Genomic DNA, 72089 nt, shown 5'->3' on the forward strand with positions numbered 1-72089 from the left:
GGATTCAATGTCCCGCCTGCAGCGGGACGAGAAGGGGGCGTGGCCGCGAGTTGCGGCCAGGAAGTGACGAGCTGCAGCCGGCAGCTCGTCACTTCCCGGCTTTTCTCGGCAGAACGAGCCCGACAGCTAGAGATGTCGGGCTCGTTCTGACAGGAAACCCTGTTCAATGCTGTCGGGGAAGACAGCATTGAATAGGGCCCGTCGAGCATCTCCCCCACGGGAGATGCTCGACGGCGATTGAATCTCCCCCTAAACCTCTGTGCTAAGTTTTTGATGTTTGTAAAGCGACTGAGTCCTGCAGGAGAAATTTTTTATATAATACCCCTTTCACACCGCCCTTGTTAAATGGTATTTTGCCGTCTTTTTCCCATTTCAAAACGTGGCTGCAGTGGGAAAGCGCCAGAGTTGATTTACCAGTCAAAGATAACCGGTATTTCAAACCGTGCCCGCAAGGGGTTTTGTTGCGCTCACCATGCTGTCTGAGTCCGGATCCCGACGCCGGGCTAATGACTGTTGGGATCCCGACTGTCGGAACCACACACGCACGATACATGGTTCCAATGTGTACCCAGCAGCGGCATTGTGGTTGGTGACCTCCTGCACATGTCTGGAAAGGGGATACGGCCTCGCTGAAGTCACAGAAGCTTACATGGCCTCAAGATGGAAGCATTGCAATAAGCTCACTCCGCAGGGTGTCACACGATTTTGGCGTGTGAAACCAAGAAATCCGTTAATAAATGTCAAATCGTATGTGTTTTATCTCCGATTCCGATCCAATGCACAGTCCCAAGCGCATCAGATCGGAGCCTGAGATCGCAAGTGCTGCCATAAGGATTTGTTGAATCCCAGAGCAATGCCGGGATCGCAAACGATATATCGTATGCAAAAGGACCGCATACGGTGTGCAACCCCCCCTTTTCTTACCATGCTATGCTCACCCTAACAAAGCCAGCACTATGCACCATACACAACTTAGCTAGGGGCCCAACAATCCCATATAGATGTAAAACCAGAATATTCCCCTACCTATGAAATGCCCAAAATGCCCAAAGCACCGACTCCCCTCCCCCCTCAGTGACCAGGAGTGGTGTGCATGTATGAATGCCCTCGCAGTCGGAATCAGCAATTGGTGAGCAGCCCTTACACGCAGAAGCAGGCTGGGATTTGCAGTACCATCATTACACTGGTGCCCTGAATGTGAAGGAGTTGCAGATGCCATGGAACAAAATGAGAATTTGAGCAGACAAAGAAAGGTCTTTTGTGCAGAATCCCACCTATTGTACAGACCAAACAATGAAGCCGGCAGTCCAGCACGTGGCTGGAGGAGTTGATGGATGTGTTACATGCAAGGAACAGTAGGGATCGGATCCTTGTTTTACTACAGAGAACACTGACACTACATGAACATAGCAACGAGCTTCGAAAACTTCCAGAAACCAGACTCTACAACCTCGACCTGATAAAACAGAGGTTAGGCGGTAAGGGTCTCTAAAGACACTGATGAACTACACATCCCAGCATGCCCTACCTGTTTTAACATTGCCTGACAGCAAAACTATTGCAAGGCATGCTGGGATATGTAGTCCCACAGCATCTGGACAAAGATGTCTCCACAAAACATAAATATCAAATAACCCAGCCCCCCCCCCCCCAGCTTGCCAGACAGACAATATGGCTGCCACATCTCCCTCAAAGAGACTGATCAATAATGCATGCATATTTATATGAATTGCGGTCTTGTCTGTGTGGCAGCATAGTTTATGGTGTTCTAGAATTAGGATTCCACTGTTCCAAAGTATGTTCCATCTTCCATGTTTCTCTTCTTTCATTAAATTCCATTTCCACAATCTCATTCCCACAACTAGGTAAACAAATGTCCCCATTTCCTTCCGCAAGTAAACTGTCCGCTCAGCATTCCAGACCTACACACCACAAGCACATTGCCGCAATGTAAACTTATTAAAGAGAGCAGAGGGGAGTGGGCAGAACCTCACAGGAGAAAGGCCATTCACAGGGGGACAACTAAATGCATGCCTGTATTTTGCAGCGCAGGCTGTTACACCGTTAAATCCAAGGTATTACCATAATGCTGTATTTCAGAATATGTCCAAATCTTCAGAATACACAATAGCCTAAAAAACACAAATCCGTTTGCTTGTCTGTGATATAGTTTACATGGGTTCATATATTCAACTAGAAAGTTGCGACGAGACATCATGAATAAAGTTGCTCACTTCACTCTTCCATATTCCTGCAAAATGCAGTCTCCTTTCCAAAAATCCTTTAGAAATGTAGTTCTTTTATAAAGATCTTCTCACAGCGCATTCCTTTCATTTTATTAAAATAATGCTTTGTGCAGAGATCAGTCATTGTTGCTTTTTTGTACACTGACCACTGCCGACCCACTATCTGTTTATTCAGGCTGCCGGCCCACACAGAGAGGCTTGAGATTATTGTAGATCTCTAAAGCAGTTATAAAGTAGGAGAAGTGAGCCAGAGGAGAAGTGGCCCATGCCAACCAATCAGCACTGAAGTAACATCTATAAATTGCATAATATAAAATGATACAGAGCAGCTGATTGGTTGCCATGGGCCACTTCTCCCTTATCACTGCTTCATACATCATCCCCATAGTCTAAGGGGGGTATTCAATGTCATTCGAGCTCCCGCAGCCATCTCCCGACGGGGGAGATGGCTGCGGGGCCCTATTCAATGCTGTCTTCCCCGACAGCATTGAACAGGGGTTTTGCGCAGAACGAGCCCGACATCACAAGCTGTCAGGCTCGTTCTGCCGAGAAAAGCCGGAAATAGGCGAGCTCCTGGCCGGAGCTCGTCTATTTTCGTCATCAACTCGCGGCCACGCCCCCTTCTCGCCGCTCGGCGGCCAGGACATTGAATCCCGACTGCCGAGCTCCAGGCGAGCTGACCGAGAATGGGACAGGGGCACGGCTGTCGCGCTAGCTCGACAGCCGTGCCCCTGACATTGAATACCCCCCTAAAGGATAAAAAAAAAAAAAAAATGGACAGACTAGGGGTGAGATGTACCAAGTCTTGAAAAGTGATAAAATAGTCATAAACCACCAACCAATCAGCTCCTACCTGTCATTTTTCAAACAAGTCTGAAATGGCAGTTACGAGCTGATTGGCTGGCTGTTTATCACTCTCCATTTTATCACTTTTCAAGCTTAGTACATCCAGCCCTAGATGGGCAAAGTGGTTCTCATCTGTTGTCACATTCTGTTTCTATGAGACTAAGGGGCTTATGTACCAATATGGAAGATATATTGAAGATGGGATGTTGCCCATAGCAACAAATCAAAATCTATTTAGCAACTTCTAGAAGATGATAGATAGAATCTAATTGGCTGCCCATAAGCAACATCCCATCTGCAATAAACCCCCAAATGTTTTTGGCAAGTCTCTTGTCCCATGGAAGCCGACCTCCGGTTGTGTATACAGTATATAAATGTGGTGCATATGTCAGCAAGAAATGCCCCCAGAGTATAGAAGCCACCGAAAATATATAAGATTGGGATAGAAGTAATTGGGTCAAAGAAAATGCTGTATTTTTAAAGTGGCAATCATATACAGCGCATTTACGCCTTGTTAATAATACGCCCATTCTTGGTCAACCTCCCGCATCTCCAGCTTATCAGAGTCCATTGCATTTACCCAGTCGTGTTTTTTGGTGGTGTCTATCACAAAATTACACCAGCTGGCATCACAGGTGACCTCGGCAAACACACAACTGATGACACCTTGCTGTAAATGATACAGTCAAAATGATAACTCTTGGAACTTATGAATACATGGGGGGAGATCAAAGCTTGGAGAGCGATCAAGTGCCAACCAATCAGCTCCCGTCATTTGAGAGGTAATGTTTGAAAAATGACAGAAAGCAGCTGATTGGGTTCAATCTACAAACTATTAGATTAGTTTTGTCCATGGGCTTAAGCAGATATTTTAAGAGTACGAAAATCCTCAGTAATAAAAAAAAACACCACACACACACACACAAAGATATGCAAAGCAAATTGATTTTTTTTATTTAAGGACAAATCTCCTTCTATTGCTGAGGGGGATCGCCTCCTCCCGTGGAATTGATCGTTACTTTACAAAGTCCCTGTCTAAAGTTCAAGTGCTGCGATACATTCTTTTGAACAGTAGAATAAAAAAAAAAAATCCAAAACGAAATAATGACCCACAAGGCGTGCAACTACTCGCACTTCTAGATGCATACAATGTAAATTATGATTGCTTTGTTCAAGATCGACAATAAAAATTCAAGTAACGAATTTACGGGATCTTTCACTCCCCCCACTCAACCTTAAAGGTCACTAGTACATATGGAGCATCAACCTATTACATCAACGTAATACAACATTTGTACACGTAGTTTTGTAACCACTCGCTCTAATAACAAAAAATAAAAAAAGCCAGAGTGGTTGATTTGGTATTTTGGACCAGTCAAACAATACACATTTGAGTCATTCATGTAGTCAAATAGTTCTTTTTCTTCGAACGTTAAGCTCTTTTCAACAAAAATAGAACGTATACCTGCGCCAAAATCATGGCAGACTTTATACAATGCCCTTCTGAAAAGTTATATTTCAAAATAGAAATGCTTTTTTTTTTTCTTTTTTTTAAATCTTTTCCTGAACTGTAAAAAGCCATAGAAATGCCAAAAATATCTTTATTTTTAATATTTTTTTAATTTTTTTTTTAATTATAAAGGTCTCATCCGAAACTCCTGACTTGTATATATATATTTTTTTATTTTCGGTTTATAGCAGCCTAGTATGTGCGACGTTCGCGAAAGTAAACAAATTGGACTCGCTGAGACAGACACACCCTGCAGAAAAAAAATGGAAGGTGGCGTAATTAGAAAAAAAAATAAAAATAGCTTAATATAGTAGTCCTTCTCAACTCTATTCTTACATAGCAAAGAGAAAAATATTTAGGCACTGTCAGCGTTTCCGTACGGGGATGAGTGCCCCCCCATAGGAAACCTATGTCGTACATGTACATCTAGGCCCACATACTAGGCGCTCGGCAAATACTGCCAGGTGGAAACAATTTTGAATTTAACGATCAGTCTTTGTTTTGTCCATTAACTAAAACAGGCGACTAGGCGCGACTCCTTCCACGGATAGCGGTGGCGGCATCAGGCGTGCCGCTACGGTATAAATGTCGGATCCCACGGAGGCATCGGAACTCAGTTGTTCTCGATTTGTTCCAGATCTAAGTCCGCACAGTCTGTGGTATAGGTGGTGCTCTCACAGTCACTTAGGTCTTCCTCGCTTTCGCTCACAGTGGTTTCCCTCTTAAAATCCCTTGAACGGGTGGCGTAGCCGGTCCTTTCGGCTGTGAACTCCTTCACCGGACTGGACCCTGGAGTGATGATATTCATGTGGTCGTTGGAATCACAGGGGGAGGAGACGATTGTCTTGAGGTGGGGATCATCTTCGTCTTCATAATCCAATGAGCAAAGGCTTTTGTAAGTCTGTAAAAAGGCAATAAAAACTAGTTTAATACAAGCTGTTTTTAATCCAAATTCCGTATGTATAATGTTTTATCACTAATAATTATTTTACATGATTGTAATCGAGGAAAGCAGAAAAATAACAAGCGCTAGGATTTATTATTTATTTAGTTTCTTATACAGTGCAGCAGATGCCGTTGCGCATTACAATTGGAAACAGTCATAAAACAAACTGGGTAATAAACTGACAGAGGTAGGAGGGCCCTGCTCGCAAGTTTATAATCTATAGGGATAATAGGAGGGATACATAAGGATAGAATTCCATAGCATGGCAGTCCCACCAGATTACAAGACAGTGCTGATGGGATGCAATTAGATATAAATGCTAATGGAGGTTATGTGGGGGTTCCTGTATATGATCAGCTTGCCTGAAGAGGTGAGTTTTCAGGGAACGCTTGAAAGTTTGGAGGCTAGAGGAGAGTCTAAATGTGCGTGGAAGGGCATTGCATAGGGTGGGTCCTGCAATTGTGAATGGGATCTAGTAATGAGTGTGGATGAGAGGCACAGCTCTTGTGCAGAGCGGAGATGTAGTTGGGAACATATTTTGAGATCAGCGAAGTGATGTATATTGGTATAGTCAGGTTGTTAGCTTTGTACGTGAGTAGAAGTATTTGATATTGATTACGACAGAATATAGGCAACCAGTGGAGGGACTGAGAAAATCATAAATTTCCACACTGCAAAAACCTGATCTTTGGCTAATGGTATTCAATTACCCCATACCAGATGGAACAACGTAGGTTCCGCAGAAAAACTGTGGACCCACGTGTGCCAGTGTGCGCGGCTCGGTAGCAGTTCTCTGGGTTTTGGTTTCACATGTCTAAAATATATGGAATCCCTCATAAGTGCCAGCTGTCAGGGCTAAAAAGGATCTCGCCCGGGAGATCCAACAGCCCATATAATTTACTGCTGCTAATTAGATAATACCCTAAAATAATTGCAACTCTGTCGTCGATCTGCCTAATCTCCATGAACGCTGAAATGGGAATAACTGAATTTGAAGCCAATTGCTGATGAAGTCAACAACTTAAGCAATGAAACAGAAATAGGACCACATTATCGCTGATTATCTTCTACCTATTGGCATTCCAGTCAAATTGTGCTAGGGCAGGGGTGGCCAAGCCTGTCCTCAAGATCTACCAACGGTGCATGTTTTACAGGCAACCTGTGGATCTATAGTAGGACTGAATGCAGCAGGTTTTAAAATGTGACAGTTAGTAATGACTAAAGCTGTGCACCAGCTAGGTAACCTGGAAAACATGGACTGTTTGTAGATCTCGAGGACCGGTTTGGCCACCCCTGCGCTAGGGTATGACCATGTGTGATACAATACAGAACGTACGTTGACCAGTATAACAAAAGTGGCCATTTTCTGTTGGGTCAGTACAAACTACTATCTAGATTACGCATGTCCAAACGGTGGCCCTCCAGCTAAAACTACACATCCCAACATGGCTTGCCAGGGTTTTAGCATACCCTAATAGCAAAACAAGGCGTGATGGGATTTGTAGTTTCACAACAGCTGGAGGGCCATAGTTTTGGCATGCCTGATCTAGAGGCAACCAAGTTTTGACTGTGTGGCCTATCCTCTGCCATATGTGTATTGGCCGTGCCAGTAGCTGTGACCAAAAGCAGCCCCCCCCCCCCCTTTAAAGGCTGGAATTGCTGTGCAGCTTAGATCTAACATTGTTTACAGTAAAGTCCCAAATTATTTCCAACCTAGATTCATTTCATGTGTTGCCAAATAGGCTGAAACGAGGCTGAATTTTAAAAGGATTATATCAAGTGTCAAAGAAAATAAAAATCACTTGGACAGAGCTGAAAATGAATCCTAATTTATATTTGCATAAAGGCTTGGGAAACCATATAAGGATTAACGTAATTTTTTTTTTTTTTTTAAAGAGCGGGGTTTCCGCCAATTTGAAGACTGACTAGAAAGAATGAAGTTAGTAATTCTGAGGAAGTCATACCCTCAGGGTACTTATTGCATGCTGAGAGTTGTAGTTAGCAGGGGGTGAGTACTTACTCTGCATGAAGATGAACACTTTACGGGGCCCTACACATGTAGCGATGTGCTGAGCGTTGTGAGCGAAGCTATTATTTCTCAAAACGCTCAGCACACCTCCATGTGCCATCGCATCTCCAATGAGAACAATGGCCTTGCCTGACGATTAGGAGAATATCCATCGCCGGGCAATATCAATGCACGGGTCGCGCATCGCTATGACTGCCACACACACACACACACACACAGCAATGTACGGCTATTTTCCGAACGATCTAGTTAAATTAAGTAATATTGCTCAGAAAATGGCCTGCAAGTGTGTGTAGGCCCCATTATTGACAGACTGCAATAGAAAATAAAGGAACCTTCTGAAAACAAACCAGTATGTACAAAGATGACGGGTATAGGAGGATTGACACAAGGAATATGAGTGGAGAAATAGATGGACCAGTGGCATTTAAAAAACTGGTAGTCTGGATCCAGGTTTAAAAAAAACTCAATCACTAAAACTGGACAGGGAAAAGCATTCTGTGAGCAGAAGAACCTGTGAGATTGTTTCAGCCTTCATTATCCATAAGTGTTATAACATTCCCTAATAACACGATACACCACCGCTTTATATAGGACAAAAGCCTTGCCAAGACCTATTACAACGCTGTCCCTACACGAGTCCTATTCCATTGGAACATTGCTGTGTCACACCAAGGATCACCGATTCTGCAGGGCCCAGCAGGACTTTTGTCAAATCAGATTTCCTGCAGCATCAGAAAGGCCATTCTTGGCAGACGACAAAAATTAGCATCTCCCCCCGCACGGGGCGAGCAGACTGCACGCAAGATAAAACGCGGACTCCATTCAGCTGGGGGCGATGTCACAGGCTCTACCAACAATAGGTGTCTGACTGCATGCAGCTAAATAGCACCCCATCAATAGGCTGGGATTACATTCTTCATCATGACAGGAAGTAACCAGCTCTTCCATCAGCGTCCTTTGCTGGGACATCAGGGTTATAGGGCAAGTCAGAAGACAAATTTCAGCTTACATCTTGCAACGCCAGCTGCCAGGGCATCTAAGAAGTGGAGGGTGGGGTTTATGGGGTTATGAATATCTACGTTTGGTCATTAAGGGCCCCGTTACAGAGAAAGACAAATTTTGAAGTAATTGAATCAATCAATATTCAAACTACAATAAAAATAAAGTACTAGGAGAATAAATTCATTAAATATGCGCCAGTTTTATATCTGTGCGACTGAGTCTGTACACAAAGAACTCTGCCTGGAAAAAACAGTTGTGTCCGCTGCATACATAGCACTTCGTACACAAATTAAGAAGGGTCGTATATCAATCAATCTCAGGAGTCCTGGTCGCTTCACATTGCGACCAATATGAGTTTTTAAGCAAAAAAAATAAAAAAAAATAAGTTGCCTGACTCTTGGCCACCAAGATGGCTAGTGTTCCAAGCTTCTTTCGCAGAGTGCCGCACACTGCCCATTTTTAAAAACCACAAAATGCAACCTGTCCTTTTAGTGTGGCACCGTGCGCCCTTACGCTGCCCCTCACCGCTGTGAACTTTTGGTGTGTGCCATCATATGTAATGGGCATTATGGTGTGTGGTATAATGTGTAAGAGGCATTACTGTATGTGCCATAATGTCATTACGACAGAATTTGTAATGAGCATAGCAGAGTATGCCAATGTTTAATGGGCGTAATCCTAGTGCAATGTGCAATTTTTCTTATATGTTTTTTTGTTTGGTTTCTAATGTAAATTTCTAATATAAAAATGTGCCCTCCCAATTGAAAAAAAAAAGTGCCCCAGATTGAAAAATAGTGCCCTGTCTGGTGGTCAGCATCCTGCCCTAAAAAAATTCCTAGAGCGAACACTAAGTGGCTGCTTGGCGCGACTGTAGCAAGTGCGTGAGGACATGTCTATGGTTCAAGGCCAATTAAGAGTGTCCAAGACTGACAAGGGGTTGTCAACATTTTCCACAATAAACGATCCATAGCGCATTTGTCGTCAGCTGCTGACTGGATTATACGTTCATCTGAATAAGAAAAAAAAAAAAAAAAAAAGGTTCATTCTGGGTCCATCACGAACGAAGGCATTGTGTGCTCGGAAAATCTGTAGCCCACACACACAAAACATCCAGATGGATAAATTCCAACCTTCTCCACACATTTAAAGAAAAAAGAAAAACTTCTTTGGAAGTGGAAAGAAAAGCTGAGGCATCTAATGAGAAGTCTTTTCTGGTATAAACCCCTGAAAGCTCTCACCCCCAGAGCCTTTCATTTGTTGCAAATACATAGAAAGCATAGAGCACAGAGCCTCACTTCATTAAATGACATTTTGGGCCTAATTTCACATTGTGATGGCTGGCGTTTGTAAAGGCTGTAGAGCAGCAGATGCTGAACGTGGATGCCATACCACCTCCAGGAGCATTTGCATTCAGCAGACAGGAGGACATTTACAAAAAAAAAAAAAAGTCCATTCAGAGGGAAGGACCCCAGTGCGTTCGCTCCTGTCAGAGCACAAAGTGCTGGCTTGTCTGCAAATCACTTTTGATACTTGATTATTATTCCCCCCCGAGCGCGGCCTACAGCTATCGTCTTTCCTTCTTCCCAAGCCTGCTGGAATTTGAACTTGAAATGGGTGTCCTGGTCGACAATAGATAAAAAGGCCCTTTGATTCTTCAAGCATTGTGCCCATGGCCTATCCAGGTTGCGACATGGCGGACTGTCAGGCACGGCACCCTCTGCTCACTCCAAATATGCCCCCCTCGCCCCACAGCCACTTGTTCAGTGTGGACAGAGCCTGCTCGCCCATTCAGGAGGGCGTGAATACCTCAGGCCGCCTGTCAAGAAACCAAATGTCGACCGCCCCCAATGAATGAAAGGGCGACTATAAGCTTGCTAAACTGCTAAATGGCAACGGGGGCCCGCGGTCTTTTGAACAAGGACAGGGATTTATGGCTGCATTCTCTGTGCAGAGAATACAAAATAAACATCAGCGTTCAGACCAACGTTTCCACATTTTTGGGCACATGCCATCTATGCTTCGGCTTGACAGGTCTTTGTCCGAAAGGGCAGAACCACCCCACCATTATCCCATCAAAAGTAGTTGTCCTGTTGAGTGGGAGTAATGGTGCAAATATATCCAAAGAGTTCATTTATCGAGGCCCTGTGCCCAATTAAATATGCATCTGAATACTTTGATGGTGTCATCAGAAATGGAAACCAATAAAGCGGTTTTATATTTGAACAAAAAAAAAACCAGTCAGAACTCTGATGTCATTCAAGCCATCACCAGTCCTAAGACCAGCTCTACCACATCAGAACCGGGATCTCATTAAGATAAGCAGCAGCTCAATTTTTTTGTGCGCTATTCTATTCAAGGATATTCTGCGCTATTCTATTCATAGACAGAGGAGCCAAGTGCACCTGGCCAACATATTTAACTCTATTAAACCTCCGAGTGCCAACATCTGTGCGAGATGTGCAAAATATCCGCTAACAATGCCAACATCGCTCACATTTGTTAAATAAATCCAAATTAAAAAAGTGTTGCATAAAATAAAATAAAAAAAAAAAGATAATATTTTCTATACAGGTCGTTATGAATAAAAATGTTTGCTTGCCAATTCTCACATGTATTTTGACAAATTCACTTTGCACTCAAAGGGTTAAGGGCATACGTATATAGCTTCATGGTCCATTTTGAAGGTTTAACATTCAATAAAAACTGAAAGTGATAAAAAAAGTTCAATTAAAAAAGTTGACTACAAATAAAACCCAACGTCTTGTTCTATAATCCACTTTCAATGCCAAGTCCACAGTTCCTCCAAGTTCCGAGCTCAGCCATTCATTGACAAGTCTACATCACGTAGTCCACAAACCCCCCTCCCCACCTTTCCAGCCAAGCAATTCAGTATTGTAGGAAGGAGGGGGGGGGGGGGGGGGCACCCTACCCCCCAAAACGAACGCGCCAAGTTTCCCCCTCATTAAACCCATAGATATTTTGTAACAAGCACATTCTGTCAGGCAGCAGGTCTCCTCTATAGGGAGCTGTGACAAGTGCTGGCAGCTGCTAGATTAGGCTCTTCTCCGCACAAGAGGAGAGATGAAAGGACAGCTGCTGTCTGGGGATGGGGGTGTCCACCCCCTAACTTCTCCAAATTAACTCTTCAAACTCGCATTTCTATTCTGCACTTAGCGGGAGACCCAACATAGGCGGCCTCCTCAGCGTGACAAGAGGGCGAAGAATGGGGGGGGTGGCGGCCTTTGGGATTTATATGCTGTCCAAAGTATAGCTTTGGGCACTAATTAAACTTGGGGAAAGGGGGGTGTTGGTGAGGCAGAGTTCCAAACTAATCAATGCTTGTTTGCTTACAGTTAAACTTGGAATTTAGGATATAATATAAAAATATGAATTTTAAACATAATAAAATATATAGTTCCCTATGGAAGTTGAACAGAATTGAAATATTCCAGGATACTAGAATACGATGACCTCTAGGTGTCGCGTTTCCACGGAATCTCAGTATTGGATCGATAGATATAGAGATACAAAGTGTAGAGGTGCGGCACTCGGTCACTTCAAATAATACAAACGTAAGCAGGAACTGCTGGTAAGGACAACGTTTCAGTTGACTTGAAAACAGTTCATTAAACAACTGAAACGTTGTCCTTACCAGCAGTTCCTGCTTACGTTTGTATTATTTGAAGTGACCGAGTGCCGCACCTCTACACTGTACATTACCTTCCCTGTGAGGAGTGAACAGAAGGTTTTTCACATTTTTTGGGTGGCAATGTGCAGTGTCCCCTCGCCAAGCTTCAGGCATTATTTATAATCTAACTCTATGCCCTCTTGGATGGTAAAGTGTGAACCAAGTCTGTCTAAAGCAAAAACATGAAAAACTTGTCGACCTAGACGCCGTCGACTATCTTTAGGCGTCTAACTAGACACGTTCGACTAAGCGTGGTCGACCAGAACATGGTTGATCCAGACACTGGCGATCAACCGGAAACGACATTACCACCTGACCAGCCACTTTATGCGATAGCCCTATTAAAATCTCCTATACCGAACTAAGGGATCATATAGGAAAACCGAAGTTTGGGTTTCCGCAGATCTGGCCGATGCGTAATGGAAATACATTAAGGTTGTAAACTGGCTCATTTCCTACAATATCATTTGCAAAGGCCCCATAAAACACAATGCCGCAACCACGTGACGGCCTCTAGTGTGAAACGCTCAGCACAGCTGCACCGATTCGGCTTTATTGGCCGGCCTAGAAGAGCGCGCTTCCTCTTTTACAGGTATTCTGGGAACTCCAAACTGAAATATATTTCTTGTTCTGCCACCAACGCACCTCTCTAAACCGAGCAGCGTTACTAAAGAGACACAGGCCGCCCTGTCAATATAATGCTGGGCTCAGAGGTATTTCTGTCAGGACGACTGTTTTGGTCTCTGTTATGGCAACCGGCTTTCTTTCCAAGGTCTCCAGCGAGAGATCTGTGACTGACATCTTGTTTCATCTGGTCGTTAATTCATGTTATTACTATACCGTTTCTGTTTAGTCATGATAAATTAAAAAGAGGGCTGACAGGGCTGTGAAACAGGAGCGTCCAAAGTTTCAGGAGATGGCGGAGCAGTGTCCATCTGCTAAGGCAGCCACACGTTCTCATTTTTCCACGTGTCCTGCGGCCATGATAAATTTTTTTTACTTCAGACAGACAAAAAGAATTAGGGGCTGCAACATGAGGGTGTGAGCAGAAATCAGAGATAAGCGATGGGCAACCGCTGCTGCGACAACTGAAACAGCTCCAGCCACTTTAGACGGGATCTGGGACCACGGGAAAAAAAACAAATAAGTTCTGTTGAAACAGAATTATGGGTAATTTGTTGTTTCTATACTTACATACCGATTATTTATTTCAGCCACAATACTGTATTGTCCATGATTACGGCTGTCAGTAAGCTTATCTATTAAAGTGCACCTGTTGCCTAGAGACGGTGGTGGCAGCCATTTTGTGAGATGAGCCAATAAATGTAAACGGCGAAGAAACTTTGGGCCTACTGGACCAGAACCAAAAAAAATGGTTTCCTCCACGTTATGTAGGCATGATACAATAGACTCACCTCACCCAATATGCTTCAGTCTAACCAATCACATACGGGTTAAACATTTTGCAAAAACAAGAAAGTATTGCAGAGCAAACTGTAAGAAATATTTTGTGGTAAATGAAAAGGTCATCTATACTATGATCTGCAGCAAAGTGTGTGGAACAAACATCTGCAAGGAAAACCTCCAGAAACAAAAAAACATTGCCTGTGCGGTGAAGGCTGCATATGGTAGGCTTGGGCAATAAACGTGGCTCGCCAGCTGTTCAACTACAACTCCCAGCACGCCCTGCCAGCCGCTGAGCCGGCTTTGTGGAAACTGCACGCTGCGTCACGCCACACTCATATTGATCTGTCAAGACAAGAAAGGGAAACATTTCTCTTCAAGCCAATCTTCCAGGCATGAGTGCACGGATGGGGCTGCAATAGATTCTCATTAACTTTTAACCCTCCGCGCCACCGTCCGACTGCTACTTCCACTAACACGAGCCAGACTCATCGGTAATGTGCATAGGCCTCAGCCTGGCGGCAGGCAAAGGGTTAGTTTCCCTGTGACTACGCTCGTCTCTCATTACCTCCCATTGTCTGTCTGTGCAGACGCAAGCGACAAACTAAACTTAGAATTTTTTTTTCTTTTTGCAAAAAAAACACAAGGTGAATAAATAAAAGCAAAACAAAAAAAAAGAAAAACTGGAAGCCCATGTTTCCAGCTTAGATTCGGGACAATTACAGACAGTAGACTGGGCCTGTCAGAGATCAGGAAACCAGGGGTGAGGCAGATACTGTATGTGAGCCAGAAAAGTGTCAGCGGTATTCATGTCTTGGGAAAGTGCTTCTTAACCCTTCCACATGCTATAACAATTCCACCATCAACCGCCTGTTTCGCCAATAGGGGGACCATACTGTAGCAATGATATCTGTAGGAACAAGATCCCTTGAGCATGTTGCGGGACAGGGCAAGCAAGATGTGAGTGCTGGCAGAGCACTTACAGATAAGGCCGTATGATAGAATACAGAGGGGAATACATAGGGATTAAGGTTGTATCACCAAAGGGTACATGTATCATACCTGTTAGAGCAGGATAATTCAACATGCAGCCCTTCAGCTGTTAGAGAACTACAGATCCCAGCATTCACTGCAGCAGTTTTGCTACTACGGCATTCTAAAATGTAGCAGAGCATGCTGGAATGTGTAGTTCCCCAGCAGATGGAGAGGTGCATGTTGAAAACCTCCAAGACTTTATACGGGTTTGGCTCTAGAAAGATAAACCAACCAGCTACCAGCTATGCAGCCCAATTTATTCAATAAAACTCCCGGATTGGTTACTGCATGCAACTTTACTTTAAAGATTTATCACATCACCCCCCCACGAGTGCACTACATATACCATCAGACAAACCGAGCCAGACTGGCCAGGTACCTTGGGTAACCGAACTCCGATATGGCTGCACAGTACTGACACGGTCTAGGAATAAGGCGTCTGATCAGTAATGGCCATGCCCTTTGTGATAATGTGTCCACTAACATATATCTATATACAAATCTATATGGAAGCGGGACATCTGTCAGAATGAATTTAGGTCTACAGTCATTAGGTCGACCCCACTAGGTCGACTGGCAGGAAGGTCGACCTGACTTAAGGTCGACATGGGCCAAGGTCGACATGACTTAAGGTCGAATTTGCATAAAGGTTGACATGAGGAAGGTCGACTGGTCATAAGGTCGACATGGGTTTTTCACTGTTTTTTTATACGAATGTCGACACAGTCGACATGGACACAGTTGGCAATGAGAATCGGACGCTCGCATTGCTTCGGGCACGGTGCCTCGCTGCGCTCGGCACACTATTTTATTCTCCCACCACGCCCTAGTGCAGGCATGTCCAACGTTGGCCCTCCAGATGTTGTGAAACTATACATCCCAGCATGCTTTGCCACAGTTTTGCTATTAGAGAATGCTAAAACTATTGCAAAGCATGCTGGGATGTGTAGTTTCAAAACATCTGGAGGGCCAACGTTGGACATGCCTGCCCTAGTGGATGGTCGGGCATGAAATACCGCCTGTCGGCACATGTCGGCTCAAAAAACAGTGAAAAACCCATGTCGACCTTATGACCAGTCAACCTTCCTCATGTCAACCTTTATGCAAATTCGACCTTAAGTCATGTCGACCTTGGCCCATGTCGACCTTAAGTCAGGTCGACCTTCCTGCCAGTCGACCTAGTGGGGTCGACCTAATGACTGTAGACCTAAGTTCATTCTAATAGATGACCGCTTCCCATCTATATGTACTTAGACAAGCAGATAACACTCCGACACTGAACAACCCTTTAATAGGTTTTCATCTTGTTCCCCTTGAATGTTACAGTCATTACACTATAGACCGGTGCGTGGACGGACAGGCTGCAAAGTGTAAAGTATTTGGAGAATGCTGGGGCATGGCTATGCAGGTGCTATTCAGTGAATTCCAAAAAATCTGGTGGATTCAAACAGAGCTGGCGATTATGCCGGGCAGCCGGAGCCGCGGGATCCCCCGCACAGCAAGCGCTATACTGAAAGCTGTCTAGACTGAAACTCCCAGTATATAAATTAATGATTTCATGAGGTAAAATCTCTACAAATCTGAATTGAGAGAACAAATTCTGAGCTGTTAGTCACTTTGGCCCTCCAGCTGTTGAACTACACATCCCAGCATGCCCTGCTACAGTATTAGCACGGCTGAATAACAAAGCTGTAGAAGGGCATGCTGGGATGTGTAGTTTAACAGCTGGAGGGCCAAAGGTTCCCCATCAATGCTCTAGTTGATTAAAAAAATCAAAAACGGTTGCTAAAGGATACAACACTCCTCTCCTCACAAACCATACCAGTATTCAAAATGAGGCAGAGCTGCCCTTGGATAGGATGAAAAGCAATGGTAATTGAGGTATAAATCCTATTACAGACAAGAGGACATATTGAACCTAGCAACCAGATTCTAGCTATCAAATTTTAGAATGTATTTGAAAAATGATAGCCAAAAATTAGGGTGACCAACTCATCCCTTTAATCCGGGACACATATTAATTACACAGGTTCTGTGGCAGTTTAAAACCAGGTGAAATGGAGTCTTGAGGTGTGGCAGTTTAAAACCAGGTGAAAGCCAGCCACAGAACCTGTGTAATTAATATGTGTCCCGGATTAAAGGGATGAGTTGGTCACCCTACCAAAAATGCAACTGGTTGCCAACAGCAACACCCCCACTTGTCCTGTGTAAGTTTGATAAATCTCCCACAGTTCTGTCCAATGATATAAACATTGGAAAGGCACAAAGGGAATTGGAAAGCAGAGACACAGCACTGTATTTACTAAAAGTACGGTCCTAGATTTTAAAAATATCTAGCATAATATTTGTGAAGCCGGCCAGCAGGCCTATAAACCAGTGTTTTATCAACAACCGCTGACATGTCGGACTTTATGGACTCCTAGAATAGAATCACTGTTTGTACTCGGCAGGCTGGAGCATGTAGAATAAAACTATGGAAAATCACAAGATTGCCCAAGACAGCCACCTCATTTGTTTATCACAGTCAGAAAGTGTCAGATAGCAGGACTCTGACAGGATGGAAGCACAGAGGGATCATTCAACCGTCAGCACTGGGGCCAACATGCGCACTTCGTACAGTCACCTGTAGTGGTAACATTGTCTACTTATCAGTGTATCTATGAGTGCAAGGTTTCCAGGGAGGCGCATCTGTACACCATGCATTCAAGTATACTATACCTCAGGAGAATGGTGTGGCGGCCATTTTCCTAGAGATCTGTGCAGCAGAGAAATCACCAAGAGAATGGCATGGCAGCCATTTTCCTAGAGATCTGTGCAGCTGAGAAATCACCAAGAGAATGGCATGGCGGCCATTATCTGTTGCTACACCCAAGTTATAAACTGGTCATATCTTTAAGTATCCATTTCCCAAGAAAGTCTTGCTTTACCAAAGCAAAAGAATATGGGGCCCGAGAGCTCTGTCAGCCAGGGACTGGCTGCATGTACGTATGTTATCTAATCAGAGTAACTGGATTCCAGCACATATGATTCAGGCAAGGAGCGGTTTCCAAAAAAAATGCAATCGATTCTGCTTTTGCACCACCTCTTCCCAATGTGAACGGTGGTGGCTCTGTCATAACACAACCAGTTCCCAACATATCTGAACCTACAAAAACTAGAACAGACAAGAGGCTCACGTATGACAGTTTAAAGGCACAGAAGGGCTAGTGTGAGCCAGAAAATACCCTGGAAGCCACTGTCCAATATTGCACAGAGAACATAAAAATTTATGTTTGGACAACAAACAAATGCCGCACACCGCATTCATCCTGAGGCGTTATAATGAGCCAATATGGCCGCTGTCATCTCAGCACCTCCCTGGGGCAAACAAAATTGCCAGAAATAGTGAATGGTCACACCTAGCTTCTGGACGTTGCAAAAAAACTTTTACAGGTAGATTAAAGGTTAGTGTAAAAGGTTCATCCTACATAAAATCACCTTGCAACGGCCGTGTGACTTTAAACCGTAAAATTGTGTCTGTTCGCTACCATTTTTAAAGCATTAAAATACCATTGTAGCTAGATAGCATGTTTATATTGTTCCGATTCCACCCACATTTGTTGAGGTAAATTAGCACACCAAACATTCAAACAGCCCGAAGCCAAATGAGTAACATCTGCTGGAATCCTCCACTCATCCAGAACACTGAGCATGAATGGCGTACCTTATCTGCTACTTAAAACCGAGATTGAGGCATGAAGTAACTACCACCCATGACGCAAGGTGCACTTGTACCAATGACCAGAAGTAATTGCTGCTTCGTGTGTGGGAGGTTTGCTGAATGGTGACCAAGATGGATGTGTGGAAGACATCACACATCTTTATCCGTTTTCAACATCACAGTGCGCACTGTCAATTCAGGAGAAGGTCCAAGTTGGAAGAAAGGCCGGTAAGTGTTCTTTAGGGGCCTATTCATTCAACAGAGGGGGAAAAAGTTGAGAATTGAGCCAGTGGAGAAGACACCCATGACAACCAATCTGATTTGATAGAACTCATCAAGTGCATACTATAAATTTAGAATGCACCTGATTGGTTTCCATGGACGACTTCTCTACTGCTTCATACATCTACTCCGTAGTGTACCCCTTAATGTAATAATGAGCTTTCACACCATGCGTAAGGGAACAGCTTCACTTTAACATTACATTTGAGACACTTGAAAGCATTCTGAACTGTGTTTTTGAATCTGCACATTCATATTAGATTTACCATTTACAATCCTAGTCTTGACTTCCGGTTTAAAGTACACCAGTTGCTTAGGCACAGTAGAGACGGCCATCTTGAGGGCGGAGCCAATTCATAAGGTAAAAAATTTGTGCAAGAAAAGTGACAGAAGTATATTGGCTGGTAATTTCTCTGCTATATCTATTCAAGGCTTAATAAATCTCCACCATTTACATAAAGTATGTATGAATGAAAGGGGAAGTCCGATATTACAACAAACGGATAAGGTATGTGTTCATGCATGCAAAACTTAACCATGTGTTCCCAAAAATCTGTGTCCGTGGCGGTTTAACTAAAAATCCCAGCATGCCTCGGCAAAAACAACAAACATTAACTACTTTGTTAAAATATATATATATATCGGATGGTTTAAAATCTTAAGACATTTGCACCTTCGCTTGTAATGAAGGTGGCTATCTACTGGTCAATGCAATACTAGAAAGCACTCTGAGAACCAGCGACATCAACAAGTCATGAGGTACTTATTGGTTCAAAATGGCTGAACGCAGAACCTCATGCTTCAGACACAACTAGCATATGAACAGATAGGTTGCATTCTCTGGTTCCAGGCCGCAACTGGCTGCTGCCACTGTATGCAGCCATTATATAGCTGCAACGTAGTATGCTGGGCTGTACTACTGCAGAATGTTGCTGCATGGGAAAAACATTTCATCACCAGTTAAATAACGGTTCATGAACTGCAAATCTATAAAATATATATATATATATATAAAAAAGTGGATCAGCGAAGTTCTTTTTTTCCTTTAATTTAACCAAATTTGGTCTCATGCAACATTAGAAGCAAACTTTTTTTTGAACTAGTCAAAGGCTGTTCAAGCTGCCGGAGCGGTTACAAAAATACCTCTACCGCCGCCAGTCTCTGTACAATAAACACAGACATTTGCTCCCAGAAAGCATAACAAGGAAGCCCCACAATGCTACGGGTCACAGGCATTGCAGCATTTTCTCTACGGAATTTAAACATTTAGCTGATGCTTGCAGAGAGCAATTAGGTAATGCCTGAGTTCTGCGCCCAAAAAACCGCAGCCAGGTGCCTATTACCCTGGCAGCCAAAATTCCCAATAAGTCACTGCACAAGAATGGGCTGCCAGACTCTGGTATAAAAAGGAGGCAGATTCTGCTTCAGAGGCTCCATTTTGTCTGTTATGGTAGGCAGCATTATATGCTATGCAAAGTTGGGCCTTGCAGCTTATACACAAACTGAAATAACTTTCCACATTCAGATGACTACTGTACTATGCCGCTGCAGAATATTTCCATCTGTAGCTGAGGTTTTACACGTGGGGAAAGGTTTTGGCTGCAGCGCTTACACACCTACTGTGTATTTGCTTCATTTTCCGATGCCGGGAATCTGGTTGAGAACAGCAACACTTGTGTGGTGAACTATGCGCCGAAACATACATTTGATATTTATGCGTGCGTGCGTTTCCGCTGACACACAGCTGCTATAGTAACCTTCCAATGACAGTTCTGCATTAGTGTTTTGTAAATCAAAAAAATAAATAAAAAAAATGAGGAAGTCTGGGTCTAGCGGTTAAAACTCGAGTCATAGTGATTTTTGTACCGAACAAACACAGGCTCAGGAATTTAGAGGTTTGTTCAAACGCTAAAGCAATTACCATCACTGTACACCCAAATCTAGGAAGAGAGTTCCGTCTGGTTTCAAGTCATTTACCCACTACAATAGTTACGTCAATGGTGCAAAGTAAGCCACAAAAACAACTTCCCATCTCCGTAAATACCTGTACAATGCTGCACGCCTGAAAGGGGCGCAAGAGTGCGTTAATGGGTGCAGAACACGCACTTGGCGACAGCATCATGGGAAAAAGGAACTCAATGTTCAGAACCAGGTCATCTGTTTACATAAAAATGTAAAACCCTAAAGAGATTAAACATCCTAAACGGTTGACCTCTTTGCCCGAATGGGCCCTTGGCGGTTAGCACATGCTGAGAACACTTGTCTAGAGCACAAGTGGGCAGTATCAGAATGAGTGGCACTGCGTGCGTGATGATTAAAAAGGTTTTACATGTCCCGTGGAGCGGAGCTATAGTTTGTAATCCAATAGGGGATCTGTGTCAGCAACATCGCTGGTTGCCAATGAGTTGACGGAGCAGTATGACCATCAAATGTTATCCTCAAGGAGAAGCCCGTATAAGTGTTCCGGCCAGCCACAATCACATCATGCCCCAACACCGCAAGTACGTATCGTTCTAACACACAGGATACATTTCACCAAGCCTCCAACAGAAGCTGTAAATACTCCGAAAAGGGGATTTATTTTTATCCCTTACTGACCAGACATCCGCAGGTTTAAGGGAAAGATGTGACTGTATATCATTTCTAACAGGAGGTCCTATTAGCCGGCTGCTGGATTTGATTTACTGCTTAATACAACGGGAACATAAAAAAATAATTTGCAACCATCAAACCATGCTCAGGACAAAACGTGGCATTGCTTGAGCTAGCTGGTTATAAACAAGGGAGCAATAACTGGCAACTTTAATCTACATTATATGCGTATAGAAAGGGATCAAATTGAGATAGTGACATTGATCAAGCAGTGGTTGCTACGGCCAACGTATCCAATCAGCTTTTATGTAGCATCATGTACATGCTATAAAATAATAGATAGCAGCTGATTGGCAACTGGTTCACTGCTTGATAGATCAACCCTAAATGACCATCCAATCAGCTTCTATCACTTTATAGGCTGTGGGGGTCTATTTAATAAGCCTTTGAATGAGGTAAAATGGACTGAGATTAAATCCCAGACAATCAGATACTAACTGCCATGTTATAGGTTGGGTTTGAAAAAAGACCAGCGCTGGTTGGCTGGTACATTGGGGGTTATTCTGGTTGAATTCGCAGGGAGTCCAACAAACCCTCCCTTGTGAATGGTGGTATGCCAGACCACCATTCGCAAGGGTGATCCGCTCGCAGGGCCTGTGAATGAATGTTGCACAGTAACATCCATTCGCAGCCTTGTGGAATCCGCCCACATCATTCGATGGTTGGTGACCATCGAATGATGGCAAAGTCGCTTAAATATGCCTGGGTGCTCGGGGGGAAGTGGCTGGGCAGCTGACAGCCGGTGAGTACCATCGGCGCATTAGCATGAGAACGTCCAGCTAGGTGTTACCATATGCTGAATCCCACCGCCCAGCGAACTTGGATGCGTGCACCCGGCGTACATTCTGTTCGCCTTGGTCGCACTCACCATGCGTATGCACAGAAATGCGGCTGCGCATGCGCCAAACATCGGACCCCTTGCGAACAAAGTGGTCCGAGCGAACGGACCAGAATAAGAGCCTTTATCTCCGCCCTCTTTAACTCTGTGGGCAGTATTCGAAGAGCATTTTGGCAATGTGCAGCGAATCCTGTTTAGGATTCGCTGCACATTCGCCACTGCTCGCTGCGTTCCGGAGCCTCGCCGGCTCCAGTATTCAATGAGTCAGGGGCTCGCTGCTCCTGACTGGCGAATTGTAACTCCTGCAGCGATGCCGCAGGGAGCCCGAGGACGGCGGCAGGCAGGGAGATGGAAGTCTCCCTGCCTGCCCCAGAACGTTTGTGGGGGGGGAGGTGGGCTCCGGGTGCCAGGCAGCACAGGCTGCCCCCCGGGGGTGCCAGCAGGGGACCGGGTATATTCACTACACCCGATCATGCATATGTAATGCTCTGTTGCAGTGAATATATGAATATCTAATGAGCGGCTCGGCTCCGGCCCCCTGCTGGCTGGTCTGTGTAAAAAAAAAAAAAAAATATATATATATATATATATATATATATATATATATATATATATATATATATATATATATATATATATAAAAAAACCTTGAAATGTATTCGCCATCTTGTCATTGAATAGGGTGATTCACCGTTTTAGTCAAAAATTCGCCTTACAGCACAAAATCGCCATAAAAACATGGCGAATCAGCCTCATTGAATACCGTACCGCCCTTTATCTGAGTCTACCCAAGAACTCTTAAAAACCTTCTTCCCTTTTGTAATGGTTGTGCAGCAATACAGATCAGCTGCAGACTTCACTCAGCTGACAGGGCGGTCACCTTTACGATACTAAATATAATTCTGCGATTGCCAGCTCCTGTCATCTAAACGATACCGCAACGTTTGTCACCTTGAAAGTTAACTTTGGGGAAATGACGCACAACCGCTGAAAGCTGAAGACCTTTATCTTCCTTTATGGCTTTCTATTGCACATGAGCTGCTGAAGAGTTTCAATCACTACCAGAAATCAGGCAGAGAGGGGGGGGGACATTTCATTTTGAAACGGTTTAAAATGATTGATCTCTGGGAATTAAGTGCAACCACATGGCGTTTGAGCAGCCTAATGTACAGAAACGGGTCCAGACAAAATACGTAGACCTCTCATTTATGGACACGCAAATAAACACGAGGCAGAGCCAAGCAAAGTGCTTTCAGCTGGAGGGCTTGGTGCAGAGATAACTAGATGTGCGAGGAGATTGCCCGACTGCTCACCTCCTTTACACTCTCCCAGCAATGCAGCTGCCATCAGATAACATATACAGTTATGTAAGCAACCCATCCGGCTGTCCGCTACATCCAGTGCTTTATAGAGTTTTCCTCCTTTAAAAAAACGTTTATAAACCGCTCTCCCTTCCGACCAGCATAGTTAACCCTTTAATGCAAACATAGGGAACTTCGGCCCTCCAGCATTAAACACCAACATCTCAATAACGACTGATATTTATCAATTATTGGTCTCGAGACTTATAAATAAAGAATGTAACATTACAGACTCAGGGTGAGATGATCTAAGCCTCAAAAAGTGATAAAGTGGAGAGTGATAAATCACCAGCCAATCCGTTCCTTACAGTTATTTTTCAAACACCTGTGACATGGTAGTTGAGATGATTGGCTGTCACGATCACTCTCCAATTTATCACTTTCTGATCTCCGTACCTCTGGCCCTCAGTACGTTGGTAGAAAATGTTATATAATAATGAAGGACCCTTCAGTCTGCCCAATGCTCTACCACAGTTTGCGACTCACCCCTCCCCCAATCTGTCCCCACCCACTCATACCCCGACTCCACAAAAATGGCCGCTGTGCATGTCCCGCCAGCGATTAATATGCGATGAATGATATATGTACCCCCCAATGTCTTTTGGGGTACAATATCCACACTTCTGGTACTCCCCTTACAATGTGGTATCTGTACTTTGACAATATTGACGCATCCTTGTAAAATTGTACGTCAATAGCTGAAAAAATAAAGTACTGCCAAAATGCAAAGCGCTGTCAGAAAAATAGGATCCCCGATGAATACAAGTACGGCGAAGGGTTTACTAAACGTAAATGCCAGGGACTTCTCCATGACGGTCAGATAACGGTCATTTCTCAGCAAGGTCAGAAAGCTGCCCTAAACATTATGAGGTAAAGTCTTTAGCTTCACCATCAGCTGGGAAGCATCAAGGCCCTTGAGTCGCAGGGCCCGGTCTGCCTGTTCGAGCTGAAACTCGATCAGCACCTTGGCTGACATTTCCACTTCAGCTACAGGTGGCCAACGCCAAATGCACAACCCTCACAATTTTCCTACACAAAGTGAAATTTTACTCGCCTCGAGTAGGCAAATAGACCAGACTAGTGTATGTTAACCCATTCTTAGCCCCTAGGAGACATTATACCCCACAGAGTGATATTTATTTAAATGCAGCATTGCTAACAACGCACAGACTCTCTGCTGGGGACATCTGTGCTAAAAAATATCCCCTCAGTACAATGTGGGGAGGATGAACCAAATGTTAGAGATAAAGTGGAAATACTGTTCCAATCGGCTTCTGTCTTTTTGCAAAAGCCCGTAAAAGAGAGACACTGATTGGTTGGCACTATCGCTCTTCAAGGTTTGCTGTATGGTTTTCACTTTAACGCATAAAATTAAAGGCGTGGGGAACTTCCTGTTCCTGTCGAGCATGGCTATGAGAAATATAGATGGGCACAACAAAATGTGCTGAAGTTTTATTCAAGTATTTGTCACATTTCCTCTCGAGTCACTTATAAGAACTTAAATGTCACCTACACGTCGTGGGGTCGGCCATTTTGTTTGCTGAGCCTATGTTCAGCCCCATCCATTCCTCGGGCACCAACATGGCTGCCTGCACGGAGCGTAGGTTTCACTTTAAGTCTAGTCATACAGGAACAAGCTTCCCTGGCAATCTGAAACTTGATTCATCTCAGAGTGTGACCTTTTCATATACTGGAGCAGTCATGAGAAAACGAAAGAGTAGGGAGAGCAGCCAGTTTCCTGACCTGGAAAGCATATCCCTTTTCCCTGGCTGATTACTGACTGAAGAAATCTATGCTGCTGTAAAATCTGCAATCAGTACTGGAAGCTTACGTGTCCTAGCATACCCACACCAAGCACTGCACCCAGGCTAATACAGGTGTACGCTTAACACAAAAAATGCGTCCCTAAACACCGCCTTTAGAGTAAAAGCGCCAAGCTAGTGCCGCCTTAATGTAAAATCCAGATTTAAATCTCGCAGCTATACCGCAGAATCTATGGCGGTTCCTGCAAATCATAGGCCGTTATCTTTTGGTTACCACGATATACATGTATGTGCCATTAACACATGTAAACCAAGATATGGGAGGAGCCAAAGCACAGAGTACTTCAGTAAAAGGAAAAAATATAGTGTAGTTCTAAAGCAGGGTTACGCTCATACTCTTGAAAGGGAGACATTTGCAGGATTCTCTCTATGCTCTAAGATTCAACAAGGTACAGCGCTGACTTGTGGGTGGGTTATGTCAGGTTAAATGCACATTAAAAAAACATTTAAAAAAAAATGCTACAGTACGTGGAAATAGGGAATTGGATTAATTTGCTTTCTCCTGAGCAGGGCGTAGGTCAAGAAATCCCACAACATAAGTTTCCACTTATATTCCAGACCTGTTAAAGTTGGAAATGATCTTAAAGCAGGTGAAAGTAAAGGAGGATTATAAATCTGTAACCACTTCTACTGGCGTACATAGAATAGGTGTCGAGAGCTTATTATAACGCCAATGAAAGCGGTAAACTGCGATATATGATGGCACTGCTCGCTCTTCAGAGTTCTAGAACCTTGTATCTGTTATATATTCCTGAATGGGGTTTCCAGAGCCTGTAACAGAAGGCAATGTTCTCCATCTTCACATAACACCTCCCTAACTCGGGAAACCGCCAGATTCGTAATCCACACAGAGTTCTAGATTCCCACCACCAGGGAGGAAGGCCGAGTACGTAGCACCCAACCACACATTTCCCAGTAGTACATGCTGGATATGATAAAGATGGGCGTTGTACATAATTACACTCATTAGTAACCACCAGCAACTGCTCTATCTGAAGAAATGTAATGGAAAATCCATTTAGGTGGTGTCCACGGAAAATATCTCCCAGCATCCAGGAAAAGACCTGGACACCAGCCAGCCTGCACTAATCAGCATATTTGACAGAATCCTAGGTGGACGCCATCAGACCCTCAATATTCTGGTGACAAATCACCACCAACTGTAACATACAAGCTGTATTATGCTAATGAGCTACCACCATATATAAACATTCCAGTTCCTTATCAGCTGAACTGTAGAATACCAGAGATGAAGGAGAACCGGTCACGTTGTGGACATTGTTTTACATGCCGGCTAATGCACGAAGTATCTAGGGCAGCACAGATTGGCGGATATACTATACTATATATACACATTTTGTACAAAGATAACATTCTCCGTTGTACAAATGCAAACATCCCGATACCTGCATGAACTTGAGATGTTTAGAGTATTTCTAAGCTACCTCCATTCCAGAAAGGGAGGAAGCAAAGAAAGAACTTGGCTATATTATGCCACATATATCGCTGTAATCACCCGGGCGTGCCTCATTTCATCTTCCTGCCTCATGAGCCCCCAGTTGAGAATAAAGCATGCCCTTGGCTACGGAAATCAAGCCGTGTGGGATGTTGAAGGTCTTCAGTCTATTATAAAAAGACGTTCAATAAGGACTAGTCTTAACCCACCGTACTCTCCGATCTGTAAGATGTGCATAGCCTGAAACAAAAACATGACCGGTGAGGAGAACTTACCCGTGTCATTTTGAGAAAATCTATAGAAGGCCGATTCCACCGGACATCTTCATCACGCCTGCGTTTTAGTCGTGTTTTCCTCTCGTTTAACACACACGGCTGGGAGCGGCACCTCAGCAAGCCCTGGCGCCGCTTCAGCTCCGGGGTAGAGGTGGGAGTGCTGTTGGCTGAAGGCAAAAGATCTCTGGGTTCAGTGATGTGCTCCTGAGACAAGGAAAGGCGCCTCCTCGGATTGAACTCGCAAGGGCCACCAGAGCGCCAACGTAGGCTGGAGTTTGTGCTTCCTTCGCTGCTGTCCACATAGCCGCTGCTGGCAGACGATGGCCTGGGAACAGGAGACGTGTTGCAGGTGGGAATTGTGAATATATTGTTATTAAGAGCTGTGGCGTTTTGTGGTAGGCTGATACTTGTGCTTCTCTGTAGGGTGGTGCTGCCGTGGCTGTTGCAGCGCTGCAAGGTGGCACTGCCACCGCTGTTGCATCGCCTCTTCGACACGGGCGTCCAGACTTTGGAGCTGCCGGGCTTCCAGGGGGACCGACAGCGAGACAGTTCATCTGGCTCAGACAGTGACCTGCAGTGTCTTTTCGTAGGGGGTGCCAGTGGCTGACCAAAGCTGTCGTTGAGGTTAAGTTTACTTATCCACCCAGATACCAAAGCCTGATTTGAGGACTCGTTCTGCCATTGCAGATTAAAATTGCTGGGAGTGCCGGGACTGAAGGGGCACATGGGAAAGGAGAAGATCGAGTTCTTGTTCAGTTCAGTCCTGATTGGACAAGCCCGATCAATCATTTTCCAGTGGCTGTCCTCTGTGAAAGGGAAAGGAAAGAAAGAGGAGGAGGTTAGGGACCCAATTCTGGAAATGTAGTGTTACATAGCATAAAACCCCGCACAGAACATACAGGCGATGGCAGTCATATCGGTAGTGCCAGGTTTATTTTTAGAGGTGAGAAAATAGAGAATGCATAACTCAGCCCAGTGCAACTCGAGAAGCAACTCAAGGGGGATTTAAATAGGGGACTTCTCAGGACGGAAATAACTTTTCCCACTGCAGAATCTACAGTTATAGTATCCAATCATACACCGTACTGTAAAGAAATACAAACTTCTGGTCGAGCCATTATGAAAGGGTCTAGACCTCCAGTTCACAATAAGTTATTAAGCTAACCAGCAAATGTTGACTTTACTCAGCTAGCTCCCTTCCATGCCTTTCAGCCATATATGTATATCACTACGAGTTATTTTCCACCACCCTTGTACATTACAGTACTGCGCGCTGTAATGCAGTCTCTAAAGAGCAGCTTTTCTCTGCGTCCAACGCCAACGGCAACACCACCTAACGCTATGCAGACATGGCTGAAAAGCAGGAAGGGAAGACCCAAAATGACACTTAGATGTCAGCACTATATTAACGTCATCTGGAGGTGAAAGGGGTCATTGGGCTGACCACTGAATGTCCAACATGGCTAAAGTCGACACGAGTATTAGGTCGACATGGGTTTTCACTTTTTATCTCCCGAATGTCCACTAAGTCGACATGGATACTAAGTGTACCACTACGCAAGGCACACTATTTAATTCTCCCTCCACACCCTAGTGGTAGGGCATGAAATACCGCCCGTCGGCTCAAAAAAAAAAAGCGAAAAATCCATGTCGACCTTCGATGGTCAATCCAATGCAAGCCAACCTTTGCTGTGTTTACCTAGCGACCGTATATTAGGTGGAAAGCCTCTCTGGCTGAAGGGAGCATGACCTGTGACTCCCCAGCAGCTGTGGGCCATGTTCCAGCAAGGACTGCAAGTCAAAGGCATGCTGAAGTTTGTAGTCCTCCCCCCCTCCCCTCCAGAGACCCACTTTTTATTTTGTTTATATTACAATATAATATTGTAAGTTCTATTATACAGTGTAGAGTCCCTCTTGCTACCTAACGTAGCGGAGGTTTTTATTTATTTGGCGATATAGGATTTGAACAGCCATAACTGCCACATAAAAGGCGATCAATCTGGCATTCTGCATTCAAACATTTAAATATATTGCAAAGCTTCCACCGGCAATAAATAGACTTCTACCCAGATACAAATAAATACATTTGGGGAAAATAAAACGAACACAAGTCGGATTTTTGGAGGAGAGGAGGGAGGTGGTACAATTTGGCCATGCCGTTGTCCTTTACAATCTTGTCTATTTAAATCACTCAAAAAATAATAATCAGAGACCGGGATGAAATATGGCGTTGCCCACCCCCCCTCCAGCGGGGGAGAAGCAGGCCAACTTTAATATGCAAAGCTCTTTCACAAGCATAAAATCACCATCAGCCACTGAGTTGGGGAGCATTGTTCTAGGACCAGTTTAAGCCAGCAGGCTCTGCACACTCATTTCCAAGCCCTCTTTCCCTCCTGCATCTGATTTGCAACAGAAAAGATTTTTCGCCTTAGTCAGACACCTTTGCTTTCCTTGGAGTGTAGAGAAAAAATAAATAAAACTCTGCTAAGGTTTCTCGAAAACTTACCATTGATTTCGTAAGGGAACAAGCAGGCTTCACTGTTCAGCTTCTCAGATGAGCGCTGAAAATTAACCAGAGGGAAGAAAAAGTTTCAACCCCATACAACAAAAAGCACATGGTGTACAGATTTATAATGAGGCAGGAGAATAGGCAAAAGATAAAGATGTGCATATTACTGTCCCAGGGGGGGTGTGGGGGTAGGGGTAGGTATTTGGGTCAATTCATTATGAGGTCTGCCAATTACCAGTATCATTTAATTCCGAAGCACAAATTTCGCCACCTGAACTATTTTGGTACAAGCTTCTAGATGGCGGCTGGTAACCCATAGCAACAGCTGGCATGATGCCTCATTAGACCAGGTTACCAAAGCAATTATGCACTTTTGGCTGATTTTTGTGCCACCATGTTCCCATAGTAACTGACTGTATAACTCAATCTACCAGTGTTACCATCCCCAATCCCTTTAAGTTACCATAGTAACTAGCAGCATGATAATGCTTTAATACAGCGATTTTACCATAGCACCCATCCCAATATAGATTTTATACCACAAAGTAACCATAGCAACTGACTGCATGGTACTGTACCTCAGAATGTCAACATTGTTACCAAACGCAGATAACGCATTTTTGGACCAAAATGTAACCATAGCAGTTGATTACATAGTACCTCATTATTCTACCATTGTTACCATAGTAGTAACCAATCCCATGATACCTCATGATTGTATGGTACATATTTAATCCACCAGTGTTATCATGGCAACCAGTACCATGATACCCAATTATTGCACCAGAATGTTACCATAGCAACAGACTATGTTCACCACAATTTTTTCAAATGGAAGCACACTCATCAGTACTGTGGCTTATTTGTATAGGACAGTGGTTCCCAGCCCTGGTCCTCTCCACACAGAATCACAAGTGACATAATTAACTCCAGCTCTGGATCTTTTAAAATGTGTCAAAATAATGAGTGCACCTGCCAGGTGACCTGGAAAATGTGCACTGTTGGGGGTACTTGAGGACCAGGGTTGGGAACCACTGGTATGGGAAATCCAAGCCTTTCTCTAGAACTAAAGTAAAACACAAATTCAAAGTGTTACTTCAGAGTCTGTGGAGCAAGTTTGACACCAAATGCATATAAAGACAAAAAAACTTTAAACAAACTTTATAAAACTTCTTTACTACAAATGAGCCTGGTGTCTTTATAAAGCAGCAACAAAGTTCACATTAAATAATATTTTAATGAAGACCATGTAAGTACGTCACAATTCATTAAAAAAATAAAAAGACAAAAACGAACAATTATAACTGCCTAGATTAATTCTGGATTTTGATTTATTCTTCACTATGCCAAAAGATACTATTGTTCAGAGACTTCCTTTCAATGATAAGTTATTTTCCCCTGCATAGGAACATAAACATCCCTAAACACCCACCTCCCACTACTCGAAGATGAGCACATAGCGGGGGGGTTACCTTTACCCTTGTGTAACCAGCACGCTATGTTGGGCGGCGTATTCAGCAAACCGGTCGCCATATTGGGAAAGCACACCGCACATGCTGAAAACCATTAATTTATATTATTGCTATAATGAATTATTTCCAAACGGTAAAGATGACGTAATGTGTAATCAGTCAGGACTGGCAGGAAGTTTTAAAATATCCACATCATGAAATATAAATGCAAATTTTACAGAAAATTAAGTAGGACATCCAACATACAGAGCCAACGCCAACTCCAATATGAGGGCAGATGTTTGAAGCAGTGATAAGGGGAGAGACGTGAGCCAGAGGAGAAGTGGCCCATGGCAACCAATCAGCACTGAAGTAACATCTATAATTTGCATAATATAAAATTATACAGAGCAGCCGATTGGTTGCCATGGGCCACTTCTCGTCTGCACATTAGTACAGAAATCCACTAATATATTACTTCACAAATTAGGTGTGACTAGACTTTGGAGTAATATTACTGTTTTTAGCATCCACTAACAATACTGCAGGCCGGCTCTGCAAAGCTAGTACTCAATGGATACCTGCATAGTGTTTTGGGGTATAATATTGGTTTTAGGTCAGTGTTTAGGAACAATACCCTCCAAGAGACATTTTCCACTTCAATGTTCCAGGAAAAAGGGCTATATAATACAGTAAGGCAAACTGGGTGGCCATTTTGTGAACTCAAACAATCAAGAGACTAGTAGTCATAGTCCAGAGACTATAAATTGTCTGATATCCCTGAACCGGAACACTGAATTTCCAGGTGTATGAACGGTTATAATCACTTAAATAACTATGACTAGAGTCTAGCCCAAAGATCCGAGCCTGTTCGATGAGATCAAGCCCGTCTATGACTTGCAAATCAGAGCACTTAGGACTGTGCTTTTTGTGCGTCATCCTGAATGAGTTGTAAAATAATCAATTAATTGGTAGCCAAACCCTTCACAATGAAGGTATCATTGTGTAGTAATCTAGCATACACAAGAATGCAGCCTATCAATTGCCCAGAAACTAGTGACATCACTGAGGTAGAGGACATGTCCATGCTACTGGGCTATGGCTCCCTTATCACTTAGAATCATAGACAAATCCTTAAAACATCATTTTTCAAGGATTTGTCCCAGCAAGGCACCAGGTGTTTGTGACCTCACAGCACCCACACTCCTTATGTCACCAATTTACAGGTGAATTCTCCAGACGATTGCTTCAGGTGACAAAATGGCCGCCTTCGTGTGCGATCAATAGATGATCTTTGAAATGTTTCCCTTGGCTTTACACAGCAATTTCACAACTTACTGGACTTATTTAAAGGACGGGGACTGCAAGCAGCTGATAAGTGCAACTAATTGTACCGCTGTCACTTTCCGTCCTTTTATCTCCCTTACGTTTTAATGACTGCTACAGAAGTACAGTAAAGCAAATGTGACATTGCTGCGCCCTGATATGGCCCCGCTTGTCAAGCCACAACACAGAACTACTTTCCTTAGCACACCCTATAAGTGCAGGGTTTCATTGCAGAAGTCATTTTAAATAAGCTGGGGCAGTGCCGCCCATTAATAAGAAAGGCCGACTACATGGGTTCTTTCAGGACATCAAACTTTGTTTCTAGTACATGAAAGTTCCTCAAACAGGAACAAGTCAAGATTTCACGGCATGCAACACGTTGTGGTAATGTTGGGCAATATTCCTCTAGCAATCCAGGACTTCCTTCCTAGTATAGCTAGAGATGCAGGTTAACATACGAGCAATTTGCAAATCATAGTAAATACATATATCCAAAACAGCATTATGGGGCCTATTTAATTACACGGTGCAGACAGCAGCCAATCAAATGTCCTCGTTTAGCATTCAAAGCGTCAGACTAATCCGATTGGATGCTACAGAATTAACATCACATTATACTTTATTATATTAATAAACACGCCTCAGTGTCTTTGTTCACCACTACTAAACATAGGCTGTAGTGCTGGCATAGGGACATGTCCTAATGTGAATGCAATTTACATGGGAGTGAGCACACAATTATTGACATGATTACCATGAAGGCACTATGTTATACAAATGAGAAAACTGCAACAGGGAGGGTTAAAATGTGGAAGGTTACAGTGTTCCCGCATATATTGTCAACAAAGGTTATAAAATAAATAAAAAAGGCCTTCAAATGTGCTGTGAAGGAAGCAAAATTGTGCCCATTCAGAAGTGCAGGTTTTTACAAACCTCGTTGCTATGGGAAACACCCCATCTTCTCATCTTTGTAAAGTTAACCCTCCGTGGTCTCGAAACTCTGTGAGGTGACTTAGTTTTTAGAAAATTCATACACAATACCCATGAAAATTAGTTCAATCTCACAAAACTGCTATTTACATAGCTGCAATAATGATTTAATTTGCTAATTTCTACAAGCACTTCCACCCCTTTGATCTAATTTACTAGTTAATCCTGTCAAATTGACAGCCTCCTCACTTTGAGCTGTGACAGGTTTTACTTTAAGCTTGATCTGTGACCGTTTTAACCCAAACTCTAGACCCCGCCCCCTAGTCCTGATCTGCTCCTACCTCCAAGTCTGTTTTCACAGCTCTCTCTCTCCATATCCAGCAAGTATGAAACAGAGCAGTGTCCCTGCAGAATTTGCTTTCACTTTCTGTTTCTAGTTTAGTACACCAAGGAGTCATTTGTTCCGTCAAGTGGCCCCTAGTGGTCACTGGCGGTACATCACCTCACAGAGGTGAGGAATAGTTAGATATTTTGTATACGTATATGGGTGTGTATATATATATATATATATATATATATATATATATCTATATAAGATATCAAAGCAGATCTACTATGACTACATACCAGATTAATATTGTACGTTTTGCATGAGAGATCGTCCAAGCTTTGGTTCTGCAGCTTCTCTGTAATTAGTGTCACCATGGTAATCCCTACGTCCCCGTTTCGCAGCCCGATAAACATTGATCCTCTTCAATTAATACTGTTTCGTCATTTTAGTTCTTGGTGGAAGCCTGACATTTCTTGAAGCCAGCAGTCTAGTTTATTTCAGCGTTCCTGTAATTCATGGTTCTCATCTGAAACATCAAGCAAAACACAGTTACTACATCATCATTAAGGCAGCCCGCGCACGTCACACTTTTCTAAATCGGATTATGTTCATCTAAAAACAATTTATTTTCGTCATGCAATTTAGCTAAAACAAGGATACCAGGAAATGGTGCCATTGCTGGTCACGTAACCTCTACTGCGTAAAACCAGATTCTTAGGTTATGTAAAAAGTCCTTCTTGGAAGGTCCTAAATGGCAACGCCTATGCAGTTATTTTAGCAAAAACTTACCTGAAAGCCAAAGAGAAATCCTCCCAAAAATGACATAAGTTATCATACTATTTGCAAAACATTTAAGGGGAAATTAAAAATTTGGGGGGGGGGGGGGGGGGGGGGGAGCACCCATCAGGACAATTGAATAGTTGCTTTTAACAGGCGCCTAATGCTTTATACAGTACAGTATGCCCCTAATATACAGGGTTTTAAGGAAGTTTAGGGGGGCGTTAATCCTATTTGCCCCCGAAAAGCCATATCGGGGAATTGGTTTTAACTATCTCAGGCATGTGAAGTCCGATACAAGATGCACCGTATCGGTGAATTTGTTTGACCCGTCTCGGGCATGTGAAGCCGATACAAGACGCACCGTATCGGGGAATTTGTTTGACCTGTATCGGGGATGTGAAGCCCGATACAAGCCGCACCGTATCGGGGGATTTGTTTTAACTGTCTCAGGCATGTGAAGTTGATCCCATATAAGCGAATGTGGCGTCAAAAACAGCGAGCGGTCAGTGGTGGTACTTCACCTCAGAGGTGAGGAGCAGTTATAAATATATATATATATATATATATATATATATATATATATATATATATATATATATATATAAATAATGAACTGGGGCACAGGCACATGAAGTGGAGGGATTACAGTATAGCCGAACATGAACTGGTGGCACTTTAATGTAAAATATGAGCATGTCATGTGAATTAGGGTAACATTGCATAAGTTATACTGCCAGCCCTACAATATGACATGTAAACTTGGGCTTTACTGTGGGGCATGATATTAACATAAGGCACTATTATGGTTCAGAAAGTGACCTAGGGCGCTGTGACGAGGTATAAAACCAGCAAACTGCTATGGAAAAGGGTCTCTAGAAGCATTGGGTCAGGAGCACATTCAAAATTGCTCCAGCTAAACACCCCCCCCCCCCCCCTCGATATACCCAACAGCCAATCCCATAGCTTACAACATTGCATGAAATAAAGAGTAATTTTGCAAAAGGCAAATGCTAAATACGATTACCCATAACAGGCCCAGTACCCAGCAAATTTTGGAAAGGTCAATTACATTTTTACGGCACAGAGAATATCTTTCTTGCAATAATTTGAGGCCTTAGTTAACAAAAAAAAATAAATGCAAAGACAATTTTCAGTCTCCGTGGGAAAATAAAATGATGTTCTCTTTTAAACAGAAGTGGTAATTTTCAGGCTGCTAATTTTTTCTGCTATTCGCCCTCAACAGCTGTCAGGATAATTATTGTTACTCATACATTAGCTAGTCAATAGCCGGGTCAAGCAAGGTAGCTGTGGAAACTGTACAGCACGAATCACAATTACATGAGCGCTAAAATACACACTGGAACAGACATGGAAAATGAAGTGGTTCTTAAGAGATTTCAACTGATGCAATCCACATCTAGGCAACAATTAGCCCTTCTTTGTATTTCACACAGTGTCAGAAGTATGGTTCACCTGCATGGTTTTTAAATGTTGTATATTAAATGTATAATATAATATCTTTGACAGAATGAAACTGTCTGCTTGCTGAGGAAAATACTGCGATACAATTGTCGCCTTTCAACAACAAAAACTATTTCAAGCAGCACAATTTCAAGCTGTCAGACTTTAGCAGCTGGCAGCCATCTTGTTTTTGCCCAAGGCCTTCTAGAAAAGGATTAAAAAAAAAAAACACAATGGTGCACTTAAAACTGTCTGTCGGAAGATTAATTCTTCCTGCGAAACCAACACTTCGGTATGTGTGCCATAATTGATCGCATTGGTTTACGAAGGCATGACTTCCTGTATGTGTCCACATAACAAGTCAATCAAGGACTGCCACCTCCTCACATCGCCGTGACTCCAAATATAAAAGGTTCCTTCAGTAAAGTCACTAGAGCGGTGTCATATCCTAGGGAAGGAAAAATGCAAGTGCCTGGTGGTATAAATACATGGCTAAAAATAACAGGACAATGCTAGATTGGAAAAGCATATGAAAAAGCTGTATGAAGGCATAAAAAAAAAGTACATTTACTAAAGTTTCTAAAAGCGATAAATAGTGGCCCACAGCAACCAAATCGGATTCTGGCTATATTTCATGCAATAGAGAAATTATAGCGAGGATGTTTTTGGTTACTTTGGACACCACAAGTTCATTTTAGAAACGCCTAGGGACGAGGTATCTGATTGGCCATGGCGTTCTAATTTCCACACAAGGCTTAAATGCTATAATTTATCATTGATAAGGATGGACCATGCTGCATAACCTCTTCCGACGAATGTTTACATGTGCGCAAGCCACGAAATACAGTCTCAAATAAGACTCCATACCTAAATATGGGGGAAGGCCACAATTTTGTAGAGTATTTAATCTGGGACTCAGACTTTCTGAACGTACCAACAATCGGAATTCCGGACCGTTTTCGTTTAAGCTCGATCGTAACTAGAGCGTCAGAATTCAATGTTCCAGCTGTCGAGTGTCGGAAAGTGGCCGTGTCGGCAAAAATCGGTGAGGCTTGATGAAAAGCGGCTGTGAATTTGTCAAACCGCTGCCATTTCAGAACAGATACCTCTAGTTTTAAAATCGGTTTTGTTGTAATCTGCCTTCAACGCTGTCGGAAACTGCAACATTGAATAGGCGACGGTCGATAATTCCACCGGGATTGAAAACTGCCCTAAATCACAGTGAACAGGATCACTGTATAAATGTTAATCACAAAATGGCTGCCACCATGGAGCAAAAATGCCCAATCCTTAAAATTATATATATATATATATATTTAAATATCTTATTCTCAAGGCTACATGTGGCACTAAACTAAATTTTAGTTGAGGAAAGCCATCATTGGCCCTATCCTTTGTGTAATTTACCCCAATTTATGACACACACTACTGTATTGTGCACAGTAATTCATCCAGTATCTGTCGTGTTAAGAAATCTAGTATTTGTGGACGAATAGACCTGCACAGAGCCATGACAGGCAATAAGAACATGATGTGGGTGTGTGACTGACGGAAAACCACCTGTAACGGTCAATACATTCTTTTTCTCCCACTCTATCTTATTACTAAGCAACGCAGCAGGAATATTTTGGTAGGTGTTCGGCAGCCATGACAGCTTGAATAAAGTCCAAGTTAGCAGGCTGATGATTAATTTACCAGCAGCTGGATTGTGGCCTGTTCAATTTATTCTAGGAGCTTTATAAAATATTTGATTTATTACAGAACAAACCGTGTTTTGCAGGATGACCAATGAGGGCAGCCCCAAATCTGACCTTTTGGCTAAGTCACCGCAAGGCCCGCCTTGTCGGTATTGCCCAATAATTTAGTCATTAGGTGGCGCTGTCCCATTAGTCATCTGAGAGTTTAACCTAGAACAGTCATGTCCAAACTGTGGCCCTCCAGCTGTTGTGAAACTACACATCCCAGCATGCCATGCCATAGTTTAAGCATTCCCTAATGGCAAACATGTGGCAAGGCATGATGGGAATTGTAGTTTCACAACAGCTGAAGGGCTATAGTTTGGACATGCCTGACCTAGAGCAACAAGCCTTCATGGCAATGACAATTACCGCAAGCAACAGGTAAACGAGGCACACTTAAAACTGCAAACATAGAACTGAAAGTTATCTGGCACCTCCAAAGTTCAAATGCACAATAATGGCAGTGAAGTTTCACACCCTGTAGTAAACATTACTCATTAACACTTTTTCTTGATGTTATACCCCTAACACAGTGATGGGGAACCTTTGGCCCTCCAGCAATTGCTGAACTGCACATCCCAGCATGCACTACTACATTTTTACTATTTGGCCATGGTAAATCTGTAGCAAAGCATTCTGGGATGTGTAGTCCCAAAGGTGCTCTAACAGAAGCAGTTACCTGCTCAGATATTTAGCTGGGTCTCCAATGTGACCGCCAGCGTTGTTGTGTACTTTGTGTGATTACAAAACCGGCTCTCCATTGCAGGAGCAGGGTGTTTATCACTAATTAGTATCGAAATTTTGTGGGGTTCCCCCAAGCAGGCTCGGGCCCCACTATACTAGGCTATAAAACCATTGTAATCAGGTGTAACAAAAGGCTAATACAGTGGTTCCTAAAATGGATGACGTGACACTCAGGGGATCGTGGGGCATTTGCTGTGGGTGCCATGGAATGGTGGCTCCAAGACCAAATCAAATTTCTAGTCACTGATTGGGGTAAAATGGGCCATCTCTAAAGCAAGTAGCAACAATGCGTGAGGTAATAGCAGCTGCCATAGATATTGTGCCAATTTGACAATGCAGAGGGCACACCAGGACCATATATGTGACCAATGTCAGATATTACATATGTGTAATACAGAGATCTGCAATAAAGCCACCCTTATAAGCCATGTATTCAGTAACCATGGCAATAGTCTGGTAAACAGAGCACAGCAGATGTGCGACATCAATAATCCTCTTTGCACTGTAGTAATATGCGTTTTGCACAAACTGGGCACTTACTATAAAATGTGGTCTTTTCACTATAAAAGGCTCAACTTTCAAGCAGCAATGATGCCAGAGCATGAGAGACCAGTCCAGACGCTGGTTAACATTCCTAGAAAAAGCTGAACAGTGAGCATTGTGCAGGCAAGTTCAACCCTTAATCTAGTTCACGGCAGGGTTGCCAGATGTACTGTATGCCAGCGAAATTTCCAGGCTGCATGCAAGATCTAACTTCTCTTAGTAATATCCTGAGATCAGCAACACCCTAAATTACAACACAGCATGTTATTAAGAGTCAATGATCCGGCAGAAGTGTCTTGCAAGTTTCTGGCGATTTAAGAGTTAAGTCACGCCATTTTATTCAAAGGACATGGCATCAAGCCACAGGGAATAATCATAAGCCAGTCACTAAAAGATATTCCAGCCTTCAGATAAGCGTTGCTATTAATATGCAAAGATGTATGCAAATTTCCCCGGACACTAAAAAAAAAACCTGAATGTAGAAGTTCAAAAATGCACGGCTTAACCATATTATACAACTTTGTTTGGAGAGTTGCAGCTGCAGGTCAAGTATTACCTGAGATGCATCCCTGTAGGGCCAGCAGGTGGCGCAGTCTCATAAGTTGCCATTGTATGGTCGCTCTTTGTGCATTCATCGAGGGCAAAATTAACATTGATGATTCTTCCTCCTGGCATTACACGTTTTCCCTCAGTCTACAGGGTTGGCGAAACACAACAACCTTTACCCCCCCCCCCCCCCACCCACCCAAACACACACACAGTGAAACCACAATTTTTCCCAGTTTGTGTTTGTTGTTGCTTGAACTAAACAATTTTCTGTCACCCACTTAATGTAGGGTAGACCAATAACCGTCAGAGCCCCCCCTAATTCACTATGACCTAGTCGCATCGCACGACCAAAGCTATTCATTTTCATCCAGCGAACAAAATGGCTTCCTCAGCAGCAGCAAGCTTAAGGCAGGGAATACGTGTTCATTTTAAGACCTAAACATTGAAAGCAGCTGCCACACAACCCTGCAGGTATTATCAGCCATGTTAGGAACATGTTGACATTTATCTGAATTGTGAAATGCTACTTCATGTCTTTCACCTCCCCCCAGGAAGAGTATCCATTTATCTTTCGGACATCGCACATTTTGCAGTTTATCATACTTTAAAATATTGCCGATCGCTGTATGTCGGTAATAACAGAGAACTCTAAAATTATACCATTATGGGCCAAATTTAAAACTCCAAGTAGAACCTCTAGGGTTTCGGCCAGATGTACTAAGCTCGAAAAGTGATAAAATGGAGAGTGATAAACAGCCAGCCAATCAACTCCTACCTGTCATTTTTAAAACCCAGCCTGTGAAATGGCAGGTAGGAGCGGCCCCAATTAAAAATTTAACAAACTTTAATGTATATTGTACACTGAGGCCTTTACTGTCGTAGTGACAGGTGCTCCCAATGGAAGTGTTGCAAAGCAACCTGAGAACACACAAATACATGCTGCAATGAATAGAAGGAAGGAGTTAACACCCCAGGGAGGTTCAGCAGAATAGAAAGCCGCTTCCAGCATACACCCATTACTGATAATACATATGTTTAGCCTGGAACGTAAACTGACCCAGTCTGCCCATGAAATGAAGTCAAGGTTTCTCAGGGCCCCATTGTTGCAAGGAGGGAGAGGCAAGCTTAGTAAGATTGGCTTGTTGCTGGGAGAAAATGGCCGCCTGGTCACAGCTACAGTGTCCTATGCTGGCCAAACAGGTGGGGTTTATCCATTAAGAATTTTGGACCTGCCACCATACACTGAACAATGTATGGGAACAACGTACAGTTCACCACATGTAAATCGGCAGAACGACTGTTGGGACGATCGAACATGTTGAACCGGTAGAGTAGCCTGGAGCAAGCTCTACTTCCAATGGATGATGAGTGTTAAATCCTCTTGGCCTCTCTTCCTTTAAGAAGTTCTGACCCGATCAAACATTGGACTTCTCAAAGATGTCAGCGGTTTCTAGTAAATAGGAATATCAGCACAGCTGTGAATAGGCATTTACCTTACAATATTTTTCTGATGTGGCTGCCCTTGCACTTTCCAGCAATGAAACTTTTTGGAATCCTCTGTGCAGGGTATGGCCAGTCGTGGCTGGAATCGCCCGCTTCAAAAACACTTTGGAACGTCAAAAACAGACTACCTGGCACAACATGGTGGGTCCGTGGGCAAAATGCAGCTGTTATAACGGACGTCACATCCCTTCTCTGCCCAAATAGGTCACAATGTTTTTGTTTTTTTTAAAGTGAAAACAGCAGCATAGGTCCGGGGAGACCATTTGTAAACAGCTACCCCCCTCAAATCCCTGCTTTCTGAATGCATGGTAAATTGCAATTTCTTTCCTGCTTTGGAAGAGACAAGAGTTCAACCTCAGTGTTTGCTATTGGAACATATTTTATGAGACTCATAACCTGCCGTGTCTACTACTCAATGGAATATTTCAGAGGCGATTTGACACGTTGCTCACAGTCCTGCAAGTCATAACCACATGGTAACCAAGAGAAATGTCAGGGATGTTTTCATGTACATATCACTGGAGTCTGCACACTACAAGAATGCTCCCGTTTGCTAGAGGCGATAACACTTTCTCGTCTTGTTCTTTTAAACTTCTTTAGAACATCATTCATGGTCTTCACAATCATTAGGAGCGAAATCCAAACAGCCGAATAAAAAATTGAGCTTGGAAAATAAAACCCTTAAAATGAACGCACAACCGTTTTATCACTCAATAAGCAAACCGTATGAATGGCGAACGTGAAGATGCCGTAAGCGGGTGGAAAAAGTGCAAGTTTCCCCTTTTCACTTCCTCATCAGTCGGGACATCTGTTCGCTAATGGCACAGGTGATGTAAACCAGGACATATGTGTGCAAATCAAAAGAAATGCAAAGCAATAGAAAAAAAAGTCTAATAAAATATGCCCATTTTTACAATCGCATACACATACAGTACTTCAGAGACACAGGAAAAGCCATCTAACATCTACATGTGACACTAATCATTAATGCTAACCTGTATGGGCAAGGGCTTGTTTTGGTTAGAACAGGCCAATTTAACCCTTTCGGGGTCCAACGTCTACTCCGGCTCAATAGCCCTAGCGCTAGTAGCGGATCCGATGCTTGAGCCACTTTCAAATAAGAATTAACATCGTTCAACATTCAATGAAGACCATTTTTGAATAAAAATAAAAATGACAATTACTTTAAACCAGACTGACAATTACAAAAAAAAAAAAAAAAAATTGGGCTGCAAAGGGTTAAGCCAAGTTGGTCACTGCACAGGGCCATATTGAGAACGGTTCTCCCACACACACACTAGTGACTTAACTCAGTAAAATGTAGCAACTACAGCAGACATTTGCAGCTGCAGTTAGACTATTAAACTATATTTATATATATTAAAAAAAAAAAAACGAGCACACCCAACAATATACATAATGCAATTTGCTTTGCCGTCGGCAAATACGCAAGAACACTCCCCACTCATGGAGAGCTTAATGTCAGCTCTCATTCGCCCCGGGCTAAGATTGCAGAAGTGATTTAAAGACCGTATAACACACCCAGTGATCACTTTCTCTGCATACAGAGGCGTTTTACAACAAGATCTTTCAAAACTTGAGGTTAAGTTCCACTTTAAGGTTTGGAACAGAAATGGCGCCTTTCCTTGCCACCCGATTCGACCTACATCAAGACACATGACTTGCAGCAAGTAGGCATCACTGAGGAACGGTACATCAAGGCTCTGTTCAACATGGCAGCCCCTTGCTGCACTTTCCTGCGACCAAATGCAAAGTTAAATAAAAATTATAGGGATCCTTCATCCCTAAGGTGAGGACCATACAATGGGACAGATGCACTAAGCTTCAAAAGTGACAAAATGGAGAGTGATAAACAGCCAGCCAATCAGCTTCTACCAGACTGTTAGAAAAATGTCAGCCAGGAGCTGATTGGCTGGCTGTTTATCATTCTCTAGTTTATCACTTTTGAGGCTGAGAGAATCTGGCCCAATGTCTGCAAAGGTGTACGTAGGCAGTCCAAATGATGACCACCCAGTAATGGGAGTGCGTCCTTGATCCGAGTAGCATTGCGGGTATAATTTGGGGAGAGGACATTGTTCCCAACAAGCAGAAATGAGCAGGTATGGGTCATTCGGTCAACATGGATTGGGTCAACCACTGATTGTCGAAATGTATTTTTTTTGTCCCGAACGTAGACATAGTATACCGCTATATTATTCTCCGACCACTCCGCAGTGGATGGTAGGGCAGGAAATACCACCTGTCGGTATATGTCGGCTCAAACAAAACGTGAACATTCATGTCGACCTTTTGACGGTTAACCGTGCCATTGTCGACCTTCCAATCCTGTCGACCTATATCAGGCGTCAACCTAAATAGTGTCAACCCAGTGACCATATCCTGAAAGGAGCGGGGTTGGCCAAGGTTCTCCTGAGCTCTCGCACAGGAATGTGGTGAGGGAAAAAACAGTGAGCTCCAGAGAGGCTGGGGGATTTCCAGCGTCCTGCAGCTCTGGTCAGGCCCAGCACGTGGGTGGGGGAGATTGCAAAGCATAGGAAACCGTAAACTAGATAAAATAAGGAATTTGGTACTCACCGATAATTCCCTTTCTCCAAGGCAGCAGGGGACACTGCAGTCATCACCTGTGGGATAGTGTTGGTGCTCTGAGGAGTCGGCACTTTAAGAAACTTTAGAAATGGCTGGCTCCTCCCCCCACTATCCCCAACAGACCCCAGTCTTAGTAAAACTGTGTCCGAAATAGGGAGAGACCAAAGCAAGAACCCAGAAGGAGGAGGAACTACGACATACGAAGAAGAAACCATAAGGTCAAACAACCAGAGACACACCTGTCATACTGTAAATATATACATAAATTAAAGCTTTACCACAAATGGCAACATAACCAAACGGTCATCAAGTCATACCTCTGACCTGATCCAAACATTTTCCATCTATATGAGATGTCTGAAACAAAAACCCTGACAACCTGATAGGAAGCCAAGCGCTGGGTGGGCGTGCAGTGTCCCCTGCTGCCTTGGAGAAAGGGAATTATCGGTGAGTACCAAATTCCTTATTTCTCCCTCGGCCAGCAGGGGACACTGCAGTCATCACCTGTGGGAATAGTACCAAAGCACTACTCCCGGGCGGGACAGCGCTGCGATTCCTGCAACACTGCCCTGCCAAAGGCCGCCTCTGGCCCGGCAAAGGTGTCAAACCTATAAAACCGGGCAAACGTATTTGAGCTTGACCAAGCGGCTGCCCTGCACACCTGTGAAAGAGAAGCCCCCCTTGCCAGAGCCCACGAAGTGCTGACTGATCTGGTCGAATGAGCCGTAATTCTGGAAGGAGCATCCCTTTTTGCATGGACATAAGCTTCCCTTATCGTTAGGCAAATCCAACGAGCCAATGTTCTCTTAGTCGCAGGCCACCCCCTTCGTTCAGGACAATAGAGAACAAACAAACTGTCTGACTTCCTTATGGCTGCTGTCTTGGAAAGGTACACACGTAATGCTCGAACCGCATCCAATGAAGCCGAGCCCTCGGCAAAAACCGGAATAACAATAGGCTGGTTCAGATGGAATGCTGACACCACCTTAGGAAGAAAAGCTCGTCCTGTCCTCAACTCCGCTCTGTCTTCGTGGAAAACCAGAAACGGAGGTCGACAAGACAAGGCCCCGAGTTCCGACACTCGGCGAGCCGAGGCTAATGCTACCAGCATAACCGTTTTCCAGGTAACGTACTTTAGACTTACCGAATCCAAAGGTTCAAAGAAATCAGACTGCAAGTACTTCAAAACCAAGGCCAAATCCCAAGGCTCTGTAGGTGACCTGAAGGGAGGCTGAAGCCTCAACACTCCCTTCAAGAACGTCTGTATCTCTGGCAAAATTGCCAACCTACGGTGAAAGAAAACCGATAATGCAGAAAGCTGCACCTTTAATGAGGCTAGACGCAACCCTTTATCCAGGCCTTCCTGGAGAAACTCCAACAACCTAGAGAGGCTAAAGACTGCTTTAGGAACCTCGCGTCTTTCACACCAGGCGACATAACTCTTCCAGATTCTGTGATAATGAGCCGAAGTCACTCCCTTCCTGGCCTGGAGCATCGTAGGTATAACCCTTGCCGGAATGCCTCTTCGCTTTAGCAACTCGGCCTCAACAGCCACGCCGTCAAATGAAGAGGACGTAAGTTTTGGAAGGCGAATGGCCCTTGCTGAAGAAGGTCCTGTCTCAGCGGTAGACGCCAAGGTGTGTCCACCAGTAGATGCTTTAGGTCCGAATACCAAGACCTCCTTGGCCAATCCGGAGCTATCAAGATTACAGTCGCGGCTCCCCTCTTCACCTTCTTTAGAACCCTTGGGATCAACGGAAAGGGAGGAAATATATATCCCAGCTTGAAGTCCCACGGAATCGATAGAGCGTCTACTGCCACCGCAGCAGGATCCCTTGATCTGGCACAGTAGACCGGAAGTTGATGGTTCAACCTGGAGGCCATCAGATCTATCTCGGGGATCCCCCACCGGAGTGTCAGCTGGTGAAAAACTTCCGAGTGGAGGGCCCACTCCCCCGGATGGAAATCTTGGCGACTGAGATAGTCCGCCTGCCAATTCTCCACCCCTGGAATGAATACCGCAGAGAAGCTTACCGCATGAGCCTCCGCCCATTCCAGAATGGGCCGGACCTCCCGCATGGCTGCTCTGCTCTTGGTGCCTCCTTGTCGATTTATATATGCGACCGCCGTCGCATTGTCCGACTGGATCCTGATTTGCCGACCCTGGAGGAGGCTGTGCGCCTGCAGCAGCGTTAATCTGATGGCCCTCAATTCCAAGATGTTTATTGGGAGTTTCGACTCCTGGAGAGACCACCTCCCCTGAAATCGACGGTCCAGAGTTACCGCTCCCCAGCCCCTGAGGCTGGCATCTGTCGTAACTATGGTCCATGTGCAAGGACTGAAGCTGCGCCCCTGGAGAAGGTGCGGAGTGTGCAACCACCATAACAGGGACGAGCGAGCCCTCTGAGACAGAGTGACTCTCTTGTGTATCTGCAGATGGGAACCCGACCATTGCGACAACAGACTCTCCTGAAACGTCCGAGAGTGGAACCGACCGTAAGGGACTGCCTCGAATGAGGCCACCATTAGTCCCAACAAGCGAGTACACAGATGGGCCGAGACCCTGCGCTGATGTAACACCTGCCGGACCCTTGCCTGCAGAGTTGCGATTTTGTCCAACGGAAGGAAAACCCTTTCCTCTACCGTGTCGAATATGAGACCGAGAAATTGTAGTCTCTGCGCTGGATTTAGCTGGGATTTCTTGAAATTCACAATCCATCCATTCTGGACTAAAAACCTGCAAGTCTGCAAGGCGTCCGCCACGAGCTTCTCCTGAGTGGGAGACTTGAGAAGTAGATCGTCTAGGTACGGGATGATAGTTATCCCCCTTAGACGGAGAGCTGTGATCATACTCGCCATAACCTTCGTAAATACCCTTGGGGCAGACGAAAGGCCGAACGGGAGCCCCCTGAACTGAAAATGGCGACCCTGCATCGCGAACCTCAGAAACCTCTGATGAGGTTCCCAAATCGGAACGTGCAGATACGCGTCCTTTATATCCAAGGAAAGGAGAAATTCTCCCTTTTCCAAGGACGCAATCACTGACCGAATAGATTCCATCTTGAATCTGTGGTAGCGAACAAACTCGTTCAGCGGCTTTAAATTTAGGATCGGCCTGACAGAGCCGTCTGGCTTTGGAACCACAAAAATGCTTGAGTAGTATCCTTTGCCCTGCTGGTGGGCCGGCACTGGGACAATAACTCCAGACTCGAGCAGAGTCTGTATGGCGCCACACAGGGCCAATCTTGAATCGGCGGAAGAGGGAAGACCTATAGGGAAAAATTTTTCTGGAGGTTGAGAGGAGAACTCCAGCCTGTAGCCCTGCAAGACTATCTGGAGAACCCATGCATCTGTACAGTGTGTCCTCCATTCCTCCGCAAACAACAACAGTCTGGCGCCCACCCTGGGATCCCCCAGGTGAGCTGGAAGACCGTCATGCCACTGTCTTCTCAGCGGACTTGGTGTTGAGAGAAGGAGCGGCAGAGGTCTGGGCTGTTCTGGCCCCTCTACCTCTGCGACCTCTGAAAGAGGAGAAACCACCTCTTCCACGACCCCTGTAACTTGCGTTGCCCCGAAAGGAACGAAAAGTAGAACCTACGAACGGCCTCTTCGGAGCAGGCGCTGAGGAAGGCAGAAAAGTAGACTTCCCCCCCGTGGCCTGAGAAATGAGCCTGTCCAATTCAGGACCAAACAACACATCTCCTGTGAAGGGAAGGGCCTCAACTGCTTTTTTGATTTCTGGCTCAGCCTGCCAGGAGCGCAGCCACACCGTACGCCTCGCCAGAACGGCCGATGCAGAGGCCTTTGCTGCTAAGGTAGAGACATCAGAAGCTGCCTCACCCATATACGTAGAAGCGTCCTTGATACACTCTGCCAAGGATAACAATTCCTCCTTGGGAGAATTCTGCTCAATGCCCTTGATCAAGTCATCAGCCCAGGACTCCATGGCCCTCGCCACCCATGACGAGGCGAGAGCAGGTCTCAAAATAACACCCACAGTAGAGTAAATGTTCTTCAGGGACCCATCTAAACGTCTATCCGGCGCCTCTTTAAGAGACACCGCTCCCGGAATGGGAAGAGTGGTCTTTTTAGATAGACGCGATAAAGACACGTCCGGTGTGGGGGGAATCTCCCACTTAGCCCTGGACTCTGCTGAAAATGGGTATAACGCATTAAACCTCCTAGACATTTGAAATTTCCTGTCTGGATTCTTCCAGACCTTAACCAAGGGACCCTCTAGTTCCTCGGAGTCCGGGAAATTAAGAGGCTGCTTTTGCACCCGGCCAAAAATCGACACCTGAGAAGGCACCGAATTATCAGCTATATTAAGGGTAGACCTAATCTCCCTTATCAGTCCCTCGACGCCCTGGGCGTCCTGAACATCCGGCTCATCTGGATCATCTGGGTCGTCTGCTGAGGGATCCTGAGCGGGGTCAATTAGAACACTTACCTCCCCCTGAGCATAATCATCAATATCAGGGGAGAAGAAAACAGAGGAAGCCTTCCTCTTCCCAGTCGGTGAGGCTGGCCTAGCCTGAGCAGAGGCCGCCACAGACTGCTGTAGGGAAACCACCGTAGAGGAAATCTGAGTCAACTGTGACTGAAATACCTCTCTGTCCCTTTTGGATGCAGCCAGCTCAGCCGAAAGGTTGGCTAGAATGGCCTGCCAAGCATCTGGGGTTTGTGACGGGGGTTTAACAACCGGGGACTGAATAACAGCAGGCCCCTGTGAAGAAGCATAACATGCCTCACAGACAGACACCCCCTTCACATGCTGCGTATAATGCACCTTGCAGGCCTTGCAGGTGTATACCTTCTGTGCTGCCTTAGAAGAAGTAGCACGCCCTGCCATACTTCTGACCCCACACACACAGGGAATAACCAGTAACAGCCCAAACCAACACAGACAGACAGCAGAATACAACAGCAATGGAGTCTGTGTTAAAGACAGGGAGAGAGGAGCCACAACCCTCCCAATCTATTAGGATATATACAGTATATGTATCCCAGTATGTCCCCTTAAGACTCACAGTTGCCCTGTGATCGCAGGGGAGAGCGCTGACCAAACAGGTGCTGGAGAACCAGGACTGCGGGTCACCAGGAGGAGAACTGCTGGAGCCTGATGCGAACAATGGCGCTGGCAGGGAGAAGAGAAGCCAAACTCCGCCCCCTGCACGAGCGTCCTCCGCGCCGTGCTACGGCGGTAAAATCAAAAGACAGCTGATCCAAATCAGCCTGCCCTGCTCCCAGCCTTGTCAGCGCCGCCAGCACCTGATGCTGCGACCTGACCGTCCCCTCTGCTGCGGCTGAAGCGCTCCTTACAGCCGCCCCCCTCTGTATGGCGCACAGCGCCGCTTACCCACAGGCAGCTCCTGGAGTGCGGGGGAGAAGCCTCGGACCCGTAACGCTAGCCGCGTGCAGCTGCGGCGGGTCCCCAGAGCGGAGGCTCTGGCGGCTTGGGTGCCGGAGGAAACACTGCGTGCAGTGTCGACCGGACCCCTCCAGGTCCCACGTAGCAGGCAGACTCCCTGTCTGCCTGTAGTTGAAGAATTAAAAATAAAAAATAAAAAGCCAAAAATTGAGTCTCCCCAGGGAGACCCTTGCCCAGGAGACCGACTCCTCCGGGCACTTTTACTAAGACTGGGGTCTGTTGGGGATAGTGGGGGGAGGAGCCAGCCATTTCTAAAGTTTCTTAAAGTGCCGACTCCTCAGAGCACCAACACTATCCCACAGGTGATGACTGCAGTGTCCCCTGCTGGCCGAGGGAGAAACAAACCTATTCCCATGTTTACCAATGCATATGCCGCCTACTTTATCTACAAGGCTAGTACACTGCTGCAGACCATATGTTCGGGGCACAAACCTATAGATAAATGATCGTTTCAAAAAGTAGCCTGCCAGCCCGTCATTAAGTGCTATGGATAGACATCCTCTGACCTAGCCCATTGGTTATAATTAAGACATTACACTATGTTCTAGATCCATCACAGACATGCAAGGGCACCGCTGAGAGTTAAATGGAAACTCCAGAACAATGCTCATTACTGACTGCAGGGAACATGCTGGATCAGAGCCCATTGAAAATATACTCACGATGTCCGATCTTACTGGTATCCATAGAGGTGACTCATTAACAGCTACCCTTCCACATGGATGGGTTCACACATACGACGAGACCTAAGCAAATGTATATAAGCAGCAAGGGACATGTTATGGGGTATACTGACCCCTGACCTTAAAAATCAAGGACCCTACCTTGCATTAATGGGTGAACACTTTTGCGGTGTGTTTTTGGCATGTGAAACATTCTCAGAGATGAGCAACTGTAAAAGCCCATTTTAAGACCCAACACATCTGCAAAATTCTGTTCAACTGCACTGTACCGGATGCTGAGGCGGCGGCCATTTTGTTCTCCTCGGTGCTGCACCTGGCTTGTACTAGATTTGTTGCCCTCATGAAGGACTATTCTGGCCTACAATATGGATGCCACTTGTGTGTAGGTGACAGGAACACACAACAGATATATAAATAAATCACCCACACCTATGTTCACAAAAGCACATGATATGTTTAGAGAACATTAACTGTGCATCATGTTTAAAACGTCAAAATAATCTATATAACACAGCTTCAACAATTAAAAACAATTCTAGTATAAAATAAAAAACGGTACTTATGTAATATCTGGGCTCCCGTTTTTCTTATGAGACCGCGTCCCCTCGCGGGGCTCGCTGCGCTCGCCACGCTTCGGGCACGGTGGCTCGCTGCGCTCGCCACACTATATAAAATCAACTCCATGCATAGTTGGATAGTAGAGGTATGAAAAAATGGGGTGCATTTAACATGGGAGCCCAGATAATACATAAGTACCTTAAAAACAAAGCCCCATTGCCACTGGCAGACTAGGTAGCATATGGTTTATTTTGTCTTCCGTAAACACCTCTCCTCACATTAAAATATACCAAAATGCAAAAATAACGCAATATGCAAATAAACTTGTTTAACCCTATAAACACTCATCCAATTGCAAAGCGCAATGGAATATGCTGCGCTATAGAAGAAACTGTAAACCAATAAATCCAGATATGCACAGAGGCCGTTTTGATCTCAAAAACATATCTGCGTCAAACATCGGCTACCGTGCAAACGCCACTAGGTTAAGCCTGAAGCACAGCCAATAGAAGCACGAGTTTCACAACAAAACCAAGCTGATTAAAACGTCAGCACGCAATATACATATATATATATATATATATATATATATATATATATATATATATTACATTCAAACCAAATGGGCACTGCTTGTAGTATGGTAGAATGCAGCCAAATGAATGATATACACTGTATGGGCAGGTCTGTAACAGGGGGGCGAACACCCAATCCATTTAGAACAGATTTTTTTACAAGGTGATACATAGGGCTGTTTGCCACGCTCGTAAAATGCCCTTTTAACAGAAACAGCATTCTACAGAGATTTTTTTTCCCTACAAACCTGGGTTATTTCAACCACATAATATAAAATTCCACTCTGAAGCGTGACCCAAAATCACACACACCGCAGCTCCAGGACTTCTGAAATCCCATGCCCACGATGGACTCTGCGATCCTGCTGCCACGGGCCCAAGAGCTAACATTTTCATTTTGGCCCAAACGCACAAAGTTCTATTTTAAATCAAACGTCTACTTAAATGTCTAGAGGAAAGGCAGCCTAAACCTAACAACCACCTCGCACTCTCCCCCCCCCCCCCCCCCCTCCCGTAAACGTGAACACATGTTCCAAGCCCCGAACATAATCCCAAAATGTGGTCTGGGAGCGTAGCCCGAATTAAATGAAAACGTTTCGCTGCAGACCTCCTTATTGTAAACAGTTTCCCATCTCCTCAATGTCAACTTCCAGGCTCTGGTTTGTGTAAAACCCCCAAACCTGCCCCAGGGAGTTTAATTTACTATTTAAAGAGGTTTACATTATAAAAAAAAATGTCTTCCTTGTACACGTTGAGACTGTGCCAGTAACAAACAGGACCACGCAGGCCCCTGCCCACATTACAGGGCTTTTAACCCGTTGAAAAAGCAGAGTACTTAATGCAGTGTAAATACCAGCCCTTTGCTTAGGCCTAAGAGGCCCCTACGAGCATCAGTGTAACTCTCGCTGTACCTTTAAATCCTGGTCTCATCGCCACCCCATGCTCGCCTGGGTGAGGTTGCTATTAATAAGCATGGCAGCAGCAGCAGCGCTCTTGATTCTAATGAAGTCACGTCTCACCCGGCATAACCCTCCCGGCCTTACGGAAATCCCCTCCTGGGGACGGAGGGTGGGCTTGGGACAAGAACATGCATGGCTGGCACAATGTCTTAATGGGCAGGCTAAGAACGGTTAACACATGGGTATGAAATGTGCACTGAAACAGATCACAAATCAGGAAGACCGACAGTCTCAGCCGACTTGCTTGCGTCTATGGCATTACACTAGTTAACTGTCCTTTGCCTGTAAACACGGTTTCGCCCTGTTCCCCCTAGCTGCTAACCTCCAGGGTTGTACCATTGCAATGCAGACTGGAAAACACAATTCACCTCTGTCTAAACATGATCTGCTACAATATCCAGCCGGGATTAAGAGACCCACACGTCATCCACACATGTGCAAGGCAAGGAACAAAGGGGAGAGCACGTGAACGACGGTGGCCCGTTTAACGTAGGAGACAGAAATTAAGGGGTTTTCGTCCGTTTGACCCCCCAATAGCTATGGCTAATAATCCGGGGAACGCTTTTTTGGTTTTGTTCTTTAAGGAACTACAGAAACAATGCAGCAAAGCTCATAATCTAAATACAATACTTTATTACCGAAAGTGTACACTGTGGGTCAGGGTACGGTGGGGTGTAGGGGGGGTGGGGGGTGTCTATGACAATCGTAGCACTTATTCGTAAACCATGTGCTATGCATTGCCAGCCGGAGACATCAAAGGTGGATAATAGATAGGACAAGGATGCAAACACTGACAACTGCAGACAGGCCCAGTGCACACAGGGTAAGGGGTAGTAGCAGCCCTTGCCCGGGCAATACATGTATACCTGAGCAGCACGCTGTATCTCTTGCTTGCTGCCTTCCCTTGGCTGCTCCCATGCATATGACCACACAACCTTCTCAATACAAACAAATATACAGAAAAAAAAAAAAAACTACTCCCTTTCTCACTCCCACCTCCCCGCCTATTCCCCACCCACTCTGATCCCATTGGTTAGCTTCGTTCCAGCTATTTTTTTTTCGTTACCACTGTACAACTTTATTACTAATACAGTAGTACAATAAATACAAGGTCTAACCCATCTGCAGCTGCTGCGGAGGATATGCAGATTACTCAGCAAATGTTTGAATGCAATTACAGCACAGCAGCCATCCCGGGACTACCGGTGCGACAGAAGGCAAATAATCCCAGGGTATTTTAAAATAAAGGAACAATGCTCTGTGGCGTTACTGGTTAACCATTTGCAGTATGTATGCAACACAGGAGTATTGCAAAGAAAACAGGAGTGCAGCTATCACATGTGAACTAGGTATTGCAGGGTAGTACACTTCTTGGTAAATAATGGGTTAACAGAGGGGTGGGGGGGCTTCTGGCACGGCAGGGTGACAGTCCTAACAAATCCTGAGTAGTACGCATGCATACAAATAGATAAATAGTAGGAGAGAAGTAAAATACATCTATAGTCAATTAAAGTCATACTTTGCAACAGATGCCAATACTGTATAGCCCAGCTACAGAACCAGTCTCGCAGAACTTGCCATTAGCGGGTCCCAGTGGTCAGCATTACTGCCTCACTGCACAGAGGTCATGGGTTCGATCCCCACCACAGGCCTAAATGTGCAGAGTTTGTATATTCTCCCTGTGCTTGCGTGGGTTTCCTCCGGGTACTCTCGTTTTCCTCCCACAACCCACAAATATACTGATCGGTCAATTGGCTCCCAACAAAAATTAACCTTAGAATGCATGTGTGTGTACATGTGATAGGGCCGTGGTTTTCAACCTCAGGGGTAGATTTATTAGGCTCGGTGAAGTGATAAAGTGTCTGGTTTTGATCAACGGCCAATCAGCTCCTACCGGTCATTTTTCAAACCAAGCCTTTAACTTCACAGATTGGCCGGTGATAAAAACCAGACTCTGTATCACTTCCCCGAGCTTAATAAACCTACCCCTCAGTCCTCAAGTACCACACAACAATTCATGTTTTCCATATCACTCAGCAGGTGCACTCATTACTCACTGACACATTTTAAAAGCCACAGGCGGAGCTAATTATTTCACTTGCAATTCTGTGCGGAGACCTGGAAAATGTGAACTATTGGGGGTACTTGGGGACCGAGGTCGAGAACCACTGTGGTAGGGAATATAGATTGTAAGCTCCACTGGGGACTGATGTGAGCGTTCAAACATTCTGTGTAAAGCGCTGCGGAATCTGTGCTATATGAACCGGTAATAAATAAATTAGACCTGGTCTCTCAGGTTCCATGCCATAGGTGAAGACATGAACAGGACAGTAATCTTTGTATCCCGAACAGTTCGCCACGGCGCGTCTGCCTGCAAATACAACTCAGAGTTTAACTAAACTTTCTCACGGCCCCTACTGGAAATATCCCCAGGAGAGGCTAATAAAATAGCCAGCCTGTCTACAAATGTAGCATGTGAGTGGTACTATAGCGCCACACGGTGGAGAACGAAGGCTCAGACTGACGCATCAGCCAAGTGAGTGCAGCCAGCCGGCCCAAGCCCTGCATGAAAAATTTACTCGGCCTACAAAACAAATAGAGTTTTAGGAAACCAAGTCTAAGCGGTGTCAGGACCTGGCATTGCCAACGTGTTCTTTTCTGTGTAAAGCCCCAGTCTCACCCTTCTCCATTCATGTACCATTGTTTATACAGCAGTATTACAGCACTGCTTGCAAATACCAGACCAAAAATGACACTGGTACAAGCGTAAGCTCTGTGGGCAAGGGTGGAATTCTCTTACAACAAATGCCAGAATAGGGTCTTTTACAAGCTGATAAACCAACTCTCTGCCTGTTATTACCTGCTACACTGTACTGTACCCTGCAATCACAATGAAATAAAGCTGCAGAGGGGAAAAAAAAAATGGGATAAAAAGGCAAGATAATTATAAACATATTTGGCTGGATTGCAATAGCCGTGCCAGGTCCATGTGCTCCAGGACTGTGGCTCCCAGCCTATCATTCTGCCCTATAAAAGACTAAACCTCAAAATAAGAGGCACAGAGCGAGTCCTTGTTATAATTACGCAGCGTTTGGTTGGCTAATCATAGGTGTGGGGACACAAACATTATTCCTGTGGGTTCAGGAGAACTCTTTATGGGAGCAGCTGCTGAGGAGTTGGATTACAGACAGGGAAATTCAAGACATGAATGCTTCATTCCCAGGAAGTAAAGTTGTTCCAGCCCTCCCTAAGCACTGACTGGCTGGGGCTCTGAGGACTGAGCTGGATGAATGGGAAGGACACGAGCAGGAGGTGCTGGCTTCTCAGAAGTACTGGCAATGTTCACAGTTTACATGTACAAACAATAGAATAGAAAGATATCTATATAGAGATATATATATATATATATATCTATAGATACATATATATATAGAATACACACTACTATATATAAATATGCACACACACACATATATATATGTATATATATATACACACACACACTATATATATATATATATATATATATATACATATATATATATATATGTGTGATATATATATGTGTGTGTGTGTGAAGGTATGTGTTTGTGCATATACAGATATTTATATATAGTTGCATGTGTGTGTGTGTGTATTATATACTCAGATACACATACATACATACATACATACATACATACGTACATACGTACTGTATGTATGCATTGGAGTCCCTGCAGGCGTACTCCTGTACATATAGCAATGGTGAGTTTAAAATAAAAAAAATGGAATAAAATCATAGTTTAAAACAAAAACAATTGTATACAGGTTGTGCATTGTGTGTATGTACCATTAACTTGACATAATATTAAAGCACCCTCAAAATTACAAAGGGTTCTAGGTATACAATCAACCCATATACATGTATAACTTCTATCTATACATATAATGCAACTTCACACAACACAAACTACAGTCTAGGTCAGATGTGTGCCTACTGCAGCTTGTATATACAAAGTATATATACATACATTTATACATATATATATATACACACACACTCAGCTATATAGAGATGGAAGGCCACTGATTACTCAGTAGTGGGCAAGGTTCTGGAGTATTGAGGGAAAGCTGCAAGATGTTACTGACTTGAAACAATACAAAGAAATAACTTTTACAGACTGGAAAAACTCCTCAGTGCCATTATCTATATGCACCCATGGGAGAGCTCTCTGCTTGCACTCACAAGTTGCAGAACTCTCCCCTGCCTGTATGAGGACTCCCAGCACCTCTGCAGCAGCAGCAGCCAGACTAGCACAAGTTACCTGTATCCTTTACAGTCCACAGCGGTTACAGTAATGTGGAGGGGACAAAAAAAATGACAAAAATAAGTTTTCTCCTCTTGCTGCCTCCCCCAGAATGTGGGAGGATTAGATCTGTCCTATACTTTGGACTGGAGCTTCTGAGCCTCAGCGTTTGTTACACATGAAGTTTTAAAGCTTCAGGCGATACCATATTAAAAATACTAAGAGGGAGTGATTTCAAGGCAATGTGGGTATGAGAATTTCACCGAGCTGCAGAAACTCCTCTTTATGTGATGTGGAAGTTGAGATGACATCTGTCTACAAATCATAAGTACGATAGGTTACTGTGTTGGTTGGTAGTGAGACTTTTGAGAGGCGAATTCCCCCCATGTGTGGGAGGTGGATGGTACGCCCCAGTGTGCAGATTATAAACAAAGAACCTCGTGGGAACCTGGGAGACGTTCTGCTGTGCACTGGGCTGCCAGGGCTCCATCGTGTGTGTGGGCAGCGCTGCCAGTGCTCCATTGTATGTGAGGGCAGGGTTCTGTTATATGTGCAGTGTGGCTGATGGGACGAATATGCAAAGCATTAATCACTTTGTGGCTAGAGTGCTTCCAAAAAAAGTTTTATTTTATGGAACAATCATTATTATCATTTTTTAATACTTTGTTGAGTATTACATAGGGCAAGGCAAGAAAGTTAATTTGGTGGGTAAGTGGGGTTACTGTAATGTAATTTATGTAAGCCCCTGACAATAGCATTTTGATCTTATATGAACAGTATGCTCCCCTTCAACACAGGGGATTTAGTTCAACATTAATTAGTCTTGTTAATTTTCTTATAACAGTTTCATTATTAGTCAAAGGTCTTGCAAGCAATTTCCTATGTCCTCGGGTACACCCCATTATTATTTAATTTGATACTTGACGCTGTGAGAAGTGTAGAGCAGCACTGTGCAGTCCCAAATCTGGCTCCTCTGGGGATAAAGCTTCATTCCCTTACCAAGATGGCCGCCACTACTCTTACTGTACATGCACATTGCCATCTTGTTACAGTGTATGAGAGACAGTGGGAAACAGATGTGTTTTCTTAGCGCCTGAGACCCACGAAGACATTACTGCTGTTCCAATACTTGTACAGCTACCACATCAAGGAGAAAGCCACCAGCTGGTGATCTGCAGGATTGTCGATCACAGGGGGCATGGCACTCACTGTCGTTCATCATCGCCATGCCCCTTCTCTGCAGTGCCAATATTACAGGTATTGTATAGGTGGGGCAGCGCTGTGAAGACGCAATTCAACAGGAATCACATGAACTTGTGCTCTGTAAGTGGGCAGTGGGTGGATGTGCCGCTGCGGGAGCCTTGCCCACATATCCAGATGGCCGGAAGTGGCACCGGATCGGGATCCCAACTGTCGGGACCCCGTCAGGCATCCCAAACCACCACCTGTGCACAGAATACTAATAGGCCCGATTCTCCGCTTTCTCCAACATTGGTCTCTTCTCAGGGGCCCAGGCCGGCACCCCATGCTCGCAAGGCTGGAAGCGTGCACCAGGCAAACAGAGTTTTTGATGAGTTCGTACGCACCCAGCGTATACACATGCGCAGAAATGCTGCTGCGCATTTGCGAATTCTCGCCCGAACAAGTCAACCCGAATAAGGGCCTGGGTAGCGCATGCAAAGAGGGACATTCCAGAATATTTTGAGAGTAGAAAACATTGCTGAACTATGCAAACTTCAGAATCACACTTGGTTGGCTTCCACCTCTACATGAGGCCCTTAACTGTCAGTTTCACACATAAATCTGATTTATGATTTGTTTCAGAGGAACAAAGAAACAAGGTGTTTGTTGTATGTACGGTTGGATTTGTTTAGAGAAGCCATTTAAATGTAAATTAAACATATCTCACCTCTCGCTCTGCCTGAAATATCTTGCATCATCCAACGTATACTACAACACGAACTGTGCAGGTATAGTAACCGCTTCCCACATGCGGGCGTAGAACTGTATGTTAAAAGGACAATACCCTTAATACAGAGCACACAGAGTTCCTTTGGAAGCTCAGAAGCAGTTCCCTTTCATGACATAGTAACCAAGCTGCCCTTAGCTAGGCCAAAGGCATTTATCGCTGCTCCTATAGATTTATCTCGCATAGACATACTGTAGGAAGCAGAAGTTCTGTGGAATTTTAACTTTTACCACATCAGGCTCCACTTGCTCCCTTCTAATCTTCAAATAAACCACTCGCTCCATCCTCATTGCTATCACCATACAGTGTGTAAGCGTTACTTGTAGTTTTTGTTGGCTGTGAGCCTGGAGAGGTCATGGTGTGGGAAGAATACCGTACCACATGGGTGCCATTTTGAAAAGGTTTTCGGCCTTGATAAAGTCGCAGCTTTTCGTGAGCGTTTCAGGCTTTCTGTCTGAGTCCTGAAAGGCTTAATAGAAGATTAGGCCTATGGGCCTGATCGGACTGCCACAAATTCACATGGCCAGTTTAGCCTCAGCTCCACTCTGGGGAAATCCCTCCTTGTGAATGAATGTGCTAGCTGTGGGAATGGAAGTGTACGACTGCACATACATTTGCACACGAGCCAATTCCATCGGAAGCTGAGGTTAAGGGTAAGTCTATTACAATGCAGGTGCCATGTTTTTGCACATACGATCTTGCAGCCGACGGTAGATACACACCCTGAAAATGGCCTGCATTCTCCAACCGCTTCCCTTTCCCTTCCCCCAAGCGGTCATTTCCTGCCAATCACTTCTCCATAATATACGCATTGTGATTTCAGCACGGGCCCACTTTGCTGATAATAACTCTGCGGCATGAACATCAGCCCTTTCATAAAAACATGAATTAGGCCCTAAATTTACAATCAGCCAATCAGTCTGGAGTTTTTTCAGGTGGAGTATGGGAGAACTGCTCTGATTGGCTAATCACGTATTCAAAGCCAAGTTTATTCATATCCTTCGCTAGGAGCAATCCCTCTTTGTTCTCTCAGGATTTGGTTTATTTTTTATCACACTGGTCTGGAATACATTATTTTATATTTTAAATTAATTTGCTTACATTTTTTTGTCATCTATGATCATATTACACATATAGAAGCATACCTACCAACATTTTCATTTAAGAAATTGGAACGCTTTTGCGGAATAGCCACACGCGCCCAAACATGGGGTGTGGCCTTTGCAAAAGAGGGCTTGGCCTTTGCATGGATACCACACCGCAGGCCATGCCCTTTTTTCCACCCTGCCCCTCTGAATACATCTATTCCCCACAATGCAACGTCAGGCAGGGAGGACTCCCAGCTGCCCTCCACCACTACGGGACGCGGAACCGTCTCAAAAAAAAAAAACGGGAGAAGTGGGACAGTTGGGAGGAATGTAGAAACATTTACTTTTTTTCTAAATAAACAAGTACAAATAACACAAGATAAAAGTGAGCAAATGTCACAAGTCTTTCTGCAGTTCTTTCGTGTTTATACATTGAAACCCAGCACGGGAAATAAAGGACAGTGAAAAGGTTAATCCTTTCTCACTGGAGCTTACTGTCATACTGATCCACTGGATTCAGAAGTCATCTTCTGAGCACAGATCCTGCATTATACTGGACTTTATTAAAGATGAAGTACAAGGGTTAAAAGTCATTGGAGATATTCTTAGAACAGCTGAGACTGCGACATCTTAGCTATTACAGGTTATCCGGGCTGGTGCGCGGTAATTCGGCACCCTAGGCAAGACTTCAGCTTACTGCTTCCACCCACACACCAATACCGACTTTCCAGAACCTCCAGTGAAAGTGTGGAGGTGGCGTCTTAAAAGTACATCACCTGCCGTTTGCAAGTTCAAAGGATTCCTCTCTGAGTCATCCATAATTTTGTGATAGGCTCAGGGGCGTTCCCCAAATTCTGGAGCCCCTAGGCATCTGCCCAAAGCTGACTAATGGTAGAACCGGTTTCATCATCTCCCTCGACCCTGTAGTGACAAAATGCAGAATCCAAGGGCCACCTCCCACATCTACCTACCACTCTGCACCTCCTAGAGAGAACTATTTTAAAGGAGGGGGGGGGGAGGGCGTTTGGCAAAGCGGTGTCAACACCCTTTGGACAACCCAATTCCTCCCAAATGTCACTTTCTTTAATTTGATCCAACAGTAGAGGCTATCCTGAGTAGGTAGAATTGGCACATGATCAGTGGGGCCCTGTTTGCATGTTTGCAAGAGGTCCCTGCAGGGGCAGTACACTAAGGGGTGTCGGTGTGGGTCAGGTGGTTTAGTAGCTCCTGGGCAGGGTCATGCACTGTCCCACCCCTGCTCAGAATCAGCACCAACCACTGTTTGTGACTCTACCTGTGTCAAATACAGACAATTTTACATTTGACCTGAGAATCACAAGGACACCCCTGCAGCTCAGCACTGGGCTGTGAAAATACAGCTGTTGAAACCTGGGGTCAGTGAGAAAGGCAGAAAGTTCACTTAAAGGTCATTCTCTAACAGTATTATCATAGAGTGGTCACCAACAGTATTATCATAGAGTGCTTGTACGGAGGACTAGATGACATGTGTGAGGGCAGCTTCATGACATTTAACAAAAAAACATTGTATTTTGGGGTCTCCAAGCAGCATTTTCACTGAGAATCATTGATATGGAAAATATTTCCACAAATGCCTTTTATAACGTGTTCCAGCAACAATTACAATCAAAAGTCTATTTCTCAAAAGATAAAAACGTGACAAAGTGGAGAGTAATAACGCAGCAGCCAATTGGCCACTAAATGTCATTTCCCAGGCTGTGATGGACAAATGACAGTTTGGGGCGGGTTGGTACATTATCTCGTCCACTTTTTCTCTACCCACGACTTAGAACATCTGGCCCTCTAACAGGAAGTCTAAAGTATTTTTAGAACTAGTTTTATTAGGACTAGTGCAAAACCAACAAGTATCATAACCCATTGCAGCCAATCGGATCCCTAGGAGCCTGTTTACTAGAGCAGGATTTTATATGTGGATAAGTTGCAACCAATACAATTCTAGGTATTATCTTTAATAAGGTGCAAGATGAAGTAGAATCCGATCTCCACTTTTATAAACCCAAACTTTTGTAAATATTCCGACATGCCAAATATTTATCACAATTTCAAAATGAAAATCTATCATATGACTAGTTTCAATGGTTTACAGTACGTTTTGTTCAGTTCACTAGTCTTCAAAAATATCCCCAAGCACATTGCGAGATAATGGAAATGCTCTACTCTGACAATAAATAGGTAGGGGAGGGGCTGTAACATACCTAACATTGCAGATTACACAGCAGTATCTGTCTATCCCAGTCAGGGACAAAGGGGACGATCAGGGGCGTAACTAGAACGATGTGGGCCCCATAGCAATATCTTGGAAGGGCCCCCCAGAGGGGGACAGAACAAATAGACAGAGGGGGTTGTTCTGATTCACTCGGAAAGGCACAATATCTCTCTAATGGACAAAACCATATGCACTGCAGATGGGGCTGATGTAACATGTGCAGAGAGAGTTAGATTTGGGTGAGGGGTGTACTTCAAACTGATATCTATATTGCAGTGTAAAAATAAAGCAGCCAGTATTTACTCTGCACAGAAACAATAACACATCAGCCTCACCTGCAGATGGTTTTGTCCATTAGAGAGTGATTGTGCCTTCCCAATTAACCAGAATAACCCCCAGAGGGAGTCTAGGAGAGAGAAAAAGAGTGAGAGAGAGAAAGAGGGATCAAGAGAGAAAAGGGAGGGGGCTTGTAGGAGTGAGAGATTGTCATGGAGTGAGAAAAATGGGAGCAAGGGAGAGTGTGTCAGCTAGACAGGGGGAAAGAGAGCGTCAGCAAGAGACAGGGGGAGAGAGAGCCTTTTTGTTACCCCCCCTCCCCAGTAAAGGTGCCCTTGTGTACACACCTCCCACCCTCCCGGGACAGATGACGCTACCTCTGCCAGTCCACCCCGAACCACCCGATCCCCACCGCACCAGGTCTCCACAGTAGGGATGGCCATTCAGGGGTGCCGATTTACATTTTTTTCCAGTGGGTGTTCTCACAGACACCCCCCCCCCCCCACAGACTACCATCCCCCCCCCCCCTTTGGGACTCACCACTCACCTGCTGCTCGCCGTCAGGGATCCTGGCAGCGGCAGCGCCGCAGCGGGGTCCCCGCAGCGCATACGCCGTCAGCAACAGGGGCCCTGCGGAAGATGGGAACTAGCAGCGGTATTAATACTGCTACTAGTTCCCATCCGCCGCAGGGACCCCCGCTGCTGACAGCATATCCACTGTTGGGACCCGCTGCCGTGGCCTGGGGGTGCTCCTCACTTTCCTGAGCACCCATTGTTTCGGCGCCTATGTGGCCATCGACCATCAATGCTTAGAAAACATTGATGGTTTATGGCCGATGTCGAATAGTTTTGATATCGATTGGAGAGAACCAAATGGTTTCCCACCATCAATGTCAAGCTTAAACGAATAGTTTTGTTTTGGGACACGAAGCATAGGACACCCAGAGCATAGGACACCCGGAGCCCAGGACACCCGTGAAGCCCCATCCCCATATTCTGATTGGCCCACAGGCCAATCAGTCAAAAACAATGGATGACCATCAATATGTAAAAACATCGATGGCCAGTTGCACTTTTGCCATCAATGGCAAACATTGATGGCAAAGGCAACGATGGCCATCCCTACTCCACAGTACACCGCTGGATCTTCCCACCACTCCTGTCATCAGCGGCGGAAGCTGTGCAGTTCAGGCGCTTTCGTATTTCAGGCCGGGGCTGGTCACTAGAGAGTGATGTTGAGTCCCAGGAGAGAGGGGAGGAGAGACTGAGCTGGACCACATTCTACAGTGCTGCGCTGTCACTGGGACACAGGACAGCGGCGCTGCCATCCTGCCACTGCCAGCAGCACTATTTAAAAAAAAGTCAAAATGGTACAGGGGATTGCTAGCTTGGCCTCAGGCCCCTCGACCTGTCGGGCCCTATAGCATTTGCACTCCTTGCACCCTTCATTGTTACGCCACTGGGGACAATTCAGACTTGCTTGAACAGGTCGGAATTTGTCCCCTCTGTCGATGGTGGGGGTCTGCACATGTGCAGTGTCTGTGATGCGCATGTGCAGGCCCCGGCTGTGAGCACCTTCGGCAAATTTTTCCTTTGCCGATGCGCTCACAGCCTAACTGACAGGCAGGGGGGCGTTCCCATAGAAACGCTGGGCAGGCCCCATCAAATGCATGGCATTTCCTTGCCTGCTCGGTGCAGTTTCATGAGGTCGATGCTTCACTGCTGGCTTCGTCCCGAGCGCCCGTAAATAAAATTCAGCCTCCACTGACATATTTGTGAAGGCAGGAGAAATCATTCGATGGTCGATTCTCTCATCATCTCCCACACTGATTATTGCATTCGATGCTCTCATCTCCCACACTGATTATTGCATTCGATGCTCTCATCATCTCCCACACTGATTATTGCAATAGTCTATTTACTATTTACTGGTTTTACCAAAAAGAGTCTCTCACCACTATGGTCCTTCCTGAATACAGATAGCTTTGAATCCTCTATGTCAGTCCTTCCATTGGTTACCTGTATTCTACATCCATATTAAATATTTACAAGATCTACATCTATCACTTATGCTCATTACTCGCTCCCATTCAGTTGCAGGACTTTCTTCAGGGCTGCACCTACTATGTGGAATGCCCTTCCACGCACAATAACACTCTAGTCTAGTCTCCAAGCCTTCAGGCAAGCTTATCAAATTCCAGAACCAGCCACATAACTTATAAACCTTCCCTATCCAATGACATCCCCACTGTACAGTCCACACATATCCGCACTTCTTTTCTCTTTCTTCACTTTCACATCCTGCTCTCCCACATTGTTGGGTGACCATTATGCAATAGATAACGCCTACCCTTGTGTATCAATGGAAGCTTGCGAGCAGGGCCTTCCTTCTTTTATGACTGTCTGACTGACAGTTTTGTTTACCCGCTGTTGTTTTCAGTTGTAAAGTGCAATGGAATTTGCAGCGCTATATAAGAAACTATTAATAAATAAATAAACTGCAACAATGATTAATATGGCCGCCTATTTGAGCGATAAGGTGCCCCCCCCCTAATAGGCCCATAAGACAGCCCAACCCCCTCAGTTTGAATAGCCAACCCACAGCCAGTCACCATTCAGGAACTCCCAATATATTTTCAATCAACCTCTTCCTGCGTAAGTCTAAAATCACAACTGCGACTCTGTACAAATATAATTGGAGACAGTATAAGGATTGTCACTGGTGTGTATATGCACAAATACCCCATGTAGTATATCACAGTTTGTATGTTTTAAGCCACATCCTTTGCACGATTTATGTTTGAGAATCATCACTATTTTAGTCACCGATACCCTACCATGGGCCAACCATCACTGTAAGACCACCTTAGTCATGTACACTCACTGGTATTACCATGTCACCCCCAATCACAATTTACCTCAACAGAGGAGACTACACTATACTCACAATGCCAAAAATATCTCATCACCTTTATTATTGAACACATCACGATCCAGGCCACATAATATAGTTGATTGAGAACCCCAATGACTCAATCCACTTAGCAAATAAGGACCTTCAAACTATGAAAAAATGAGGCACCTAACCAATCTATAATCCCCACATCTGGAACCCCGTCCCCGGAAATCACACAGCGTCAGTAGACTAATACCGGCCGGTACTAGAGGATAGAGGATACCTATCCCATGACTGGAATACCATATCATACTGTGTAAATACCAGCCAACGATGTGATACCCTATCACAATATACAATGCTGCATGAAATGAAGAAAGAGGAGAATGAAATAAAATAATAACAACAACATAAATAAAAACGAAAATAAAATAAAAATAAAAAACAATAAAAATAAAAATAATAACTTACCTGATTCTTGATTAGACACTGGATGCTCATTCCCCCGTGTGGAAACCTGCAACAAAATACATACAAAAAATAAACAAACAATAACGATGCTAATCAGCAAAGACGAATTCTATAAAATTATTGATACAACAACTATACATATAATATATAACAAACTAACCAAGTATGCCTAAAGCTACATAAAAGAATCGAGAGTAACTACCACACCATATAGGTGTATGTTACCTACACCACATCGAATATGAGCACTCATCTCAGTAAACTTTTGAGATGGAACAAATTAGAACAGGGACCCTCACATGACAGCTTCGGAGGCGCAAATGCCTATAAGATAACATCCAGAATGCAAGCATATAAATGATTAACCTCATGCTAGCAAACTACAGATCTAGTAGTCACAATACATTAATATAAACATTACCACTAAGCTGAGACTCAAAACATAAACATATAGTTACGGAAGGTACCCAATCAGAAGCATACCGCAAAAGCCCACGTCATGTCTATGACGCTATGGGCATGACACGGCAGAAGGGAACCCGTGGATTGGACAATTCAAATACCCTGCTGCCTATGTAAACCCACTCAGGACAACAGCGCCGGTTGCCCTGAGGAAGATCTGCGAAGCGTACGCCAAAAAAAACACACCAGTGACAATCCTTACCCTGTCTCCAATTATACTCTGCCTTATTATTGTCCGTGGTCGCACACCCCTGCACCTTTATTGCTACCTAACCATATCAGTACCTGCAGGGGGCCTAGCTCAATACTCTATATCTCTACGTTAAAGTCTTGTGCGATTGAACCCCCCAAAACCCCACTTCGTCTTACTCTGTACAAATACAAATCTGGACGCGTGTGCGGTAAAATAAAATCGCTCAACTCCGTGAACATCGTCATAGCGTTCGACTCAGAATCCGATTCACAATTGGGTATTTAAGTGCGGCCTCAAGAATTGATGTTGCCCATAGCAACCAATGAAATGATAGAAAAACTGATTGTTACTGCAAACAATAACAACAATGCCTCTGGGCCAGATGTATCAAGCTTCAAAAAGTGATAAAATGGAGAGTGATAACCAACCAGCCAATCAGCTTCTACCTTTTTTTTAAACCCAGCCTGTAACATGACAGGTAGGAGCTGATTGGCTGGCTGTTATTCGCTCTCCATTTTATAATTTTTTTGAAGCTTGATGCATTTGTCCGAGGAAACATGTGCGGAGATGCACTGCAGCTTCTGGAAACACACGTTGCGGAGAAATAAACTGTGTCCGGTAAATATAAAACTGTCAAAAATGGCGTCTGTTTCGGCCGTTTGGGAACCAGGAACTCAATATGCATTTTTTTATTTTTATCTTGTTTTGTTGGTTCCACGTAAAAAGATCTATTCACTATGCTGAAGAAAAGAATGTTTTTTTACTATTCCACGAGCAGATGGTATCTGTAAATGAATGGAAGGATTAGAACAAATAGTTACACAATACTTACACTTGAATCGAGTCAATAAGTCAAGTAAACTCTAAGTTGCTGTAGGCCTCAGGCGCGTGTATACACAGAGCGACTCTAGCACATGGCAGACTTGGGGCCTTATTCAGACCACACATACGCAGCCTCGCGAACAAGTAAACACTGCCCGACTGAGAGCGGATGTCATTCGATGGTCGCACTCTATCGATTTTTCTCCTCTTTGGTTTTATCCTGCCCGCTATCCGCCAAATTAGGTGAGCGTGCTGACATCATGCGCAAACACCGAACATTGGGGGACAAATTCGGCCCCAAACAAACGGCTATGAATCGGACCCTTAGTCCAATGCACCTCCTGCCCAGATCGCTCGAGATGCTGGCAATGGATTGTGTTACAGTGAGTAAAAGGCTGCCATGATTGAGTAACTTTTCCGGGACATTCCTGAAGATCAAAGTGAAAGGGAAAGAAATGCAGCGTTTATAGAATGTGGGAATTATCAGTTGCCGTTTTAGCAAATCTATCATAATGGTGGTTGGGAATGTCTCCGCTGTCTGCACAACCTTCTATTTCATTCACAAGTTTGGGGGGAATGCAATGAGGTGCATTCTGTCAAAGTCGATGTATAAAGAGGTGATTTTATTAATGGCAAAGCAGTAAGTCACCCCCCCCCCCCCCCCCCCGTGATAGAGATAGTAGTAGTAGTAGTACGTTTATTTATAAGGCGCCACAAAGTGTCCGCAGCGCCGTACATAGCAAACAAAAAACTAATTACAAGGTAATGTACAGGGTGTGTTGATAAAATACAGCATCAATAGGGGTATAGCTGGTAGAACTAAAATCAGCATCAGTTCTGAAGTAGGTGTCGAGATTGTCGAGGAGACTGAAGATGAAGTAGAGGAAGGGAAGAACAGGGCAGGAGCACAGGTGAGGTAAAGAGGTAGGGTGAGTACGTGAGGAAGGAGGGCCCTACTCATAAGAGGTAACAGACTAAAAGGAGGTGGGTGGACGAACGAAAAACAATAGGATAAGTAGGAACGGATGGGAATGGATGGAGGGGTAGGGTAGGCAGGATAGGAGGAGCGAAAGAGGTTAGGAGGAGGAGGAATAGGCTAGTCGGAAGAAGTGGGTTTTGAGGGAGCGCTTGAAGGAGGTAAGGGAATCAGAAAGCCTGATGGGTGGCGGGAGGTTGTTCCAGTGCAGGGGGGCAGCGCGAGAGAAGTCTTGGACACGGGAGTGGAAGGAGGTGATTAGGTGAGAGGTCAGGCTGCGATCGGCGGCGGAGCGAAGAGGACGGGAGGGAGTGTGGATAGAGATCAGGGAAGAGAGGTAAGGAGCGGTGGAGGAGGAGAGAGCCTTGTAGGTGGTGGTGAAGAGTTTAAAGAGAACTCGGAAAGGAATGGGGATATAGACTTTAAGCGCCACCATGGCATAGATTTTAGTGATTAATTATCTCTCTCTCTATACATAAAAGGCTATCTACTCCTCACCTCTATGAGGTGAAGTACCACTACTGACCACTAGAGGCCGCTCAACAGACCAAGTGACTCTTTTGTGTGCTAAAAGATCTCATATAAGAAAGTGAAAACTATTTTTGCAGGGACACTGATCTGTTTCAAACTTGTTGGATATGGAGAGAGACAGATTGAAGGTAGATGCAGATAGGGACTGTGGGTGGGGTGGAGAATGTGTGGGCTGAAATCTGTCACAGCACAAAGTGAAAGTGCATTGCAGAAGCCGGGCTTTTAACTAGATCTCTATAAAGACCTGCATAATACTGTATGTAGGCACTATATAAATAGTTAGTAAAATAAAATGAGTCAGTACAAAATGTATCACAGCCAGGCCTTTACTTATTCCACAAGCGGTCTTTAAAATACTTTCTACGTGTTATGCTGTTATAAATACCAAAAAAAAAAAAGATTAAGTTGCTAAATACAGGCAAACTATTACGGATTTGTTTTTACCTCATACCCTGCGCCAAGAGGGTGGAAAATTAACTAATTATCCTTTTCACACCTGTTACCTGCTGTTTCGTGACTAAAAACAATTCAGAGGTAGTAATGAGCATTCTTATTAGAATCCCATTTACGTGTGTGGTGGCATTTTAAGAGTATATATATATATATATATATATATATATATATATATATATATTGTAGTAGGGATGTTCACCGCTCATTTTTTGTGTTTTGGGCAGGGTTTAAAGTGGTCATGCAGAGGTGGGGGAACTCATTTCTCTATGGCACCTAATTACCCCCCTCCCCCCATTAGGCAGAGACAGGGCCAGTGGTAGGGTACTTGGCATCCCTCTGCAAACTAGAATGTTTTTCTGTGAGAATTACTGTGCAGGGCCAATGCGGAGGTTAAAATGTTCCACCTCGCCATTAGAGGTGGTGGAACTCCGCTCCACCCCGTTCCCCCTTACTTTAACCTCTAGTTTTGGGTCTGGATCTTCTTCGGGTTTTTGGTCTGGATGTGTTTTGTTAAAATTACCCTCCTGGATTTTTGGTCTGGATTTTTTTTTGAAAAAAACATAAATAAACCATTAAAAAATATATATATTTTTTTACTCCTTCATTATTATTAACCTCAATAACATTAATTTCCATTCATTTCCAGTCTATCCAGAACACCTCACACCTCACACCTCATAATATTGTTTTTAGACCAAAAGGTTGCACCAAGGTAGCTGGATCACCCCTGGACTGATATGGCACACTTAGCATCACCCCTGGACTGATATGGCACACTTAGCATCACCCCTGGACTGATATGGCAAACTTAGCATCACCCCTGGACTGATATGGCACACTTAGCATCACCCCTGGACTGATATGGCACACTTAGCATCACCCCTGGACTGATATGGCACACTTAGCATCACCCCTGGACTGATACGGCACACTTAGCATCACCCCTGGACTGATACGGCACACTTAGCATCACCCCTGGACTGATACAGCACACTTAGCATCACCCCTGGACTGATACAGCACACTTAGCATCACCCCTGGACTGATACGGAACACTTAGCCTCACCCCTGGACTGATACGGCACAGTTTGCATCACCCCTGGACTGATACGGCACACTTAGCATCACCCCTGGACTGATACGGCACACTTAGCATCACCCCTGGACTGATACAGCACTCTTAGCATCACCCCTGGACTGATACGGAACACTTAGCATCACCCCTGGACTGATACGGAACACTTAGCATCACCCCTGGACTGATACGGCACACTTAGCATCACCCCTGGACTGATACGGCACACTTAGCATCACCCCTGGACTGATACAGCACACCTAGCATCACCCCTGGACTGATATGGCACAGGTAGCATCACCCCTGGACTGATACGGCACATTTAGCATCACCCCTGGACTGATATGGCACACTTAGCATCCCCCCTTGTCTGATACGGCACACCTAGCATCACCCCTGGACTGATATGGCACACTTAGCATCCCCCCTAGTCTGATACGGCACACCTAGCATCACCCCTGGACTGATACGGCACACTTAGCATCACCCCTGGACTGATACAGCACACTTGGCAGCACCCCATGAATTTTACGACAGATTGGTTCACCCCAGATATTATATGGCACAGATGGTTGCACCCTGACCTGATACAGCACACATGGTAACACGCATGGATTTATACGGCACACATGGTTACATTCGTGAAGTAAAAAGTAAAAAAAATATATTTTATTCTTTTAATAAAAAAATGGCAGCATCCCTGGATTGATACGGCAGACTTAGCAGCACCCCATAAATTATATGGCACACTTGGCTCACCCCTTGGCTAATGCATGACTGATAGGGCACACTTAACAGCCCTTGCAGTAAAAAAAATATATATTATTTAAATTTAAAAAAGGGGGGGGGGCAAGCTCCCCTTGACTGATACGGCACACTGAGCAGCACAACTGGACTGATACCGGGCAGCCCTGCAGTAAAGAGTACCCCTTAGTCGTCCCCCCAGCAGTCCCATATAGCAGCCCCCCTTAGTAGTGCCCCCATAATAGTACCCATAGTAATGCCCCCTTAGTAGTTGTACCTTCTGCAGTCCCCCCTTAGTATAGTTTCCAGCTCAGTAGTTGTACGGTTCCTCCACCAGTAGTTCCCCCTTAGTAGTTGTACCCTGGCCTTTACTAGTTTCCCACTCAGTAGTTCCCCCTTAGTAGTTGTACAGTTCCTCCACCAGTAGTTCCCCCTTAGTAGTTGTACCCTGGCCTTTATTAGTTTCCCACTCAGTAGTTCCCCCTTAGTAGATGTACACTTTCGTTTTCACCGTCAGTAGTTGTCCCCCTTAAGCAGCCCCCATTAAGTTAGTCAGCCTATTAGTTCCCCCATTAGCTTGTCCCCATTAGTTTGTCCCCCGTTTGTCCCGAAAGGCGAGATGGAAGCGAACAGCTCGGATGCGCCTCGGATCAGGTAAGTTCGGGTGCGTTCGGATCTCTAGGATCCTAACGTGCTCATCCCTAGGTTCTCGTAATGCACCACAATAGCAATACAAAAGCATCATGGTCATATTGGGCCTGATTCAGACCTTCTTGGTGGGCTGTTAGTGTTTGAAGCCCAGTGAGCAGGTATCTACCTACCCCCCACTCCCCACCCACCCACCTCTGTGCATGGCTGCAAACGTGCACATAGCCATGCACACAGGGGGATAATCAATCACTAATTTCCCGGTACTTGTGACTTATCTGGGCGCCCGATGTTGAAATTGTATGTCAGTACCCTAAGCATGCGATTTGATGCTATTAACTTTGAAATTTCCTTGAAGAGAAAATCGCGTTGCATTGTATGCTATTGTATTGCATGCGATGCGATTTGATGCGATTTTAATATGTACAGGCACCCAGATGCCTGTTTCATATGTGAAATGGCCCCCCAGACCCCATTTGTAATTGTATACCCACCCTGATGGCTAAATGACCCCCATTGTTAAAGCCACCCCACTATCAACGCCAACCCGAAGCGTGGCGAGCGCAGCGAGCCCGTGAGGGGCGGCGGTACGCGTCCTCCGACCTTTTCATACCCCCACTATCCACGTCGGCGTGGAGTTGATTTTATATAGTGTGGCGAGCGCAGCGAGCCACCGAGCCCGAAGCGTGGCGAGCGCAGCAAGCCCCGCGAGGGGACGTGGATACCTTCACAGCTATACGCGTCCCCTCGCGGGCTTCACAGGTATCCGCGTCTCCTCGCGGGGCTCGCTGCGCTCCCCACGCTTCGGGCTTGGTGGCTCGCTGCTCTCGCCACACTATATAAAATCAACTCCACGCCGACGTGGATAGTGGGGGTATGAAAAGGTCGGAGGACGCGTACCGCCGCCCCTCACGGGCTCGCTGCGCTCGCCACGCTTCGGGTTGGTGTTGATAGTGGGGTGGCGTTAACAATGGGGGGCATTTAGCCATCAGGGTGGGTATACAATTAAAAATGGGGTCTGGGGGGCCATTTCACATATGAAACAGGCATCTGGGTGCCTTCACATATTAAAATCGCGACAAATCCCGTCAAATCGCATTGCATGCAATCTGATTGTATGCGATGCGACGAGATTTTTAGGTGCGATGAAGAAAATCGGGCGCCCAGATAAGTCAC

The 72089-nt window shown here is 44.7% G+C and overlaps 1 protein-coding gene across 4 annotated transcripts; it reads right to left on the reverse strand.

The window, feature by feature from the left end:
• Nucleotides 1–4023: 4023 nt before the first annotated feature.
• FAM53A (family with sequence similarity 53 member A) lies at nucleotides 4024–56238 on the reverse strand. Of its 4 annotated transcripts, none has more exons than XM_083149580.1 (5): nucleotides 56083–56238; nucleotides 33940–34169; nucleotides 29603–29657; nucleotides 27097–27902; nucleotides 4024–5503 (listed from the first exon to the last, which is right to left on the reverse strand). In XM_083149580.1, the coding sequence occupies exons 2-5, from the start codon at nucleotides 34054–34056 to the stop codon at nucleotides 5216–5218; spliced, it is 1266 nt and encodes a 421-aa protein (XP_083005706.1). In that variant the 5' UTR covers nucleotides 34057–34169; nucleotides 56083–56238; the 3' UTR covers nucleotides 4024–5215. The 4 variants fall into 4 exon arrangements, with proteins under 4 accessions (XP_083005706.1, XP_083005792.1, XP_083005871.1 ...); XM_083149666.1 differs by lacking the exon at nucleotides 56083–56238 and adding an exon at nucleotides 52642–52744; XM_083149745.1 differs by lacking the exon at nucleotides 56083–56238 and adding an exon at nucleotides 51728–51884.
• Nucleotides 56239–72089: the final 15851 nt, after the last annotated feature.

Source organism: Crinia signifera, chromosome 1 (assembly GCF_055691185.1).
Source record: "Crinia signifera chromosome 1, ASM5569118v1, whole genome shotgun sequence".
Taxonomy (NCBI): Eukaryota; Metazoa; Chordata; class Amphibia; order Anura; family Myobatrachidae; genus Crinia; species Crinia signifera.

Bases quoted from the DNA above. Each gene is read 5' to 3' on its own strand.
- FAM53A (XM_083149580.1), bottom strand. From the start codon at position 34,056: ATGTTTATCGGGCTGCGAAACGGGGACGTAGGGATTACCATGGTGACA. The intron at 29,658-33,939 runs GTATGTAGTCAT...GTTAATTTTCAG, and splicing joins AAACGTACAATATTAATCTG to CGCTCATCTGAGAAGCTGAA. The intron at 5,504-27,096 runs GTAAGTTCTCCT...GCCTTTTTACAG, and splicing joins ATTTTCTCAAAATGACACGG to ACTTACAAAAGCCTTTGCTC.